This window comes from Macaca thibetana, chromosome 17 (assembly GCF_024542745.1).
Source record: "Macaca thibetana thibetana isolate TM-01 chromosome 17, ASM2454274v1, whole genome shotgun sequence".
Lineage (NCBI taxonomy): Eukaryota > Metazoa > Chordata > Mammalia > Primates > Cercopithecidae > Macaca > Macaca thibetana.
In genome coordinates this window covers 44955443-45027531 of record NC_065594.1, presented here as the reverse complement: position 1 = coordinate 45027531, position 72089 = coordinate 44955443, and positions in this window count along the sequence as shown.

Here is a 72089-nt window from a genome sequence, read left to right as displayed (position 1 = left end):
AAAACCCTGACAACTAAAGAGGCAAAGTACCTTCTTTCCTCCAAATGACCTTATCACCTTTCCAGAACGGATTCTGAATTGGGCTGAGGTGGCCAAAATGACAGAAGTAGAATTCAGAGTATGGATAAGAACAAGGATCATTGAGCTGTGGGAGTGCATTGAATCCCAATCCAAGGAAGCCAAAAATCATAATGAAACAATGCAGAAGCTGACAGATGAGATAGCCAGTATTGAAAAGAATGTAATCAAATTGGTAGAGCTAAAATCACACTATAATAATTTTACAATGCAATAAGTATCAATACCAGAAAAGATTATGCAGAGAAAAGACTCAGAGCTTGAAGACTGACTTCCTGAAATAAGACAGACAAGAATAAAGAAAAAAGAAAGAAAAAGAATGAAAAAAAAACTTCCAATAAGTATGGTTTTATGTAAAGAGATCAAATCTACAACTCACTGCTATCCCTGAAAATGATGGGGAGAATGGAACCAACTTGGAAAACATATTTCAGGGTGTCATCCATGAGAACTCCCCCAACCTAACTAAAGAGGCAAACATTCAAATTCAGTAAATGCAGAAAACCCCAGTAAGATACTTCACATGATGATCATCCCCAAGACAGATACTCATCAGATTCTCCAAGGTGGAAATGAAAGAAAAGATGTTAAAGGCAGGTAGAGAGAAAGGTCAGGTCACATATAAAGGGAAACCCATCAGACTAACAGCAGATCTTTCAGAAGAAATTGTACAAGCCAGAAAAGACGGGGGGGCAGGTGTCAATATTCAACATTTTTAAATACAACAAATTCCAACCCAGAGTTTCATATTCAGCCAAACTGGGCTTCATAAGCAAAGGATAAATAAAATCCTTCTCACGCAGGCAAATTCTGAGGGAATTTGTTACCACCAGACCTGCCTTTCAAGACCTTTTGAACAAAGCACTAAATATGGAAATAAAAGACCATTACCAGCCACTACAAAACACACTGAAGTCCACAGACCAGTGACACTATAAAGCAACCACATAAACAAGTCTGCAAAATAACCATCTAACATCATGATGGTGGGATCAAATCCACACATATCAATACTAACCTTAAACGTAAATGGATAACTGCTTCAATTAAAAAACAGAGAGGCAACTACATAAAGAACCAAGATCCATTGTTATACTGTCTTCAGGAGACTCATCTCACATGAAATGACACACATAAGTTCAAAATAAAGGGATGGAGAAAAATCTACCAAGCAAATGGAAAACAAAAAAGCAGGGGTTGGAATCATAGTTTCAGACAAAACAGACTTTAAACCAACAAAGATAAAAAAAAAAGACAAAGAAGGGAATTACATTATGGTAAAACGTGCAACAAAAAAAGAAGATCTTAACTGTCCTAAATATGTATATACCCAACACAGGAGTACCCTGATTCATAAAGCAGGTTTTGAGACCTTCAAATAGACTTAGACTCCCACACAATAATATTTGGAGATTTTAACAGGCCACTGACGATATTAGGACCTGAACTCAGCACTGTATCAAATGAACCTGATGGGTAGCAACACAATTTGCCACCCCAAAACAACAGAATATACATTCTTCTCACCTCCATATGGTACATACTCTGAAATCAATCACATAATTGGAAGTAAAAAACTCCTCAGCAGGCCGGGCGCGGTGGCTCAAGCCTGTAATCCCAGCACTTTGGGAGGCCGAGGGCGGATCACGAGGTCAGGAGATCGAGACCATCCTGGCTAACACGGTGAAACCCCGTCTCTAATACAAAATACAAAAAAAAAAAAAAAAAAAACTAGCCGGGCGAGGTGGCGGGTGCCTGTAGTCCCAGCTACTCGGGAGGCTGAGGCAGGAGAATGGCGTGAACCCGGGAGGCGGAGCTTGCAGTGAGCCGAGATCTCGCCATTGCACTCCAGCCTGGGTGACACAGCAAGACTCCGTCTCAAAAAAAAAAAAAAAAAAAAAAACCTCCTCAGCAATTTCAAAAGAACTGAAATCATAACAAAAAAATCACTCAGACCACAGCACAATAAAATTATAATTCAAGGCTAAGATAGTCACTCAAAATCATTCCGTTACTTGGAAATTGAGTGATCTGCTTCAGAATGACTCCCGGATAAAAAATTAAATAAAGGCAGTTATCAAGAAGTTCTTTGAAACTAAGGAGAGCAAAGATACAGCATACCAGAATCTCTGGGACACAGCTAAGGCAGTGGTAAGAGGGAAATTTATGACACTGAATGCCCATATCAAAACACCAGAACTAAAAGAACTAAATAACCAAGAGCAAACAAATCTCAAAGCTAGCAGAAGACAAGAAACAGCCAAATTTAGAGCTGAACTAAATGAGATTGAGACACAAAAATCTATTCAAAATACCAACAAATTCAGGAGACAGTTTTATGAAATTTTTTGAAAAACAAAATAGAGCACTAGCTAGCTAGACTAATAACAACAAAAGAGAGAAGATTCAAATCAACGCAATAAGAAATGATAAGGGGGGTAGTATCACTGCCTTACAGAAATACAACCATCAGAGAATACTATATATACCTCTAGGCATATAAACTAGAAAAATTAGAAGAAATGGATAAATTCCTGAACACATACAATAAGGACACCAATAATGAGACCAATAATGAGCTCTGAAATTGAACCCATAATAAATAACCTACCCACCAAAAAAGCCTAGGAACAGACAAATTCCTTCTGAATTTTACCAGGTGTACAAAGAAGAGCTGGTATCATTGCTGCTGAAACTGTTCCAAAAAATTGAGGAGGAGGGATGCTTCCTTAACTCAGTCTACAGAGCCAGCATCATCCTGATAAGAAAACCTGACAGAGCCACAGCAAAAAAAAAAAAAAAAAAACTTCAGGCCAATATTCTTCATGAATGTAGATGCAAAAATCCTCAACAATATACTGATTCTAGCAGCACATTGAAAAGTGTACCCATCACAATCAAGTAATCTGGAATGCAAGGTTTGTCCAACATACACAAATCAATAAATGAAATTAATTACATAAACCAAACTAAAGACAAAAACCACATGATTTTCTCAAAATAATAAGAACCGTATATGACAAACCCACAGCCAGCATCATACTGAATTGGCAGAAGCTAGAAGAATTCCCCTTGAAAACCAGCACAAGACAAGGATAACTTCTCTCACCACTCTTATTCAATATAGTACTAGAAGTCCTGGAAAGGACAATTGGACAAGAGAAAGAAATAAAGGACATCCAAATAAGAAGAGAGAAAGTCAAACTATCCCTTTATGCAGACTATATAATCCTGTATATAAAAAACCCCATTGTCTCAGTCAAAAAGATCCTTAATCCAATAAACAACTTCAGCAAAGTCTGAAGATACAAAATCAATGTGCAAAAATCACTAACATTTCCATATACCATCAACGATCAAGCTGAGAGCCAAATCAGGAATGCAATTCCATTCAAAATCCTCACAAATGCACAAAGATATCTAGAAATACAGCTAACCAGTAAGGTGAAAGATCTCTACAAGGGAACTACAAAACACTATTTAAAGAAATCAGAGATGACACAAGCATCCCATGCTCATGGAGAGGAAGAATCAATATTTTTAAAATGACCATACTGCCCAAAGTAATTTTTAGACAGTATGCTCTTCCTATGAAACTACCATTGACATTCTTCACAGAACCAGAAAAAATACTATTTTAAAATTCATATGGAACTAAACAAGAGCCCAAATGGCCAAGACAATCCTAAGCAAAAAGAACAAAACTGCAGGTGTCATGCTACCTGACTTCAAATTATACTACAGTGCTACAGTAGCCAAAACAGCATGGTACTGGTACAAAAAAGAGACACATAAAGAGCAAGGGAAGAGAATAGATAACTCAGAAATAAGTCTGCACACCTACAACTATCTGATCTTTGACAATCCTAACAAAAACAAGCAATTGGGAAATGACTCCCTATTCTATAAATAGAGCTGGGATAAGTGGTCAGCCATATGCAGAAAATTGAAACTGGACCCTTTTTTTTACACCTTATATAAAAATCAGCTCAAGATGGATTAAAGACTGAAATGTGAAACTGCAAACTATAAAAATTCTAGAAGAAAACCTAGATAATACCATTCTGGAATAAGATGCGGGCAAATATTTCTTGCCAAAGATAACAAAAACTATTTGCAATAAAAGCCAAAATTGGAAAATGGGATCTAATTAAAAACTAAAGAGCTTCTGCATAACAAAGGAAACTAGCAAAAGAGTAAGCAACCTAGCAAATGGAGAAAATGTTTGTGAACTATCCATCTGACAAAGGTCTAACATCCAGCATCTATAAGGAATTTAAACAAATTTACAAGAAAAAAAAAAACTCATTAAAATGTGGGCAAAGGACATTAACAGACATTTTTTCTAAAGAAGGCATACATGCAGCCAACGAGCATATAAAATAAAGCTCAACATCACTAATCATTACAGAAATGCAAATTAAAACCAGAATGAGATGTCATCTTATACCAGTCAGAATGGCTGATTAAAAAGTTAAAAAATAAGAGATGTTGGTGAGATGGTGGAGAAAAAAGAATGCTTATACACTGTTGGTGGGAGTGTGAATTAGTTCAATTGTTGTGGAAGATAGTGTAGTGATTCCTCAAAAATATAAAGACAGAAATACCACTAGACCCAGGAATCCCATTACTAGGTATATACCCAGAAGAACTGGGTACATACTCAGAAAATTATAAATTGTTCTATTATAAAGACACATGCACACATATGTTCTTTGTGGTACTATTGAAAATAGCAAAGATGTAGAATTAATCTAAATGCCCATCAGTGGTAGACTGCATAAAGAAAATATGGTACATAGACACCTTAGAATACTATGCAGCCATAAAAAAGAATGATATCATCTCATTTGCAGAAACATGGATGGATCTGGAGGCCATTATCCTTAACAAACTAATACAGGAACAGAACATCAAATAATGCATGTTCTCACTTATAAGTGGGAACTAAATGATGAGAACACATGGACACATAGAGGGGAACAACACACACTGGGACCTATTATGGGTGGAGGGTGGGAGGAGGAAGAAGATCAGAGAAAATAACTAATGGGTACTAGGCTTGATACCTGAGTGACAAAATAATCTGTACAGCAAACTCCCATGATACAAGTTTACCTAAATAACAAACCTGCACATGTACTTCTGAACTTAAAATAAAAGTTTAATTTTAAAAATCTAAAAAAGTGAAGAATTTAATTTATACAAATGCAAACTATAGGACTAATTAAACTGTAGTGTTTAGAGATACATGCTTATTTGGTAATAGTATTTAAAAGTCAAATAATTACGATTTAAAGTGAGAACAATGTTTACTTGGGAACAAAGTATGAAATAATGAGTGGAAAGGGTATTTTGGTAGTCCCAGATCCTGGTACTCCATTACATCCTTATCCCGGTGTTGCTTACATAGATATTATGTTTTATCATATGTCATTGAGCAGTGATATCAAAAACATTAACCATCTAGAAATAAATCTGACAAAAGATATACAAAAAAGGTATCAACCATTATTTAGATATAGCAGTACAGAAAACTATTAACCATTTTGAGATATACTATTTATGAATTAAATGAATTAATGTAGAGATACCAGCTCACACATAGAATCAATATGTTCTTAAATAAATTTAGTAGAAATGAGAAAAATACTAATGTCTAAGAATAGATAAGACACATTTTCAGAAGTACAAAGTGGTCAGAAAGTATTACATTAAATCTTATTACTATTTCCAGGAGGTTTTGTGAGATTCTTTGATTTACTACGTAGACTGTAATGTCATATGAGCATAAAGATAATTTTGATACTTCATTTCTAATCTGTGTAAGCTTTATTGTTTTTTCTCATCTTATTATTCTAGTTATAATTTTAGTACAAGGTGAATAACAGTAGAGAGATATAACATGTTTGCATTTTTCTTAACCTTAGGGACACAGAGCTCAGTGTCTCACAATTATGATGTTAGCTATAAGTTGTTTTAGACATTCTTTACCAACTTGATAAAGTTGTCCTCTATTTCTTGTTTGCTGAGATTTTTTTTACAAACATGAATGGTGTTGGACTACGTCATATACCTTTTTTTTACCATGGTTGTTATAATCATCTGATTTCCCTTCTTTATCCTTTTCATCATTTAATGTGGTATATTATTGTATTGATTGATTGATTCTGTTTGTTTGTTTGTTTGTTTGTTTTTTAAGATGAGATTTTCCTATGTTGCCTGAGCTGCTCTTGAATTCCTGGGCTCAATAGATCCTCCCACCTCAGCCTACCAAATTTCTGAGACTATAGGCTTGTGTCAGTGAGCCCAGTTTTGTATTGGTTGATCCTGAATGTTGAACTAGCATTGATTATCTCAAATAAATCCCATTTGGTGGTGGTGCATAATTCTTAAAATAAAAATATTATATGAAAGTGAAATTAATTAAGATTATGTAGTATAAGTAGAAAGATAAACAAATTGATGAATGAAATAGAGGAGATAACCCCAAAACAGGCTCATGCAAATATGTGCACTTGACCTGTAAGAAAAAGTAGCATTGCAGAAAAGTGCCTTCAATAAGTTGACCTGTAAAATTTAGAGAGCTGTGTGGGAAAATTGATGCCTGTACCACATCAGTGACAAAAAAAAATTAAGCAGCTATTAATACATATAAATTAAAAGGAAAAATAGCAACTAGAATACAATATAGAAAAGTGGTTTTTTTGGTTGTAAATTTTCAGTAATTTTAGCACTATTAATTATTTTAATAATCTTGGCAAAAAATTGTCAAAAACATATAATTTTGATGACTTGAATTTTATCTCAGCAAGTAAATAACAGCTTTGTTGAAAGCCAACCTGTGATGCTCACAAAAGACTACATCAGAAGCATATTTACAGTATAACAAATACAAGGTCACTCAGCAACCGCACAAATGACTAAGTATCTTCCTCTTCTGACAAACATGAACGTGGATTATTATTAATTCCTTACCAATGACTATATTCCAAATTTTTCTTCTTGTCTTACAAATAAAACTTACTAAGACATCTAATCACCGAATCTTCTCTATTTTTTGAGAACATCTACTTGATAATCAACTCGCCTTACTTAATCCTGTTGAAGGTCCTCTACGCAGGTTTAAATATTAGAAGAGGTCTCTGTATTCAACTTTCTTGAGACAATCTCTGTTCCTCTAGGTATATATTTTCTTTGTTACAGCAAACAAAAATAACTTAACTTCATTTAAACAAAGATATGTTCCAGGTCGCCTTTGCTTGCCTTTCACAACCAAAGGGAAACACGTGACAGTTGTTGGGGCAACTTCCCACCGCACTGTAAGTAGGTTATTAGATGGTGTAATTAGTTTGTACATTTTCAATTTCAAGATATATATTATTAAAGTTTAAAATAGTAGTTTATATCTCTTGCCAGAAACAATGTTAGGTAGTTTATTATGGTAATTACTTAGCGATTTATTCAATGTTTAAAATATTACTTTTATTTCCCCATCCTAAAATGAGTTAAGCTTTTAAAAGTCACATTTCTATGACTTTAAAATGTTTGAATTAAGAAAACCCATGCCTACCAAATTACAGATACATGTTTAGAATACAATTTGTTGTAATTATATGTCTCCTTTGGGAGAACATGTGTATGCTACAAGAGTGTGTTGGCAATCATTTTCAGTGTTGTGATTATATCCTTTATGATCTGCCTTCCTAATTCAAAGGGCAGGCACGTTTTTTCTTACCATGTTAATTAGTTTCTCTTCAATAATCCAGATGTTTTGTTTATGTAATTTATTCTTTCCTGTTGATTTTTTAGTAATGAGATTAATCTGTCTGATTCCCCTCTTCCTAGCTCAATATTATGCTTCTATAATCATTCCCTTTAACATGGGAGCAAAGACCTCAATCAACCAGTTTGTCTCTTCTTCAAACATTGAAAGGTTTTCTTTTTTATGGAAAGGTTACTGGTAATTTTTTTTAAAATTTTTTACATTATCCTCATCTTACAATTGTACTGCAAAAATCCTAAATCAAAAAAACATAGAAACAATGCATAGAACTATTATAGCAAAAAATAGAATTCGACATTATATGGGATGTGGTTAAACAGTGATGTAAAAATATATCACCAACTAAAATGTATATATTTCTTCCATTACAAGTCAAGAACAAGCCTCCGTTCATTAATTGCTGCCCCAGTCTCCTTTCATTTTAGATTTTAATCTTTTAGCCACATTTCATAGATATTCCCATGTCCATAGCTGAGTGAGCTAAACTCAAGTTTCAACCCAATGCACACTTCAACAGTGATTTCCAAGGTATATGTAGAGGTGGGCTAGTTTTAGTTAATTTCTAAGTCTAAGATTATTAATGGTAATACACACAAATTATTTCTAAATCTAAATAACTGTCAAACAATTAGAAGTAATTTGGGTTGAAATATGTCCTTTACAATTTTCCAAGATGTACACTTCTCTAGATTGGCATACCAAGCAACCCTCAATCCATATCCCTTTGACAATCAATATTCTATGTTTAACTTTGTAATGAAATTACTTTATTTTCTCAAATTAAAGCTAGTTTAAAGGAAAAATTTAGAAAAAAGAAAGATTAGGAACTCATTAAAGATATCCTATTTCTGTGCTTTCAAATATAATGTATTTATAACACGAGCATTGGACTTATTTTTTTATCTCCAAAAGATTTTATTCCATTTCTTCAATTACATTATAATGATCACTATTCTAGAATGAAATTAAATATTTAATAGGGATATAACCATTGAAAACTCTTGTTTTTTATACTATTCTTAGCTGTTGCATTCAGTATATTTTTTTTTCCAGAGAAAAATGTTGCATCATTTTTCATCTAGTTCTCAAAAATACTTCTTGTGATTTTGATAATAGAATGTAAAACTTATTAGTTACTCATTGGGAAAAGAATATATAATTATATATTGTGATACATATACAGTACCATATATTGAATATAATATTTATTTTATTATATATTGTCATATGTGATACATCATATATTATGCATCATATATTAAATATACATTGCTCTCTGTTTTAGTGTTTTCCGAAGAAGTAGTATAAATAAGATGTAGATAGATACATACTAGCATTCATACACATATAGATTTATTATAAGGAATTGGCTTATGCAGTTAGAGAGGCAGACAAGTCCCAAGATCAAAAGTTGGCAAGCTGGAGTCCCTGGAAATCCAATTACGAAGTTTCAGTTCAAAGACCAGAAAAAACTCATATTCTATCATGAAGGCAGTCATGCAGGAGGGATTCCCTTTTAACTGGGGGAGGGCCAGACTTGTGTTCACTCAAGACCTTCAACATACTGAATTAGGCCCACTCATACTAATGAGAATATATATAATATATATATACACACACACACATATATATGTACATATATATACACACACATATATATGTACATATATATACACACACACACATATATATATACACACACACACATATATATTTTGAGAAGGAGTCTCACTCTGTAGCCAGGGTGGAGGGCACTGGCGTGATCTCAGCTCACTGCAAGCAATTCTCCTGCCTCAGACTCTCAAGTAGCTGGGATTACAGGAGTGTGCCACCACGCCCAACTAATTTTTGTATTTTTAGTAGCGACAGTGTTTCACTCTGTTGGTCAGGATGCTCTCTAACTCCTGACATCATGATCTACCCGCCCTAACCTCTCAAAGTGCTAGGATTACAGGAGTGAACCACTGTGCCCTGTCAAGTATTTATAAATAAAAATGTCTGTCAAATGATTAAAAGTAATTTGGATTGAAATATGTCCTTTAAAAGTTTCCAAGATGTCAGCCTCTCTAGATGGGTATAACAAGCAACACTACTTTATCTATTTAAATGTTAAACTCACCCAAAAATCACTCACAAATACTACCAGAATGATGATTGACCATAATATCTGGCCACTCTGTAGTCCAGTCAAATTGACACATAAAGTAAGCCTTTACCCTTGCAATTTAGGACCATGTTCTAGTTATCACATAATCATCAATTTCATAAATATGTGTATTTATTTCCTTTTCTATTTCTCTCTCTCATTAAAACACAAAGATAACAATTTAATATATTTTCCTGATTTTATATTGCTATTTTAATTTCACGCACACACATATAATAGGAGAAATCAAACAATTGAATTCTGCATGCATGTGTGTGAGTGACAGAGAGAGTGATTGGGAGAAAGTAGAGTCACTGATGCTTAATTGTATGTGTCTTCTTTACTAGGCTATGGCTTTAAATTATTTGGTGAAACACTGAAAATTGTATGTAGCTATGAAGATAAATGGATGTAATTAACATTTATAATAGGTTAACCTTAAGTACAGCAGATTAGTCCTACATGAGTAGGACTCACATAATCAGTCGAAGGCCTTCAGAGCAAAAACTCAAGATCCCCAAATAAAGAATTATGTTTCAGGATTGTGACATAAAAATCTTGCTTGTGTTTCCAGTCTACTGGCCTGCCTTATACATTATAGACTCAAGACTGCAACAACACTATTGCTTGAATCTCCCCACTTAAGGCCAGCATTACAAATTTCAAACTTGCCAACTCCCGCAATTAAATCAGCACCTTCCTTAAAATAAATGTCGCTGATACCCTACCCCATCAGTACCCTAATGCTCAGTACAAACACAGACTAAACATTTAGAGTTCTGCTTCTGCCAGTTTGTTATTTTAGAGCATGGTAGCACAAGGGAATTTTGACTATTTGCAAAGAAGTATTTTAAGAAAGTAGGCCATATACTTTATTCTTGAAACATCAAGAAAATTAGAGTTGTATAAACAGACAAATATTCTAGGAGTTTAAGAGATCAAGCAATCATGACACCAAGGGTTAGAAGAGATATGCATGTGAGTATGCATCTATCACTTCTGTATGTTATGGATTCTGAATTTCTATTTTTGTGTACAGAGACATCCACATATATAGTCTTAAAACTATTATCTCATACCCTCTTCTTTTTCATTTAATATTTGATATTTTTAGACATTAATTATATCTCAAATTTAGTTTTACATATGATATGACATAGTGATTGAACACATTTTTTTCTAAGCAGATTTAAACTCTTGGAAAAATTGCATTTATTTCAATATTGGCTATTTATTACCTAATAAATTATTTAAATATATGTGCATTTGTTCTTTAGAAATAGTATATATTGCTTAGAAAGGAAAGAATTATTATTAGAAAAATATAAATACTTCTTTTAGCATAGCTACTTATTTCATGAGAAAGTCACATTATTATGTTATTTTCTATTGGTTAGAACTTTTTATCTGCTTGCTTGCAAATGAAATTAGTTGAATTATACTTTTAATGGAAATAGACATCTAAGAATGCTGCCTTTCAAAGTTGACAAAGTCTTGTTTGTAAAATTATATTTACAATTAAATTTTAGTTTAAATGGTTTGAACAACTTACAAGAACATTTTAATTCTCCTTTTTCAAAAATTTAAGTATTTTGTAGCACATCACAAGCACAACTTTCCCAAAGAGAACAGCAAGAAAATTTGGTTAATGTAAAAATTAAACAGCCAACCCAACAAATAAAATAGACTTGAAGGCAACAGAGACCTTTTAAGGCAATCAGGACATGAAAGAACACAATCCCAAGGAAACAGGATTTGTGCTGAAATTTGGTATGACATTCTGCAGCAACTATTATCCTCAGGACATTTCCCAATTCTGAGAAGAGAGTCTTATACTTAAAAAGTATTTGAAAAAAAATCTTGTGGACATCTTTCAGACCTAAGAGACAGCCAACACTTGAGGCACTTGAATCACAGTGTAGTTTAATGGCAGATCAGAGTTAAAGAACACCCTAGGCTTTCAGGTGGAACCTCTAGAAAGCTGTGCTCTAGGACCAAATGTGAACAAAAAAAAAACTGGAGTCTTATCCAAAGTGTAATCTAACTTTTAGTCATTATGGTCCCAAATTAAATTAAAGTGATTAGTCACTCTATCTTACTAGCAATAGTAAAGGCGAATTCTCTATATGGGGAAAAAAAAATCCTCAGAGACTATAAAATTCCACACGAGTCCTGGCATTCATTAAAAATCATCCTACCTCTTGCATGAGTGAACAAAAACTGACTTAAAGTCAACAAACAAACAGGCAAACAAATGAATCAACAAAACTACACAGTTAACCTAGACTCTGGAATTTTTAGACACATATGGCTGTAGTTAACATGTATAATAAATAGGAAAAATAAGTGAAATAGAAACAAAGGTGTATGACAGCCTAGTATAATTGAAATATGCAAAAACAAATCTAGATACACATTGCAACATACAAAATATTAAAAATACACAATAACTAAAAGTAAGTGTTCAATTGATCAATTTAGCAGCAAGTTAGTTCTAACAAAAGAAAATATAAACAAACTTAAAGACAGATAAAGAAAAATATCGTTGATAGAAACACAGGTAGGTAAACGATACTAATAGGAGAAAAAAAAGACATATAGGACAGAGTAAAAAATTCTTAAATATTGTTACTTGAAGTCCCAGAAAATGAAAAAGAGAGAGGGGGCAGAGAGACGGAGAGGGAGAGAGAGAAACGGAGAGAGAGAGAGAGAGAAAGCCCAAAGTAGTAATTGAGAAGATAGTGGCTACAAACTGCAAAATTCACAAATAGACAAGTATGTTCAAGAAGCTGTGCAAACATTGAGCACAATAAATATAACAATAACCAGAGACAAGGAGAAGTTGCTTCCAAAAGGGCAAAAAAAATATATTGGCATCATTAAAGAAACAAAAATGAAATTTAAAGATAAAATTAGAAATATCAACATTCAGTTAATAGACTTCTTTGCTGTTATTAAAAAGAATAACTGCCCAACTGGAATTGTATACCCAGCAAAATAATCCTTCGAAATAATGTTTTCTGCTAACCACAAGCTGAAAGCCTTCACCACCAACTGACCTGCACAAAGGAAAAATTCGAAGAGAGTCCTTTAGAAACAAGAAAAATAATCTCAGGCCAAAGCATGGGGATGTAGGAAGAAATGAAGCGCAACTGAAAGGTAAATATAATTGTAAATGTAAATAAATATTGACTTTAAAGAAATTGTTTCTAAGATTGATAATATCATGTTGGAATTAATGTAAATGCAGAATTAAAGAATGTGATGATGTTGGGGAGATAATGAAAGTGATAATATTAGATTTTAACAAATCAAAAATAATTCTCTTTAGGGTAAATAAATAATAACAAAAAGTAAAAAACCTGTCAATATAAAAAAGGGACATAATTTTTAGTAATGACAATAAGAATGTCAACCTTATATGTCCCTCAACCATGGCTATAAGTTTTAAATGATTGAAGAGTACCCATGACTTCTTTGTGCCTAATAATTAATACCTATAGCAATCTGTATTGGGATTAAATTTTTTATCTACAGCTAATAAAGACTTTTGTATTAACATGTTTTATTAGACAATTTTGAATGTTTGTGTGTGACAATCACTTCCATTTTATCATATATAACATCTATTAAATAATTTCTCCCCCTGAAGTCTATTTTAATCAAAAAAATTATCTTTCCATCCAATAGGTTCACATTTTACATCTTTTAAGCCTCACTGTTATCTTAACAAATGAATAGCTCAAACTGATCCTATTATCACAAGTTTTCAGAAAATCTGACAGTTGATAACTAGAGGGAGATTATATTAATTTACTTGCCATAGACTTTTGCTCTAACTACTTCTTGAGCATTTTACTTTTTATTAAAGGAAGGAAAGGCAAAGCTGAATAATGGGAGTTTTATTAGTTTTTACTTCAAGACCAATGACAGACTCCTGTGGTAATTTCTCCTCATTTTCAAAACTAATACGACTTCACTTGAATTTTCCCCTAGGAGTATTATATTTTTGATACTGAGCAATACCAAATTTGCTATATTATACTATATAATTTTGTCTGATTACCTCCCCACATAAATAAAATTAGTATTATTCAAGAGCTTCTTAATAGTTTTTAATAAATAATGTTATTATCAAACAAGCTTAGTATTATATGATACATTTATACTGGAGTTTGATGTAAAAAATACACTATTAGAGTATAGGATTTCTCTTTATTCTTTTTTTCTTTTTTCATATTTTAAATTATGGTAAAATAAACATAACAATTTACCATTTAAAACATTTTAGGTGTACAGCTCAGTGGCATTAAGGACATTGACACTGAGGTACACCATCTATCTCCAGAACTTTTTCATCTGCCCAAATGGAAGCTCCATACCCATTAAACAATAACTCTCAATTTTCCCCCTTACTCAGCCCCTGGCAACCACCATTCTGCTTTCCATCTTTATGAATTAGACTGCTCTAAGTGTCTCATATGAGTGGAATCATACAGTATTTGTACTTTCATGTCTGGCTTTTTTCACTTTGCATAATGTCTTCAAAGCTCACCCATGTCGTAGCATGGGACAGGATTTCCCTCCTTTTAAGGCTGAATAATACTGCACTGTATATATACACCACATTCTGTTTGCTCATGTATCTGTCAGTCAATGGGCATTTGGTTTGTTTCCACCTTTTAGATACTGTAAATAATGTTGCTGTGAACATAGATGTACAAATATGTTTGAATCCCTGCTTTCGACCCTTTTGGATACATACTCTGAGATAGAATTGCTGGAATACATGGCCATTCTATAAGTAATTTTTTTATTATCTTGATTTTTTTTATTATACTTTAAGTTCTAGGGTACATGTGCACAATGTGCAGGTTTGTTACATATGGATACATGTGTCATGTTGGTGTGCTACACCCGTTAACTCGTCATTTACATTAGGTACATCTCCTAATGCTATCCCTCCTCCCTTCCCCCACCCCATGACAGGCCCCAGTGTGTGATGTTCCCCACCCTGTGTCCAAGTGTTCTCATTGTTCAATTCCCACCTACGAGTGAGAACATGCAGTGTTTGGTTTTCTGTCCTTGTGATAGTTGGCTCAGAATGATAGTTTCCAGCTGCATCCATGTCCCTACAAAGGGCATGAACTCATCCTTTTTATGGCTACATAGTATTCCATGGTGTATATGTGCCAGATTGTCTTATTCCAGTCTATCATTGATGGACATTTGGGTTGGTTCCAAGACTTTGCTATTGTGAATAATGCCACGATAAACATACATGTGCATGTGTCTTTATAGCAGCATGATTTATAATCCATTGGATATATGCCCAGGAATGGGATGGCTGGGTCAAATGGTATTTCTAGTTCTAGATCCTTGAGGGAATTGCCACACTGTCTTCCACAATGGTTGAACAAGTTCACAGTCCCACCAATGGTGTAAAAGCATTTCTATTTCTCCACATCCTTTCCAGCACCTGTTGTTTCCTTAGTTTTTAATGACTGCCACTCCAACTGGTGTGAGATGGTATCTCAATGTGGTTTTGATTTGCCTTTCTCTGATGGCAAGTGATGAGCATTTTTTCATATGTCTATTGGCTGCATAAATGTCTTCTTTTGAGAAGAGACTTTTCATATCCTTTGCCCACATTTTCATGGGGTTGTTTGATTTTTTTCTTGTAAATTTGTTTACGTTCTCTGTAGATTCTGGATATTAGCCCTATGTCAGATGGGTAGATTGCAAAAATTTTCTCCCATTCTGTAGGTTACCTGTTCATTCTGATGGTAGTTTCTTTTGCTGTGCAGATTCTCTTTAGTTTAATTAGATCCCATTTGTCAATTTTGGCTTTTGTTTATATTGCTTTTGGTGTTTTAGTCATGAAGTCCTTGCCCATGCCTATGTCCTGAATGGTCTTGCCTAGGTTTTCTTCTAGGGATTTTATGGTTTTAGGTCTAACATTTAAGTCTTTAATCCATCTTGAATTAATTTTTGTATAAGGTGTAAGGAAGGATCCAGTTTCAGCTTTCTACATATAGCTAGCCAGTTTTCCCAGCACCATTTATTAAATAGGGAATCCTATCCCCATTTCTTGTTTTTATCAGGTCTCTCAAATATCAGATGGTTGTATATGTATGGTATTATTTCTGGGGGCTGTATTCTGTTCCATTGGTCTATATCTCTGTTTTGGTACCAGTACCATGCTGTTTTGTTTACTCTAGCCTTGTAGTGTAGTTTGAGTCAGGTAGTGTGATGCCTCCAGCTTTGTTCTTTTGGCTTAGGATTGTCTTGACAATGTGGGCCCTTTTTTGGTTCCATATGAACTTTAAAGCAGTTTTTCCCAATTCTGTGAAGAAAGTAATTGGTAGCTTGATGTGGATGGCATTGAATATATAAATTACCTTGGGCAGTAGGGCCATTTTCATGATATTGATTCTCCTATCCATGAGCATGGAATATTCTTCCATTTGTTTGTGTCCTCTTTTATTTTATTGAGCAGTGGTTTGTAGTTCTCTTTGAAGAGGTCCTTCACTTCCTTTGTAAGTTGGATTCCTAGGTATTTTATTCTTTTTGAAGCAATTGTGAATGGGAGTTCACTCATGATTTGTCTCTGTGTTTGTCTGTTATTGGTGTATAGGAATGCTTGTGATTTTTGCACATTGATTTTGTATCCTGAGATTTTGCTGAAGTTGCTTATCAGCTTAAGGAGTTTTTGGGCTGAGACGATGGGGTTTTCTAAATATACAATCATGTCATATTTTATTGAGGATTTTTGCATCGATGTTGATCAGGAATATTGGTCTAAAATTCTCTTTATTTCTTGTGTCTCTGCCAGGCTTTGGTATCAGGATGATGTTGGCCTCACAAAATGGATTAGGGAGAATTCTGTCTTTTTCTATTCATTGGAATAGTTTCAGAAGGAATGGTACCGCTCCTCTTTGTACCTCTGGTAGAATTCGACTATGAATCCGTCTGCTCCTGGACTTTTTTTTGGTTGGTAGGCTGTTAATTTTTGCCTCAATTTCAGAACCTGTTATTGGTCTATGCAGGGATTCAACTTTCTGGTTTAATCTTGGGAGTGTGTGTCCAGGAATTTATCCATTTCTTCTAGATTTTCTGGTTTATTTGTGTAGAGGTGTTTATAGTATTCTCTAATGGTAGTTTGTATTTCTGCGGGATTGATGGTAATATGCCTTTTATCATTCTTTATTGCATCTATTTGTATCTTCTCTCTTGTCTTCTTTATTAGTCTTGCTAGTGGTCTATCAATTTTGTTGATCTTTTCAAAAAACCAGCTCCTGAATTCATTGATTTTTGGAATGGTTTTTTTGTGTGTGTGTGTCTCTATCTCCTTCAGTTCTGCTCTGATCTTAGTTATTTCTTACCTTCTGGTAGCTTTATGAATAAGTTTGCTCTTGCTTCTCTAGTTCTTAAATTTTGATGTTAGGAAAGATCTAAATCTTTCCCGCTTTCTCTTGTGGGCCTTTGGTGCTATAAATTTCCCTCTACACACTGCTTTAAATGTGTCTCAAATATTCTGGTAAGTTGTGTCTTTGTTCTCATTGGTTTCAAAGAACATCTTTATTTCTGCCTTCATTACGTTATGTACCCAGTAGTCATTCAGGAGCAGGTTGTTCAGTTTCCATGTAGTTGAGCAGTTTTGAGTGAGTTTCTTAATCCTGAGTTCTAGTTTGATTCCACTGTGGTATGAGAGACAGTTGTTATAATTTCTGTTCTTTTACATTGATGAAGAGTGATTTAATTCCAACTATGTGGTCAATTTTGGAGTAAGTGTGATGTGGTGATGTGTTGCTGAGAAGAATGTATATTCTGTTGATTTGTGGTGGAGAGTTCTGTAGATGTCTATTAAGTCTGTTTGGTGCAGAGCTGAGTACAAGTCCTGGATATCCTTGTTAACTTTCCATCTTGTTGATCTGTCTAATGTTGATGGTGGGGTGATGACGTCTCCCATTATTATTGTATGGGAGTCTAAGTCTCTTTGTAAGTCTCTAAGGGCTTGCTTTATGAATCTTGGTGCTCCTGTATTGGGTGCATATATATTTAGGATAGTTAGCTCTTCTTGTTGAATTGATCCCTTTACCGTTTTGTAATAGCCTTCTTTGTCTCTTTTGATCTTTGTTGGTTTAAAGTCTGTTTTATCAGAGACTAGGATTGCAACCCCTGCTTTTGTTTGTTTGTTTGTTTGTTTGTTTTCCACTTGCTTGGTAGATCTTCCTCCATTCCTTTATTTTGAGCCTATGTGTCTCTGCACTTGAGATGGGTCTCCTGAATACAACACACTAATAAGTCTTGATTCTTTATCCAATTTGCCAGTCTATGTCTTTCAATTGGAGCATTTAGCCTATTTACATTTAAGGTAAATATTGTTATGTGTGAATTTGATCCTGTTATTATGATGTTAGCTGGTTACTTTGCTCATTAGTTGCTGCAGTTTCTTCCTAGCATCGATGGTCTTTACAATTTGACTGTTTTTGCCGTGGCCGGTACTGGTTGTTCCTTCCCATGTTTAGTGCTTCCTTCAGGAGTTCTTGCAAGGCAGGCATGCTGGTAACAAAATCTCTCAGCATTTGTTTGTCTGTACAGGATTTTATTTCTCCATCACTTATGAAGCTTAGTTTGGCTGTATATGAAATTCTGGGTTGAAAATTTTTTTCTTTAAGAATGTTGACTATTGGCCCCTACTCTCTTCTGGGTTGTAGCATTTCTGCTGAGAGATCCACTGTTAGTCTGATGGTCTTCCCTTTGTAGGTAACCCAACCTTTCTCTCTGGCTGCCCTTAACAATTTTTTTTTCTTCATTGCAACTTTGGTAAATCTGAAAATTATGTTTCTTGGAGTTGCTCTTCTCAAGGAGTATCTTTGTGGCATTCTCTGTATTTCCTGAATTTGAATGTTGTCCTGCCTTGCTAGGTTGGGGAAGTTCTCCTGGATAATATCCTGAAGAGTGTTTTCCAACATGGTTCCATTCTCCCCATCACTCCCAGGTACACCAATCAGACATAGATTTGGTCTTTTCACATAGTCCCATAATTCTTAGAGTCTTTGTTCATTTCTTTTTACTCTTTTTTCTCTAAACTTCTCTTCTGTCTTCATTTCATTCATTTGATCTTTGATCACTGATACCCTTTCTTCCTCTTAATCAAATCAGCTACTGAAGCTTGTGCATGCATCCTGTAGTTCTCATGCCATGGTTTTCAGCTCCATCAGGTCATTTAAGGACTCCTCTACATTGTTTCTTCTAGTTAGCCATTCATCTAATCTTTTCTCAAGGTTTTTAGCTTCTTTGAGATGGGTTCGAACATCCTCCTTTAGCTCGGAGAAGTTTGTTATTACCGATCGTCTGAAGCCTTCTTCTCTCAATTTGTCAAAGTCATTCTCCATCTAGCTTCGTTCCATTGCTGATGAGGAACTGCATTCCTTTGGAGGAGTAGAGGTGCTCTGGTTTGTATTATTTTCGGGTTTTCTGCTCTGGTTTTTCTCCATCTTTGTGATTGTATCTACCTTTGGTCTTTCATGACAGTGATGTACAGAAGGGGTTTGGGTGTGGATGTCCTTTCTGTTTGTTAGTTTTCCTTCTAACAGTCAGGGGGTCCTCAGCTGCAGGTCTGTTGGAGTTTGCTGGTGGTCCACTTCAGACCCTGTTTGCCTGGGTATCACCAGCAGAGACTGCTGAACAGCAAATATTGCAGAATGGCAAACGTTGCTGTCTGGTCTTTCTTCTGGAAGCTTCCTCTCAGAGGGTAACCTCTCTCTATGAGGTGTCAATTGACTCCTTACTGGGAGGCATCTCCTAGTTAGGCTCCTCAGGAGTCAGGGACCCACTTGAGGGGGCAGTCTGTCCATTCTCAGAGCTCAAACTCCATGATGGGAGAAGCACTACTCTCTTCAAAGCTGTCAGACAGGGACATTTGAGTCTGCAGAAGTTTCTGCTGCCTTTTATTCAGCTATTCACTGCCCCCAGAGGTGTAGTCTACAGAGGCAGACAGGCCTCCTTGAGCTGCAGTGTGCTCTACCCAGTTCGAGCTTTCCAGCCACTTTGTTTACCTACTCAAGCCTCAGCAATGGTGGACAACCCTCCCCCAGCCTCACTGCCACCTTGCAGTTGTATCTCAGACTGCTCTGCTAGCAGTGAGTGAGGCTCTGTGGGTGTGGGACCCTCCAAACCAGGTGTGGGATATAATCCCCCGGTGTTCCGTTTGCTAAGGCCAATGGAAAAGCACAGTATTAGGGAGGGAGTGTCCCGATTTTCCAGGTACAGTCTGTCATGGCTTCCCTTTGCTGGGAAAGGGAATTCCCTGACCCCTTGCACTTCCTGGGTGAGGCAATGCCCCGCCCTGCTACATGGGCTGCACCCACTGTCTGACAAGCCCCAGGGAGATGAACCCAGTACCTCAGTTGGAAATGTGGAAATCACCTGTCTTCTGTGTCACTCATGCTGGGAGCTGCAGACTGGAACTGTTCCTATTTGGCCATCTTGGAACCTCTTCTCTTCTCTTTATTAGCTTAAAGTAAAACATTACTAGTGTAGTTTGTGTTGCCACAAGTATGCTTCAAACTGACTCTTTACATATTTTTGAAATAAAGTGGCAAAATATCTGCTATGACTCCATAAAAGCTTAAATTACAAGTTTAGATCTTGGGGTTCAGGGCTTAATATTTGTTAAGAATCTATTATTTTCTTTCTGAATTTGTACAAGAAATTTCCAAACATGACATTTTATCCACATCAGAATACATTCTTTTTTTTTTTTTTGAGATGGAGTCTCGCTCTGCCGCCCAGGCTGGAGTGCAGTGGCCGGATCTCAGCTCACTGCAAGCTCCGCCTCCCGGGTTCTCGCCATTCTCCTGCCTCAGCCTCCCGAGTAGCTGGTACTACAGGTGCCGCCACCTCGCCATGCTAGTTTTTTGTATTTTTTAGTAGAGACGGGGTTTCACCGTGTCAGCCAGGATGGTCTTGATCTCCTGACCTCGTGATCCACCCGTCTTGGCCTCCCAAAGTGCTGGGATTACAGGCTTGAGCCACCGCGCCCGGCCCAGAATACATTCTTGTATGTAATGACTTTCTAAACATATTAAAATATTTTATTTCACATATAACATGAGTAAGTAAACAAAACTTGGCACTTCCAAAAAGATGTTATTTAAAAGTGAGTTTAAGGGTCCTAGCACTATGTCTAGTTTGCCTAGTAGCAAGATGATTCTAAGAAAATGGGAGAAATCAACTTGTAGAATTAAGACTATAAACAGTAGTAGAATCCTACTAGTAGGTGTAAGAGCAGAATGCCAGAAATAGTTAATATCTGTAGAACTTCCACAAATAACCATGTTACTTAAAATATGAGAAATTCAATTGTGCAAATATCTGTGCACAAAATTAGGCCCACTTAGACCTGGTTTCTTGATATATTACTTTTTAAAAAATGTGTGCAGCCTGTAAGTTCTTCTACTTCTAGGAAGAATGTAGTTTGGAACAGTAGACCAATGGTCAAACTGACCAAATATTCTAATTATTATAGAAAAATATTTGTCAGAATGAAAGTAAGCCATAGTGTAAACATATGTTTCCCAACAACAAGAATGACGTATAAGTTCAAGTATGGAAATTTATGTAGCATGCAAAAATTTGTCAGGAGAAAGCTGGTAGCTATTCTAATAGTAAATGAAGAAGACTTAAAAACAAGAAACATTACCTTAGTAAAGGTGACATCTCTCATTATAAAGTCTCAATTCATGCATAAGATAAAATTTCAAAAACTAGATATAGATGGATAAAGTTACATGTGTATACAAAATTATATAAATATATTAATCCTTAAAACAAAAATAATGTATACCTGAATATATCTATATTTCTGTGTATATTGTAAAGATGTACATGTATGGATGTTTATTTATAATTAACCCCTCCCAGTGACTTGTGGAGGAAAAAAAAGACAGATTTGAACCAATAGCAGCAATAATTACAGAAAATGTAAACAATGTGAATATTCTAATAATTATAGAAAAGTAGTTGCAGAATGAAAGTAAACCTTAGTAAGTATACGTGTCTTAACAACAGGAATGACATGTAAGTTCAAGTATGGAAAATTATGTAACATGCAAAAATATATCAGGAGAAAGCTGGTATAGTTATTCTCATAGCAAATGAAGACGGCAAATACAAAAAGCAGTATCTCAGTAAAGATGACATTTCTCATTATAATGTCTCAATTCATAAGTATGATAAAATAATTATATATCTATATATTCCCAATAATATAGCCTTATAAAGTGAAAATGGGTAGAACTAAAAGAAAATTAGAAAATTAATCTCCATTCATTGTTGGTAATTTTAATACATTTTTCTCATTAACATTAAAAAATCACTAATCTCCAATACATCTCCATTAGAAGTTTTTTTCTGGGGAAAATTAGTAATAATAGCTTTTAATAAATGTCATAAACATCTATGTTCAATCACACTATTACCCAAATTAAAGCCAGACCAAAATAGAAAATAGTTACTCCTGCTAAAAGTCATGACCTTCAGAAGACATTTTGAAGAAAGCAATTATGTGCTCTGTTATTACTCAAAATGCATTTGTCACAAAGAATAATTAGATAGTGGAAACAAATTGCTACTTATTTGACTACAAATTACTAGAGATATTGCAGATTTGAAAGACATTATTGACAAATTTGATCTAACAGCTAAATGAGATGACATCCAATAGCCATTGATTATATATTCATCTGAAAATCACTCCATGATAAATCATAGAGCAAGTCTCAGCAATTTTAAAGTAATATTGTCATAAAATTTATGTTCTCCAATCTTAATGAGAATTAAGCTAGAATCCAATAATAAGATAAGTCTACTCTCCTCCCACATATTTAGAATTTAATCATACTCATCTACATATGCATAAAGAAAAAATCACAGCACAATTTAGAAAATAATTAGAAATGAATTGCAATTATATTGAAAGCATGACATATCAAAACTTACGGAATGCAGTTATTGCTGTCTCATATAAGATCAAAGTTTCTATATAAAAATAATACTTAAAAGTCCCAGAAGTTTAAATCTAAATACACTTTAAAAAGAAACTACGTAAGAAGAACATAAATCAACAAAAAAGAGAAAATATAAAAAAGAGTAACAAACAAAATTAACAAAATCAACATTGTTTTCCTTAGAAACATTAATAAAACTCATGTCTCTATCAAAGTTGATAGAGGGAAAATATTGAGAAAGCACAAATAACTAACATGAAAAATAAAAATATTACTCCAATACAGTTCATAGAAACATGGGAAGAAATAGATAATGTCATCTCTAGTTTAATAAAATTGAAAATTTAGACACCATGGAGCAGCCCTTCAAAATGCAACTTTCCAAACCTCAAATAAGAAGGCATAGAACATCAGAAAAATCTCATATATAATGAAAAATAAAATCCCTAAAAACAATCTATCCACAAAGAGAAACATAGATTTGATGGCTTTTATAGTGAACTTTCCAATTTCAGAAGGAAACGGTAACACTTTTTCAAAATGCTCAGAGATAAATTAAAATAAGAAAATACTCCTGAACCACTATATGAATCCATACTAAAACCAGACAAAAATATAACTAAAAATGAAAATTGGCTGGGAGTAGTGGCTCATGCCTGTAATTCCAATAGTTTGGGAAACTAAGGAAAAAGGATTGCTTGATGCCAGGAATTTGAGACCAGCCTGAGCAATATAGCAAGCATCGCTACAAAAAATTAAAAAATCAGCCAAGCATGGTGGCACACACCTTAGTCCTAGCTACTCAGGAGGCTGAGGTAGGAGGATTGCTTGAGCCCAAGAGGTTGAGACTACAGTAAGCTATGATTGTGCCAATGGACTCCAGCCTGGGCGACTGATCAAGATCTTGTCTCTAATAATAATAAATTAAAAAAAAAAAAAACAATGAAAGCACAGAGAAAACTATAGGCCAGTCTTTATAATAACAGGTACCCAAAATGTGTGTGTGTGTGTGTGTGTGTGTCCGAAGACATAAATCTGTCATTACATTCAGATAGCAAGGTTGTAATTGTTGAAATACAGAAATTAAAAACTACAAGAATTAATAGGTCATTCTATCATGGTTGCCGAATTTAAGATCACTATAAAATATACTTATATAAAAACAACCAAAAAACCCAGAGTATATATTAGAAGATGACAAACTCAGAAGTATTGAAAGCAAGAATTCACAAAACAATAAAGAAGCAGAATATACATGGAGACATTTAAACATAAATGTGGATTGGATAAAGTCACCTACTGGATCAGAAAAGAGTGGCTATGGGTTATATGTAAGATATTGATATAAAACTGTGATTTAGAGGTTTGGAATTATAAGAATGATTGAAGAGAGCATGATAATATCTTTTATAAAGCCAAGCTGTTTTATATAAACATCTGACAAACTTAAATTCAGGGCAAGAAGTATTAGATGAGACACAAGATGGCACAAAATGTACAGTCCACAAGGACGATTTGATTTTAGGAATGTTTAAACGACAAGCAACATAATATGAAAATAAGTAACATGAAATCTATGGAGAATGCACAAAGAAATAAATAGAAATGCAATATTAGAATGCATTTTTACTTAACCCATTCAAATAGTTGTTCTGATAGAATAGCAGTTAATAATATATAAAGAATCTGAATAAAATAATTATTTGTATTGATCTCATAGATAAATTTTAGCTTTATTGTATATCAAAATTGTGCTTATTCTTAGGGACACAAGGAAAACTTACCAAGCATGACCATATGTTACACCAACAACAAAATTTATTTTAGATTTCAAAAGGTAAAAGCAATACAGAAGAACATTTCTGAACACAGTGAATAAATACAAAAAAGAAACATTAAAATCAGTAGTAGACAAATATTAAAATGATCCAGAAATTAAAAATATGCTGTAGCAATTTGATTTTGAAATAACTTTAAGATGAAAAAGAAAAGCAAAGCTAATAATTCAATGCATCTAGGAAACAATAATAAAATTCAATGAGTAAGTGTAATTAATATACAATGAAATACCACTGCATGCCAACCAGAATATCATATTTTATGTAATATCTTATATATGAATACATAGAATGACTCAAATGTAGCAGATTCAGGCACAATCTTTTTTTGTATTGTCTTTTTAAGATCTATAATAATCTTTCCTTTAATTGGTTTGCTTATTTTTTAATTATTTGACAAATATTATGTCCCAGGTGACATTTTATATGTTGAGAGTAAAGCAGTAAATAAGAAACACAGGATGTGTACATGTGGTGTTATGGGGGTGCAGGGACTGGTCTGCAAACAGAAGTGAATGAGCAAGATAGTACTGTGATGATTCATGCTAAAAAAGGAAGGATGGAAGGTGCAGAGAGAGAAAAAATAATTGGGGAGGAATGACTGAGGGAAGGAGGGAAGGAAGGAGGAATGATAAAAGGAAAGAAGAGAGAGAGAGATCAAACAAGTATTCCCTTATTTATGTGATATAGAACAATTGTCAAAAAAGATTGGATGTCTAATTTTGATTGGGCTGTCATAGAAGAAGCCATTTTGAGTTTGGACTTAAATTTCTGTAAGTAGCCAAGATGAGAATCGCTGGGGCAGAGAATTACAGAAAGAGGGACAAGTGCAAAGGGCAAAGAAGAGTAAATAAAATGAGATTGACCTGATTAACAATAGAAAGGTAGGTTATTTGTCAGAGCATGGTGTAGAGGGAGTCAGAACTAGCCAAGACCACTCAGGAATTATCTTAAAGTAAGAATTGAAAATGTATAAACTTCTTTCCTCCTTTTTAAGCGATTTTTTCTTCTCCATCATATTTGATTCATAAAATATCACTTTGACCATCCAAAGAACTTTCCAACACACATTCTTACATCCAAAAATACATTCTATAATTGCAAAATCACACAACCATGTATTTTACTATTTTGTAATGTAATGGTAAAAATATGGCAAGGTATTATGGTATGGTAAATGTAAAATATTTTAAGAATACAGTAAAGTCAGGTGTTATTATTAACTTAAAACCAAAATTTAAAAATTCATTTGGTCTACTTAAGTTTTTCATGGTAGTCAGAGACGTTCAATTTCCCAATGTCGAGTTTTCTTTAAGAGAAATCACAGTCACTGAAGGGACCCTCCATGAGAAATCATAAAATCTTTGCTGTGTAACATGGTACTTTTTTTTTAATGTTAACTCTCAGCTTCTTCTAATTAAGAAATTGACGAGTTGATGGGTGCAGCACAGCAACATGGCACAAGTATACATATGTAACAAACCTGCACGTTATGCACATGTACCCTACATCTTAAAGTATAATAATAATAAATAAATTAAAAAAAAAAAAAAAAAAAAAAAAAAAAAAAAAAAAAGAAATTGAAATGACCGTACTGAGTCCTTCAGGAGGCTAATGCCTTTTCCACGTGACATTTCACACCCAAGGATATAAAACAGGGAGAGTGGACAAACAATAGCAGCTACTGCCTTGACTGGGAAATTACTTTGAGAAAGACTGATGCGCTTGGTTGTATTTTGATGGATAATCTGTTCAGTATTTCAGGACTTTGTTCATCTAGAATTTACCGAGAAAGTGATGAGCTACAGATGGTCCAGGTGTTTGTTTTGTTTTGTTTTGTTTTGTGTTTTTTATGGCACTGAGGCAGAATGCAACAGTGTGTTTGCTTTTGCACACCCAAGCAGTTAAGTTTCACAAATAAAGTGTAAAAATAATTTCTGTGCATAGATAACACAGTTCATCTGTTAAGAGACACGTTAAAACTGAATCCAAAGAGCCTTTTGGTTGAACAAACAAGGAATTATAATGAATAATGTTGCTCCACTATAACAGATGTAGAACAATGACAGTCTGGCTGATATATGAACAGAAAAAATGGCTTAAGAGGAGAAGCCACAGGCCTCTCTTTCTCTGTCTCTCTCTCACTACTCACTTTAAGTGTACAGTTCAGTAGTGTTTATATATATTCACATTGTGAAGTGTACATTGTTGTAAACAGATCTTCAGAACTTTTTCATCTTGCAAATCTGAAATCTATACCCCTTAAACAACTAACTCCCCCTTTCCTCCTTCCTCCGGACTTCTTATTATGACTGGGGCTTTTTTTATTACATTTATTATTTAAGTCTAGATTTAAGAAACAAGCTTCCTAAAATGTTAAACTTGGTTTTTTAAATAAAATGAAGTTAGAGTAATCCAATATTTACATTAAAGTTATGTGAAAACTTTTGAAACAAAATTTGTATATATTTATATTTATGTTTGTCTCTAAGTCTTCAAATGCAGACGTAGAGCTTTGGTAAATTCATGGGGTTTTTTGACAGATTATTGTAGACATAATTTATGAAGGTACTGGTTAATAAAAATAATGTTGAGAACTTGGCCTCTCTTATTGATATAATCCATGTACTTACTAGCATTTAAGCATTCAAGAAATAGTTCTTGTTTAAATGAATACCTAGACTATTATATAACAATTCAAATAGTTTTGATGATCTGTTTACATTATAAGGTAAAGCAGTGGGATACAAAGGTGCTTTAATTTCACTTTATGTAGCTTATGTGAAATCCACACCCTATGGAAATATATGAAGAAACGTTAAATTTCGGTCGAAGATAACGTGGATGGGATAGTGTCACTTACTACATCAAAAAAGGGTAAGACACTGATTTAAAATTGTGATTTAGAGGTTTGAAATTATAAGAATGGTTGAAGAGTATAGGAAGTTCAAAATGCTAAGAAAAAATGACTAGCAAAATAACTATCTTAATTATTTTATTAAGTTAAAGATAATTATTCAATTTTGTCTCATATCCTTTTTATCAAATATTTGAAGTGAATAAGGTTTTTGTTTACTTTTAGTTTATATTAAACCGTATTATATTTACATGAAAACATTTTCTTTTGTATAAGATGATAGAAAAATTTTTAAAATAACCATTTCCTTTTTCACTACACTAGATACAATTACCCATACTGCCTTAGAAGGATGTGTCTTTTCATTACTTATTGAGAGCAGTGATAAGTTTTGCGCATCTCTCTTGCTTTCTCAAAAAATTTTCCTCACTGGTTCAAACAGGGATTTCTGAACATGATGATTATGCTTAAAGGCCTAGACAGTGGTAATGCCTTTATAGACACACACCCTTTTTTGCCCTGTGCATTATTTCTGCATTTATTCATCTAATGAACAATATTTATTAAGGTCCTATTATGTGTTGTGTGGTCTGCAGATGTATAAAGCCCTCACAGGAAATGAACCTGCAGACGTGGCTTCCTAAGTGCATTGCTTTAATTAGCTGAGCTGCTCCAGACAAATTCAAGAATATAATCTACAGACCTCTCTACACTGAGATTACCCACAGAGGCACCTATCCATTCATAATTCATATATTCAAATATAAAGTCACTACTAACAACTAAATATCATCCACTTGACTATGTCCCGCGAGTGAGAAGTTTCTCAGCCATCATTCAACCCATGAGGTAAGCAGCCTCTGCTTACCCTAATGGGCCCATTATCTGTTTACTTAGTAAGTGGTTTCAGGATATGGCATTGCCCAGTCAATTCAGATAATGTTCTGACTGCAGTACTTAGTACCTACAGTCAAGAAAAACTATTGAGACTAAATCCATAATGTCTCTCAAACCTATTTTCATCAGCCAGTGATGAAATACAAACCCCAACTCCTCCAGCACACACCCACACTTTACCTCACCACCAGCATATTGATGTGTGTTTCCTTATCCCTGACTCAACTTTCTCTCTCTCAACTAAAATGACATCTGTCAGCTTTGTCTTCTGGGACCATTATCCTATGATTAATCAAGTTCTAATATCCTCAATTTTTTATCCACAAGTTCCCTTTGCTTTTTGGTCTTACCTTTAACCTGGCTCACTTTCGACAGTGCCACCTCCTCACCTCCTCTGAGGTCCCTCCCACATACTTTTCCTACCGACCTCTTTTAAGAAACTTTGTTCTATTGAAATCTAAACAATTGTAATATTCTACCCTAAACCTTTATTGTGTCATTTATTTGACATTACTTGACCTCTTGGTTACCAGCCATGTTTATTCAGGAATCCGAAAGCTGGCTCACAGTCCTTATCTGTAATGTATGTGTTCATTTCTTTCTGTATGTCTTCAAAGTATGCTTTGATTACCTTCCAAATCTCTACATTCTTAGCCCCTTTCCTTTTTTTTTTTTAATGACAAAAACTGTCCACACAGCAGCCTACTAATTCCTACTCACTCCAAGGAGATTTCTCCAAATCTTTAATGTTCTGCTGTATGATTATAACTTCTTTTAGCTTTTTTTAAAACTATTCCCACTAAAGTCATTTTTAAAGCAGAGTCTTAATCAGACTTTAGATAGAAAAGAAAGATGTACCTGCAAAATATCAGCCCAACCCAGATGTTCAGCATAAAAGGTGAAGTGATAAAATGAAGAAAGAAGTGATAAGATATTAGGAGGAGAATTAGGAAAGTACTGTCACAAAATCATGTGTATATGGATTTTGTATATACACATATATCTGTGTGTATATATGTATTCAAATACACACACATATAAGAATTTTTACATATGTATGTTTATTCACCTTTTAAAGAGGTAGAACTATTAAAAGCAACATTTTATTTAAATTAAATGTAACAGAATTTAACTGAGTAAAGAACAATTAGCAAATCAACCTGCCTTCAGAACCAGAAGAGGTTCAGAGAGCTTTGCTCCAAAAGTGAACAGGCAGCATTTATGAAGAGAAAACGGAAGTGAGGTACAGAAACAACCTGATTGATTACAGCTCTATGTTTATGCTATTTGAATATAGTCTTATCAATCAGCCACTCATGACTGACCGAAGTTCAACTGTGTAAGTGGCTGAGATTGAGCTATTTGTTACAAAAGCATGCTCCTAAATTAAGCTCTCAGTTAGTTTATATACTAAGTTAGGTCGAGGTTTGTTACAGAGGGACTCACAGTAGGGAGGCATCCTCAGGCTAGTTTCGTTTGATTTAACAGTACTCATCTGTGACAAAGACTTCTTGGGTTAAACTAGAAGATAACATAAAATAAGTCACTTGATTTTTCTCAAGGTTGTTATTTGTTAGCTTGACTATTGCACTTTTGATAGAGAGTAGTGGAAAGAAGTCTGAATGAAGTTGGTTAAGGAAAGAATAGGAAATGTTGGTTAACGAAAAAATAGGAAGTGTGGAAATATAGGTATATTACTTTCTCATGAAGTTTGGGTAGAGGAGAACAGAGAAAAGGGGCTGCAACTGTCAGAGAGACAAGGCTAAGAAATGAAGCACTGCACACCTTTGTATTTAATTATGATGATGTTGCAGTATACAGGATGAACTGATACAATTAAGCAAAGAAAGGATGGGTAGAGAAATGATGTGCTTAAGACTTCAGGAAAGGGTGGTATCTAGAGTATGGGAAAGGACTTAACCCTTGATAAGAGCCAGAGCTCTTCCTATAGTTACTATAGATGAGAAATAAAAGATGAAAAAAAATGGGCAGTATTTATCTGAAGCAGATAAAGAAGCTCACTTTCGACAAAAAGAGCTCATTAGATGAGAGTAGCCAAAGCCTAGAGCTTTGAGGGAAGATGGTGTTAAATAGTTCCCTTATAAGGTATTGTTCAAGCTATTGATCAAGCTGCTGTGAGAAAGAAGCTAAAACAGTGACTGACTTGTAAACGGTAAAGTTGCCTTTTTTTCTTCTTCTTCTTCTAGATAATATCACTAGGCAAGTAGGTGAACTCTCCTGTCTGAAGTCTTGCAGGGATCCAGGCTAAAAGTGCAGCCCTGCTTTCTTCAGCTCATAGCTTCCACTCCTATTTCAGTCATCATCATTTTCAGTCCGCTAGAAAGGGTAGAGTTAGAGCACAGTGTAAATACCTTGTCTTTGAATATGTGGTCGCATATCACTATCTAAAAATTGGTCACATAGCTATATCAAGCCACATGGTTGCCTGGAAACTATAATCTGTGGCTAAGCAGCTGTTTCTCATTTAAAATCTGGGGAGAAGGCTTCCAATACTACAAGGAAGATGGCAAGATTTCATACGGAGAGTTAGCTATCCATGCCACAAAGAGTATGGGAAAGAAAACTTATTAAAATAAGCATTTCACACCTGTAATCCCAGCACTTTGGGAGGCTGAGGTGGGCAGATCACAAGGTCAGGAGTTTGAAACCAGACTGGCCAATGTGGTGAAATCCCGTCTCTACTAAAAATACAAAACTTAGCTGGTTGTGGTGGAGAGTGCCTGTAGTCCCAGCTACTCAGGAGGCTGACGTAGGAGAATCGCTTGAACCTGGGAGGTGGAGGCTGCAGTGAGCTGAGATCTTGCCATTGTACTACAGCCTGGTGACAGAGGGAGACTGTCTCAAAAACAAACAAACAAACAAAAAACAACAAAAATGCATAGCCATAGTGTGAGTCCTTTTGAACATTACAATCATAAGTTGAGTCAGCGGATATATTTTCAGCTTCTCTCTGACTAATTTATTGAGGAATAATTGTAGGCCAGGAGATGTTATGAACACTAAAGATAGAACATTAACATTTTTTATAATATCTTTGGTATCACAGAACTTTCATTCTAGTAGGTGGAACATATGGTCAACCAATATGCAATCAAACAAACAAGAAATATATCACATAGTAAAGCACAGTGAAATAAATTAAACCTATGTGATTGCAAGAGAAGAAAGTCTATTGACTTGAAATGGCATTTAAAGTGAGATATGAAAGGAAAAAAAAGCCAGTCATGCAACAGTAGGATGACAGAGAATTTCTGGAAGCAGATCATTTGGCACAAAGCTCCTAAATGAGAAATAAGTTGTATTTGAAGAACAAAACGAGAGGCAATGATATTAATGCATAGCAGGCAAAGGGGAAGAGATAGGGCTGAGGCTGAACATGCAGGGGAAGGCAAAACATGCAGGGTTTTAAAGTCTGAATAAAAAGATTATAATTCATATTAAGTGAAAAACTAAGTGATTTTGACAATTTCAGAGTTTGAGTGATGTGTTGACATTTTACTTCAAAAACACAACCAAAGTTAGGGTTTTTAAAAAGTAGGATGAAGCAAGAAGAGTTCAGCTAATCCCACTTTGAAGTATTGATCTGAAAATAATGAAAATGTATATCTGTAAAATACTTGTACAAAAATATTTATAGAAGATTTATTAATAACAGTCCTGAATGGGAAACTACTCAAATGGCTATCAGCAAGTGAGCTGGCAAATCGTGTTGCGTTCATACAATGAAACACTCCTCAGCATTTTAAAAGTTATGGGTTATTGACACACACAACAAAATGGCTGAATCTCAGAAGCATGCTGAAAGAAGTAAGTCAGTTTCAAAAGAGCACATACTGTATTATTCAATCTATATGAAAAATAATCTCAAAATATGAAGTCTGTGAAAATAGCAAGTAGGTCAGATGTTGTCTGTGTCTGAAGTAGTGTGAGGGCTTACTGAAGGGAAGCATGTAAAAATTGTTCAGAGGTGATGAAAATATTCTGTATCTTGATTATGGTGGTGATTGCATAGGTATACACCTGGCTCAAAACTGTTTAACTTTACACTTGAAAACATACATTTCATTTTAGACAAATTATATCTCATTAAAGTAAAGCATTTATTAAATTCTGTTTTTGTTTTAAGTGTAAAAGATCAATGGAGTTATTGGTTTTCAGAAGTTCTTAACAATCTTTTAGTAAAATTCTATTTCATTTAGGAGAATCATAGTAAGTTTTAATATAGAGGACAATTCGCTGAATAATCTAAGTCATGACTAACTCTCCAGCCTAAATTAATTTACTCAAATTACCTTTTCAACCCTAGGTTTGGACATGTTTTTTATTCCATGCAAATGCTTTTCTAAATCCTTTCTCACCTAAACATCAATCTTCAGATCCTCCTGGGAATAAGTTTCAACTGACTTACCATATACTGCTATAACTTCTTCATTAATAAAGACCTCCTTTATTAGATGATAAACTCAAAGAGTACAATTTTTTTCTTTCCTTATTACCACATCGTCAGCAACTAACAGGATTTAGCTAGTAGAAAATTTCAATAGCTATCATTAGAGCCATTGTCATGAGGAATCACACACCAAATATACCACATGATATTTGGGCAGTGGCTTGTATTATTTGTCTCTAAACATATATTTCCATATGGATATCTATATTATAAAGATTTTGAATGTCTCTGAATAAAAGGAGATATGAGTCAAGTAATTGTTAATAGAGGGTTAAGCAAAAGAAGAACAAATTAGAAGAGAATAGATCGGTAGTTATTTGAAAATAACAGTACTTACATGAATGGCTAAATTAAAAATATGGTTTAGCAACATTATATATTTCATGCAGTGAAAATTCACCATTTATGAACCACTGAACATGTGATATTTGGTTTATTGTTCCTGTGTTAGTTTGCTAAACATAATGACCTCCAACTCCATCCATGTCCCTGCAAAGAATATGCTCCCATTCTTTTTTGTGGCTGCATAGTATTCCATGGTATATACGTACTACATTTTCTTTATCCAGCCTATCATTGATAAGCATTTAGGCTGATTCCTTGTCTTTGCTATTATGAATAGTGCTGCAATGAACATGCATGTACATGTGTCTTTATAAAAGAATACTTTAAATTCCTTTGAGTATATTCCGAATAATGTGATAACTGGGTCAAGTGGTATTTCTCTCTTTAGGTCTTTGAGGAATTGCCACACTGTCTTCCACAATGGTTGAACTAATTTACACTCCCATTTAAAGTGTATAAACATTTCTTCTTCTCCTCAGTCTTGCCAGCATCTATTATTTTTTGATTATTACTAATAACCATTCTGACTGGTATGACATGGCATCTCATCATGGTTTTTATTTGAATTTCTCTGATGATCAGTGATGTTGAGCTTTCAATTTTCAAATGAAAAGTGGGAACTAAATGACGAGAACACATGAACACATGGTGGAGAACATCACACACAGGGGCCTGTTGGAGGGTGCAAGAGGGAGAAAGAAGAGGGTCAGGAAAAATAAACAATGGGTACCAGGCTTAATACCTGAGTGACAAAATAATCAGTAAAACAAACTCCCATGACACAAGTTCACCTGTGTAACAAAACTGCATATGTACCCCTGAACTTAAAAATTAAAAGAATATTAAAAAGGCAAGTCAAAGAGAGAAAATATAAAACTGAAAGTAATAAAAGAAAGTGTATAAAGATAAGGATTTTAAAAAGAATCACTGAAGAAAAGCATTTTATCATTTTCTCAAAGGCTTTCTATATGATGCACTTTAGAGTTGTAAATATCTGAAGATGGAGCAATATCTGAACAAATACTGTTAAATTCTCAAGACAACACCCCAAATTCAAAGCTCATTGCAAGAAGAAACAAATTCTACTAGGACTCTCTACATTAGTAATTCTTACTTCACGCATCCATGAAGAGAATGTAAAAATAAAGGTACACAACTGAAATCTAAAGAAAGCTTTCTAAATCTTTTACTAGCCCCAGCCTTCTAGTTCTCTAGTAGTAGTTTGGGGATGACTGAAAAAAAAATCTAGAAAAATAATTTTCTGTGTCCGTGGAAACCTTTTAATGAAGATGGTTGAGATAAATATGGCTGTCAATATTTTTGGTAGAAGATGAACCTTGCTACCTGTAAAAGCAATATTAAAAGTCCCCTAGGGAGAGCTAAATAGAATGAGTGATTTTATTTTCTGTGGTAAAATTATAGACATAAGTTTTGTAGCTGAAAATAAGTCTGTCTTACAGGGAAGTGGAAAAATGCACACTCAAATACTCTGTAGGTTTGGGAGTAATTACACAAACATTTGAAGGCCACTTTGTACACTTGATACATCCTCCCAAGTGAAGCCTATTTTTCTCATATTATTAAATTTTTACTTATTTTAGTGCATTCTGGGTAACTCTCACTCCTCTTTACATCTATTTATAACCTGTAAATCACACTCACTAAATAGTCACTCATGTCAACTATTTTATGCAAAATAAGTGAAATAACATGAAAATTTTATTTTTAATAAATTTGGAATCTAAAGTTGTCAATCTGCTGAGCATATGTACATGTTAAACATTAGAAAAATCTACATCTCGATAAACAGAGTGGCAATAGTGAACCGAGTGCTTAAAAATACATATATATTGTACAATTACTATTGACACAGCCATATTTTAAAAAGTTACTGATTTAGCAAATGCTCAACTCTTACTCCTGGGAGGGGAATATATAATCTCATACAAATTATAATCTTATATCCTAAAAACAATATATCCTGGTAGGTTCTATTTCCTGTATTTTACAAAGGGACAAATAAGTTGTGTAAGTGTTGAGTGACTAGCCTGAGGCTGTCCCACTCACGGGTGCTAGAACCTGGATTCAAACTCCATCCAACTGGCTCTAGAGCCAGAGCTTCTTTCACTCCACTGCGCTTTCCGCTACTGTCTCCATCCTTTGGTCATCTCTGTATGGGAGCTGAAACAAAGCTGAGTGACTTTATTGGATCAGAACTGGAAACATGCCTGCAGGGCAACTCAAATTTTCACTACTCAGTGTGTGTACTGAATGACCACAGTTTTGCTTTGGAGGCTACAAATAAATATTAGCATGGAGGAGAATTTGCAAATACAGAATCTGAAAATAATAAAGATTAACTTCATATCTTTATGAATTTGATTCTATCATTATTATGATTTCTAGTCAGTTCACCTTTGGATATTTCATCCATATTTATAGAATAATTACTTTCTACATGAGATGTTATTCAGTTCTAACTTTCATACATATTTAATTTACTTTGTATAAGCATATCAAATTTACATAGACCTTAGACCTATTGTAAAATAATGATATCTTCGTGGTTGGAAGATTATCTGAATGCCCCTCTATCTCATCTTGATTAACTAATATTAGTTTAGTGACATTGACTTTTAAATCATCTACCACTGGAAGGAAGTACACTGGGTTAATTTCCAGAGCAACATTTTCATATTTCAATTATTCCTATGTGAATAACTAGTTAATTAAATGATGAAAATTATTGATAGCTTATAATAAATGTTCAAGGTGATTCAAATATTTATAAAATAAATAGAATATACACAGAATTTACACCAAAAATACTTTAATTCTTTACAGATTAGGAGATCGAAGTTGAGAAGTGTTAGGTGTTCTCTCTAATGTATATTAGTAGTGGAGATTAAAACTTAAGGTGTTTCCTCCACCTTTCAGATTAATGGTTCAATATCAGTCCACACTACTTCTGGGAACAATTATTTTTCATAAAATTAATAGAAATATAATTAAAAATCAAAAAGTCTTAGAACATAGTATTTAATACTTCATTGTTACATTTTGTTAATTGTGAAATGATTTTCAAATCATAAAAGACATATTTTAAGTGTATGATTATGAATTTGACAAATGATTATACTTGTGTGGCCAAAACTTCTGTGTTTTGGAAATTCACCTAGGTTATGTATTAGTAGTTAATAGTTTTCTTTCTGTATGCTTCAGTTTGGATGATTTCTATTGACCTATTCAAATTTGTTAATCCTTTCTTTGGTTCTGTCCCATCTACTCTTTACCCAACCCAATATTTCTTCATAGTTTTTCAGTTTATAGTATTTTTATGTTTATATTATATTATATTATATTATATTATATTATTTTTGAGATGGAGTCTTACTCTGCCATCCAGGCTGGAGTGCAATGGCGTGATCTTGGCTCATTGCAACCTCCGCCTCTCGGGTTCAAGAAATTCTCCTGCCTCAGCCTTTTCAGTAGCTGGGATTATAGGCACACACTACCATGTCTGGCTCATTTTTGTATTTTTAGTAGAGACAGGGTTTCACAATGTTGACCAGGCTGGTCTCGAACTCCTGACCTCAAGTGATCTGCCCTCTTAGGCCTCCCAAAGGGCTGTAATTACAGACGTGAGCCACCGCCTGTAATTTTTACTTGTTTCTATTTTTTTAATTCACAAATTTCCCATTTTTCCAATGATTATAATATCTAATAGACTGTTTAAAGTATTCCTAATAATTATTTAAAACTTATTTTCTCTTCATTCCAACATTTGAATTGTCTTTTGGTCTATTTCTATTGATGTTCTTTTTACTGTGGGTCACCTTTCTCTGTTTTATACAAGTTTAATAAACTTTTCTTTTTCAACTGATATTTTGTGAATTAATATGGAATAGAGAGTCTGAGTTTTGTTTTCTTCCTGAGGAGAGTATTCTATGTATTCCAAAAATCAGTTACTGAAGTTTAGCTTTGCCCTGTATAGGCTTGCTTTTGTTTTTTAATAGTATAGGCCCTGAGATTTGGCCCTTATTTCTAATATGTGACTCTTTCAATGTGTCTATAAGAATTCTAAGAAGGCTACCAATCCTTTTTAACTTGATGGGACTCGAACCTCAAATGTCTCTTTCTTATGGAAGACAGTTACTGAAGTGTCTTCTGGGCTTTCATAGTTCTTAGCTGTTGTTTCATTCCTGGACTCCTTGCATTTCCCATTCAGGGAAAAGTGAAAGACAGAGGGGAGTTTTTTAAGATTTTGGTATTTTCTTTTCTTTTCTTTCTTTCTTTCTTTTTTTTTTTTTTTTTTTTTTTTTTTTTTTTTTTTTTTTTTTTTTTTTTTGGTGGCTTCCTCCTCCTGAGAGTTCCCTTTTAATTTCCAGTGACTTTGGTGACTCTGACCTCCAACCTGACTCCTAATACCAATAAAACTGTAGCTCTTGCTTGAACTCCATGTGCTAGTCCAGGTTATAGGCTGGGCAATGCTTTCGTAGAAGCAGCCAGATGAATGTGAACCTTATCCAATGTATTCCTGTATGGAAGACTTACATTTATTCTATGTCTTCCTGATTTTGACCTCCTTTTCAATGCCTTCAAGAGTTGTTTTCCATATTGTTCCAGGGTTTACTTTTGCTACCAGTAGGAGCATTAGTTAATTAAAAACAAGACTATCATTACTATAATTCAAATTCATTTTTTGATACTGAACAAAGCGCTACTGATCTCTAGTTCGGGTTTTCCATCTTTAAGAAGCTGCTAATTTTTGTCTATTTCTTCTTGTTAGAAATATTATGACATAAACTAAGAGAATTTGGGAATTATACTGTAAGGTATTTTGAAAAAAAATAGTTCATAAATAAAAAATCTCATTGTTGTTCTTTACCTAACTCTCTCCTCTTCAATGTTTCAGTTTTCTAAAATTATTGTCAATCTTCCTTTAAGAACCTGAAAAGGTAGAGTTAAACATGCTTCAATATCAAGGTCACATGTACAAATAAGAAGTCATTTAAGAATTATTGAGAGTCCATTTATAGTTGCTGCAACTGTAGTATGGATTTCAAAAAGAAGCCCAGAATATGTAAAAAGGAATTGAGTTTACTCAATTTATAAACTGTCAGATGTTATCATTTGTATATTTGGATATAAAAATATTACTCCTAGTTTTTAATTCTTATTTCACCAGAGTAACTGATCTACTTTTGCAGAAGAATTAACTCATTAGTTATTGGCACTTAAATTACTTTTATCTAATATAAAGTAATAACTTTAAGTATTTTTCTCAAACACAAAAAGGTTTTCTAGTGTCCCCTGGTTTAAATTGAAAAAGTGGAATATGGTGGGTAAGGAGAAGCAAAATGAAGAAAAAGTAAGAATGAAATTTAACAATAATACAACTCATCTAAAATATATTATGGTTTCACTATATATTTCCTGTATGTCCTAAAATATATCTATGGTTTATATCATTGTTTGTATACATTAGGTCTCCATTGTAATCTGTTAACCTGGTACTTGACCTCAAAAGTTGAAAAGATTTTCTCAATGCCAAATATTTTAATTAATAAGAAACGATACTGAAATGACTTGGGATAGTTGACTAATTGCTCTGTTGTGTGCATATCTTTGATAAATTAGTGTTTTCAGCATTCAGTTCAAGTGTTCTTTGAAAAACCACCACCTGCTATATAAAATGTGAAACTTTGAGTTTGAACCACAAGACAAGTTATCAGTCAAAAACAATCTTCTTTCAGATATATTTAAAAACACACTCCACCCCATATTACTTTATTCTTTCAGGTTTTCTTCTTACTCTTTTCTTCTCTGTGCTCACCTACTGTAAAGCCAGAAAATTACATTTTTGTTGGGGTTTTACAATTTCTTTTTGGTGGAAAGAGTAAAGGTCAGGCAGCATTCCACTTCAGGAAGATAGCTAAATGGTTGGCATTAAAGTGTCTGCCAAATGATGGAGTGGTATTTATTTTTATTTTTTAGTGAAACCATATGAAATTGCAAATAAAAATGCTCACTACCTTTAATGTCAGATTTTAAATTTAAAAATCTCTCATGTTCCTGCCTCCTGAATCAAAACTTATTCTGAGTGATTCATATTGACTTCAATGCCTATTCCTTTTTAAAATAGCTTTGAAATCTGAATTATACCAAAGCAATTTTAAACAAATTTAAAACAATCTCTTTTATCAGGATAAGAAATTGTTAAAACTATTTGGTTAATAATTAATTTTAACCTTATTCATTATTAAATTATTTTGATTCAAGTTGTTCAAGATGGGGGGGTCAAATATAGTATGATCTACACTTTGTATGGAAAACATGGAAAAGCTTTATAATGTTGTTTGCAGTGTGTCAAAACATAAATAAACCATTCCTGTTTGTTTGGCATTTTTTGTTTTCTAAACTTTTCAATATTCTAAATATAATAAATAATAGTGCCTATGACTGCAATGATAACAATAATAATAATAAGTTAAAGCTACCAAAATAGTAGCCTGCATTAGTTGACTACTGGCTAATTACAGGCCAGGCACAGTGATAAGTGATTTACTTACATGAGTTATTTGTCAACAGATCCTAAATACCATCTATAGTTCCTAAATACCATATATATTCATATATATATTTCATATACACTTTTCTACCTATGTGTATTCTGTAAGTTACATATTCTAAAATGGTTAAGTGATAAAAGTCATTTTAGAGTCTGGATAAAAGCAAATAGTTTATTCACATTAAATAAATTAATTTTAAAGGTATAAAATAAACCAGATAGGGGTATAGCCTTTTGATCTTACAACTCTAGTTGTCTTCAGAGGGTAATACAAAAAAAATTTACTCTGTTTTTCAACTTGAGGCAAATATTTTCTCTTTATAAGAAGTGATTCACTGTACAAGGTAAAGATCATAGGCATTGATGAAGCAAACCTGGATTTGAGTCTTGGATCAGTCAATTGCTGACAAACTTTTGTCTTCATTCCTTTTTTTCAAATACGTTTATTTTTTTGAATACAATTTTATTGTCGGGGTCATAGCAATGGAAATGCAATAATGACATGAATACAAAAGAGAGATAGTTTGTAAAAGATTGCATGGTATTGGCTATTGCTTTTCTTTTGAAAGAATGAACTACATAGTTATTTGCACAGGTTATCACTGGGTGGTGATATATGTATACTTTCTGGGACTAAAGTGAATGACTCTAAACCTGGTGATGAGGAACTCAATGAACTATTTGGGAGACGTTAAGTTTAAACAAAAGGTCCTCTTTCTGAGACAAAGCAGCTCTCTAGGTAAGGTCCTAAATACTACATCTATAGATGTAGACATAGATATAGATATATATATAGGTATAGATATAGATAAACTATATTATATATATTTTGTAAACGCATATATTATATATACACTTGGAATACTTTGGAAATGTATATATTGTATAAGTACTATATATAATATATATTTTATATACAAAGTTTAATACTATATTTATATATATATATTATACTTTTCTACATTTTTGTTTTTGTTTTTGTTTTTGTTTTGAGAGGGAGTCTCACTCTGAGCTGAAGTGCAATGGCAAGACCTCAACTCACTGCAACCTCCACCTCCTGGGTTCAAGCAATTCTTCTGTCTCAGCATCCAGAGTAGCTGGGACTACAGGTGCCCGACACCACACCCCGCTAATTTTTGTATTTTTAATGGAGACGGGGTATCATCATTTTGGTCAGGATGTTCTCAAACTCCTGACCTCAGGTGATCCACCTGCCTCAGCCTCCCAAAGTGCTGGGATTACAGGCGTGAGCCACCGCGCCCGGCCCATATGTGTATTTTGTAAGCTAAATGAATATGAATATCTGACCAATGAATCTAAAATCATCTGGAGTATCCTTATTTAAAATCATCTGAGATATCGTACTTTTAGCAACATCAAAATCTTTAATATTATCAATACATGAATGTTTTTCTTTTCTTTGTTCACAGAATGTTTTCTTTTTTATTTGTTTGTTTTAATTTAACAGTAAATCTGAGTATTGCCTGGACCTAGAGCAAGGGATGTCATATAACATCTTTCCTACATCTAAGAACTAAATAAATCTAACTAAAAACTCAAAATTTAGAAAAAAGAAAAAAAGAAATTTGTATACTATCAAATTCAAAAATTTGTGCCATACTAAACACTCCTACAAAGTGAGTTTTCTCAATATTTTAAGTAGTTAAGAGAATCAGTCCCATGGTATATTAATTCACTAACCATCTGAAGTCAGATGTGCTATAGGGAAAATTTGGGTATAAATAATGTATCAGCTGGTTAATTAATTTGAACTTTATCAAGAACCTGTTTTTTGTCAGGTATTCTATTGGAGAAGATTTAATAGTGATTAAACTATTTTCCTTTATTACTGAATGCTAGGAGAAGGGTGGAAGAAACAGACATGTACTCAGTTGATCTTCAACTCTTACCACTTTCATGGTGTAGCTTGAGTAATTTTATGTTTGTTACAAATGGGAGTTATCTACACGAGTGGGAGAAGAGGCACAAAGAAGGCTAAAATAGACCTGTGTATTATGAAGTCCACCAGGCAAATAAATTGGACAAGAGATAGACATAAGAGACAAAATTATATCCAGGTAGAGATGTGCTGCAGGAAGTTTAAAATCAGTATGGAACCCAGAAGATAGAGAACTACACCCTACCTTGCTGCTGCAACTTTCTGTGAAGTCTTGTAACTATTTTGTTGACAACTCAGCTGTGAAATTGGCAACTCTTTGAGAGATAGTGTTTTTATTTATTTTTTTATTCCTACTCGCTCTCCACACAATAGATAACAAAAAACTGAAATGCATGTATTTCCACTAAACACAGATTACAAGGAGATAGAGAAGACCCTTCTAAATCAGCAATATTTATGAATCTCCAAAAGAAGTAGATGTGTATGTATGAATGTGTATCTTATGTGAAGGAGAAGAATTGAAAGTGTGGAGCCATTCAGACTCTCTCATTTAGGATGCTCACTTTGATAACATAAAATTAGGTATCGGTAGATAATATTTGATCTATTGAAAGGTTGTGAATACTTTGGAAATGAAATTTCCAACAAAATGAAACTGTTTAGTTCCACTGGTGTATTTGTATCTGTCTTTATGCTAGTACTACACTCTTTTGATTACTGTAACTTTGTGCTATGTTTTGAAATCAGGAAGTCTGAGGCCTCCAGCTTTGTTTTTCTATCTCTAGATTGTTGTGATTATTCGGTATCTTTTGGGAGTCCATATAAATTTTAAATTAATTCTACTTCTGTAAAAAAAAAAATCGTTGAGATTTTGATAGGGATTGCATTGCATTTTTAGATTGCTTTGGGTAGTATGGCCTTTTAACAATATTAAATCTTCCAACTGATGAAACTGGGTTTCTGTACATTTACATTTATTTCTGTCTTCCTTAATTTTTTCCAGTAATGTTTTATGGCTTCAGTGTACAATATCTTTTTGCCTACTTAGTTAAGTTTATTCCAAAGGAATAAATAAAATATATATTTCTTATTTTCTCATTCTGACAGTTCATTTTTAGTGTCTGAAAATGCAACTGAATTTTGCATGTTGATTTTGCATCTTGCAACATTTCTAAATTAATTAATATTGACAGGTTTTGGGAAAGGAGTTTTTAGAGTTTTTTACATATGTCATCTACAAACAGATATAATGTTGTATTTTTCAATCTTATTTTGAATAGTTTTATTATTATTTTTTCATGCTTAGTTTATCTGCCTAGGATACCCAGTACTATGTTAAATAAGAATGACAAGTGTCAATATCCTTGTTTTGTTAATTCTCTTACAGAAAACATTTAATTTTTTCGGTTGAGTATGATGTCAGCTTTGGGCTTTTCATACATTGCTTTTATTATGTTGTGTTACATTTCTTTTATTCTCAGTTTATGGAATGTTTTTATTATGACAGGGTGTTGAATTTTGTCAATTGCATTTTCTCCATCAATTGAGGTGATGATGTGTTTTTGTTTTCCTCTCTGCTAATGTGTTGTATTAATTAATTTTCATATGTGGAAATATTCTTGCATTCCAATAATAAATTTTATCTCTTCAGGGTGTATAATTTTTTAATATGCTTTTAAATTCATTTTCTTAATATTTGTTAAAAATTTTTACATCCACTATTCATTAAATTTTTTGATCTCTAGTTCAGTATTTTTGTAGTTTCTTTTTCTGGCGTTGGTATTAGGGTAATGTTGGCCTCATAAAATGAGTTTGAAAGTGTTTTAACCTCTTCAATTTCTTGAAATAATTTGAGAAAGCAGTATTAATCCATTTTCATGTTTGGTAGAGTTCTCCAGTGAAACCAACTGATCCTGGGTTTTCATTATTGGGAAGTTTTTGATTACTGATTTAATTATCTTACTAATTGTGAGTCTGTTTAAATATTTTATTTATGACACATTTTTGATAAATTTTATATTTCAAAAAATGAAATTTATTCCAGGCTTTCCAGTTTGTTGGTGTATAGTTGTTAATAGTAATCACTTTTGATACTTTTTACTTATGTCGTCAGCTGTAATGTCTCCTCTTTCATTTCTCATTTTTGTTATTTGATCACCTTCTTTTTTTCTCATTATAGATAAGAGTTTGCAATTTTATTGATCTTTTCAAAGAAACAGCTCTTAGGTTAATTGATTTTTAAAATGTTTTTCTATCCTCTATTTTATTTATTTCTGCAGTAACCTTCATTATTTCCTTTCCTCTAACTTCAACTTGTTGTTCTTTTCCTTTTTTTCTTTTTTTTAGTTCCTTTAAGTATAAAGTTAGACTGTTGATTGGAAATATGTTTCATTTCTTAATGGAGGTATTAACTACAAAGTTTCCTCTGCGTATTACTATTACTGAGTCCCATAAGTGTTGGTGTGTAATAGTTTTATTTTCATGTTTTGTTCAAGATAATTTCAAATTTCCTTTGTAAATTTTTTCTTTGACCCATTTGTCATTGAACAGCATATTGTTTAGTTTACACATTTTCTTTATACTTTTTTAGTTCTACTTTTCTTATTGATTTCTAGTTTCTTTTCATTTTGGTTGAAAATAATGTTCATATTTTCTTCTAAAGGAATTTTATTTGTAGATACAACGAGGGCTAAAAAATGTTTTATTTCAGTCTCGAAATTTAGAATTAAAACTTGATAAAATTATCCTAAGTACATAAAATTAAAATATTTATAACATTTGTATTTTAAGACTTCAAATGAATGCACAGGCTTTTTTATTTAGAAGGCTTAGCTTGCTATAAAGAAACAATGTTTAGTATTACACTGTATATGCTGGAGCAACACAGACCAAATTAACGTGTTAATTTCATATCTTACGCTCTTTAATACTGGGCATTAATTTAAGCTTTCTAAGCTTTCATTCTTTTTCTGGAAAAATAATGAATGTAATATCTTTTCTAGATGAATGTTGCAAAGATTTATGGATAAACGTGTAGTACATAGGTTTATATAATAGTGATTCTATATCTTCCATTTTCTTAGTGATATATATCCTGATATTTATTCTTCTAAGATAAAGATAATTTACCTTCACAATATTTATTTATTATTTATGTTGTAATAAATTTATATTGGAAAAGACAGTTAAAATATTTCTTCTTCAATGATTACATTTCAAAAGATGTTTGGAAAAATAAAATTAGAGAGGTATGTGTGTTTACTTGTAGACTAATTTTCTTAGTAAATAGAATAAATTTAAAAAATGATATGTCTTAAGCCTTAGAATGTGAAACCCCAACAAAACTTCCACTGAGGATTTTCTGTTGTATGGTTCCATTTTTACCTTGTAGTATTTTTCACACTTAAAAGCTAGAAGAGATGAAATTCAAGGAAGTGTTTATTTTACAAAAAATTCTAGAATATGCTGCTACATTTTTTCTGCTTTTGACTTGGCTTCAGAGTGAGATATGTCTTTATCCTTTATTAAAGGTAATATGTATTATGTAAGTTCAGTTAGATCAAGGTCTAATCTTTGACAACTTAGACTAGAGAGACTTCAGTTTGTTTTTTGAAGAATGCATCTATAAGTCAATATTAGATTCTTCTAGGAAAACTAAGAGAAGTTTCCAGTTTAAAGTTTGGAATCCATACTTGACAACTGTGAAAGAAGAAGACAACATGGTAATTTACTGTTGCTTTTTCTCTTTACTATATTTGGCTTTGCTTCACAATGGATGTTAAGATATGTAAACCATGGTTGAAAAAATATGTATACAAATTATTATATGTAAATTATGTTTATATATTTATATACATTTACGTATATATGCATAAAAATCATTCAAATAGTTATTTGGCTGTTTGTGAGGAGTTGTATTTGCTAGGTTAACCAGAAAAAAAAATTAAAATAGGAGCTGAATCTAATGTGTACTCATTTTTTTAGCAAATTCATGTATGCATGTATGTATGTACGTATGAATAAAATCACCATTCTAATAATATGGATAGGAAAATCTTTTGTAAAGATAAAACATAATTTCTTTTGATCATTTAGGGAAGCTGTTTATACTGACAGAAAAAAGTATGTTTCTTATCTTCTGGGCCACTAAAATGAAGATAGCAGTATTATATTGTTGTATCTCTTATCTTTTTTTAGGTTTTATATCCTATGAATTATTAATATATCAAAAACATTATGAAAATTTCATGAGTACAATAAGAAACAATGTTTCTAGACTAACCAATCTGAAACATCTTATTCAGAATAGTGAATTGCAAAATCTCTTTTCTTATTTTAAGCACTTATAACAACATGCAGAAGATTATGGTAAATATTTACCTAATATTCTATTATTTTTGTTTAGTGTCCAACAGCAGTATAAGGTTGTTGCTGTTGAGCATTGGAGTATTAAAGCTGTGACCAAGTCCCATGAGGTCTTTTTCACGTTATCATGTTCTCTGGTTGACTAGCTAGAAGCAAATATAATGATAGTAAATTATATAAAATAACTTATCATCATCTTGATAAATTCATGTGACATCTTAGAAATTAGCAGATTAAAAACAATCATAATTGTATTCAAAAATGCAATAGCAGAAGACCAAGAAATTATTAAGTGCTGTTTTAACAAATTATATTGATCAAAAATAGCATTGTTATATGATATTTCCGTATGTATATCTGCATAATTATGTGTACAATTATAAATATGTCTATAGCCCCATTCAGATTTAAGTACATGCCTTATCCTAAACAAAACAATTAATAAAATCAAAAGGCAGATTACTCCAAATGAAGCACAAAATGTAGACATAAAAAGAAAATATATATAAGAAATGACACACAGATAAAAGATTAAAGATTAATGGAAGATTACAGGAAAATTGTATATTTATGTAGTTCTCCCAGTCTAGATTTTTAGTAAGAAAATCCCAGTGTTAAAGGATGTCTACTAAGTGTCAGCTGGCCTCCATATCCACCCCTCATAAAGGTTCTAGTAAATTTAAAAATAAATCATAATGTATAATTTTGTGAGAAAAAAATAGCATTGCAGATGAACAACTATCCATGGTAGTTTTACGTCTTACATTAAAGTCTTTTAATTATGAAAGCATTTATTTACAGATGAGAGAAGAATCTACAGCAAGTAGAGTACTTGTAGCAGAAGGTATTGTTCAGAATATATTTGTACCATACTTCCACTAGATAGAGTTCGTATTTGAAAATTTGTGCTCAGTCAGGGATTATATTTTCTATCCTTAATAGCATCTAGATGCAACCTTGTGGCCAAGTCAAAGCTAATAAGTTGTGAATGGAAGGTACATACAGTAGTTCTAAGTGTGGTACATAAAAACCTTTGATGCTATTCTTCATGTTCTGTCTTCTCATTTTCCAGCTGGTTGTAGGCATCCAATGTGACTTTAAAAACCACATGTTGCTACCAAAAGAGAATTAATCTGCCTGTATTCCTTAGTGACTGGACAAAGTATCTGTAATCCCTAACTGCCTGCTTTGAGTTAGACTTCAGGTGAGTAAAGTTAAACGTTTATTATGTTAAGCTAATGATATTTTAAGTTTACTCAATTACAGCAGCTTCTGTTACGGAATTAATGCAGAACTTAATGTGTGTGTAATAGTTTAATAGTTTTAAGAAGAAATTACGTAGCAGATCTACATACTATAGCAAGATTAGCTGAGTTCAAATCCTAACTCTGCCAATTACTAGTTGTATAACTAAACAATTTAATTTCATTGAAAATTTCATTGAAAATATGGAAAAATTGAAATCTTTTTACATTTCTGATGTAAAATGATAAAACAGCTGCTATTGAAAACAGTATGGAGATCCCTCAAGAACTTTTAATAGAATTACCATGTGATCCATCAATCTCACTTCTGAGTATATATCTAAAATCATTGAAAATGAGATCTCCATGCTATATTTCTACATTCATATTCATTACAGCTTCACTCACAAGGACCAAGATGTAAAAACAACACAAATGTTTATCAACCAATGAATGGATAAAGGAAATGAGGTGTGTAAATACAATAAAATATTTTAGCTTTTAAATAAAGAAAATCCTATCATACGCTACAGCATGGATGAACCTTGCTAAGTGAAATAAACCGGTCACATAAAGGAAAATGGTACATGATTCCTCCTAAAGTAGTCAATCTTTTAGATACAGAAAATAAAATGGTGGTTGCCAAGTGCTGAGGATAAAGAGGGGAGTTGTTCAATGGACTTAGAGTTTCAGTATCACAATGTGAAAAATTCTAGAGATCTATTGCACAGCAATGTGCGTACAGTTACACTATTGTACTGTACACTAACAAATGATTAAGCTGGTACATTTTATATATTTTTCACATAATAAAACTTTTAAAAAGTATTATGAACTTTAGTTTTAGTTTTCAATACCATCTTTTTAATGTAGATAACTATTTTAGGAATTTTAGATAGACTTGGCACTTTTAGGGTTTTTTTGTTAGAGAACCACAGGTGACAGTCAATACTTGGGTAAATTTTTGCACAATTCTTGTTCCAGCTTTCACTTTTGGTGTCATAAACTTTTTTTTTTTTTTTTTTTGTAAATGCACTCAAGTTAGATAGGAAACATTCATATTAACCAAGCTCAAGTTACTGATATATAATACTTAAAGAGAATCTATTGTTTAATAGTAATAAAGTAACTTTACTTTGTTAGAATTTTTTTTTTTTTAGGATGGAGTCTCACTTTGTCGCCCAGGCATGCCCTACTAATTTTTATATTTTTAATAGACACAGGGTTTCACCATGCTGGCCAGGCTGGTCTCGAACTCCTGATCTCAAGTAATTCACCCACCTTGGACTCCCAAAGTGCTGGGATTACAGGCGTGAATCACCATGCCTAGCCAATTTCTTAGATTTTCAGACTCCACTGGACTCTAATCTAGTGAGGAAGTGTCCTTGTCTATTTTGTATACAAATGATCAAAAACATAAACAGAGTGTTTGACACATACAGTGCTTTTGGATTATCCCTGATTCCTCTTTTTCTGTCACACTACATAGCAAATCAATTTCAAAAGCCTGCTAACTCTGCTTTCACATAAAAACTGGTTGTGAACAATACCACAATACTTTCATTTTTGTTACTGCTGTCCCTTGTCTCTTCTATTGATACATTTGCTTTCTAATTGCTCTGTACGCTACCAGCATCACTTCCCTATAATCCACTCCCACCCCAAAACTACTGTAATCCTTTTAAAATTTAGGTCATATCATGATCTTTCTCTGTTCACAATTCTATTTTTGTCTTCCCTTTTTATTTAATGGTCAAGAAAGTCCTTTTATTGGTATTCTTACTGTTAACTTTCAACCTTTACCACAAGAAAACTCTCTGGATTAATTTTCAATTTGCACTGCATTTACACTGTCCTTACTGTAACTTGAATCCTCCAGACATTATCCTAAGTGCAATAGCTGTACTTCATTTCTGAGTTTGGAATGCCTTTCTCTGGAAATCAGCAACACTTGCACCTTTAACCTTCAAATGTTGTTGTTCAAATGTCACTTGCTCGGTGAAGTGACTACTCTGTAATTGCAACCACATCTCTACATCCTCTAACCTATATTCTTTATAATTTTTAGCATAATATATAATTATGTATTTATAATATTTTCATCTATTCTCAATGACAAAAACATATGATTCATACAATCTATGGCTTTTTTATGTTTACTGAAGAATAGTAATTCTATACTGATATTTCTGGTGTGCAGCACAACCTTCAGCATACAAAGAGGTGCTCAATAAATATATGTTGAATAGGTGGTGCATAGTAATTCTTCTGAGTGAATAGTGTCCCTAAGAGTGTATCTTTCTTAACTGATTACTAACTATTTTAAAATAACACTGAAATAATTTATTAACGAGGCAAAATCAAGTTTATTATTTTACTGCCCTAAGAAAAAACAGCCTCTTGCCAGTGTCTGTGTAATGTCACAGAAGGAGAAAGGTGAGTGATAGATTTTTATGGGGTTTTGGTAAAAGATTGAGTTATATAAAGGTAGTATTCCGATGTAAGTATCTGAGTGGAACTGTGCACATTTTGTGCTATATTAGAATTCCTGAAAACAGTGAGGCAAATATCAGAAGCAAGTCTTGATGATTAATCAACTGTTAATTTAGCAGTTGAGAAGTATTGTTCTCAGAATGGATCTAATTAACCAGTTAAGTATCCTGTTTTCCTGATAAGGGGTTGCTTAATCAGGCTATCATTCAGATCAATGAATTTTGGGGAAGTTTCTGGAGGCAAATATTTAAGTTGTTTACTGGTGTGCAAAAAAATCCTCCTGAAAGAGAAGTTCCTGAATTTTTATACTTTCCTTTTCTCCTTAGAAGCTGGAATTATTTTCCAGTGTCGGATTTCTAATCATGTAATGCAGGGGTTAAGAATATTTATAATCTCTTTACTCTGTACTTGGTAATTCGCATGCATTAGTTTATTTAATCCTCAAAAAACAAAATGGTGAGGTTGAATATTATCTACAATGAACAGATTTGAAAATTGGAGCTTAATTGTTTTTCCCATTTTTGTACAGTTAGGAATGATCAGAATTCAGATTTAAACATATAACTTCATAATACTTGAGTTGAGAGACCATAAAAGTTAGTGACTAATAGCTTGGGGTTGGAATCAGACAGACCTAGATATAGTTGGCTCTACTATTAAAAATTTTAAGTTTTCAATCTTTTGAAACCCCAATTTCCATATCTATAAAATAAATATAATTGTAGAGCCTACCTTAAGAGCTTGCTATGATGACTGAGTTAAACACTTAATGCATACTCTGCCATATAATCAATGCTCAATACATATAATCTGCTTGTAGCATTATCATTAAAGTGTGGGTTATTTCTTCTGTGCTGTATTTATGGACCACTGTAAATCAATCTTTTATTTTCACTCACTTGAACAAAAGCAGCCTAAATTAAAAACAGGCAAAACAAAGCATATAAAATGTATTAATAACAGCTGCTGAACAAAGACTTTTTAAAGAACGTATATCACAAGACTCTTCTCACAAATGCTTTTAGTTAAAAGCGGCCTTGTGCAAAAGAAATATAGACTCTCATACTGCATTTCTCATTTTGGGTCTGGTTTGGTTTATTTCCTTGAATTTTATCTTGTAAAATATGTGCAAGTTTATACCTATTATTATACCAATTATTTGTAATTAATTTGTTGCAAAAGTAACTGAGGTTTTTGCCATTACTTTTGCACTAATGTAATATAATTATCTCATGATGCCATAACTTTATAAACTTTTGCCATCAAAGTTGATACTATAAGACAATTTTCTACATTCTCCAAAATTATCTGTCTATAAGAATGATAAATAACTACTTTCCATAATCAACACTTTACAAGAGTATTTCTGGAAAAATTCTTAACTATCTCTCAATATATAAATTGATGAAGCTAAACACAATCACAGAGGCAATGATAAGGTAAACAAATTTATTTGATAATGATGACTTATGAAATACGTGGAGTAAAAAAATAAATACAGGGAAATATCAGGGAAATGGCAGTGTATTGACTCCAAAAATACTGTTTTCCATATGAGACCACTGACAAAAATTATCTAAGCTTACTTTTTCAAAAATGAACTCAAATCTTGCAAAATTTCAAGAGGCATTTATTCAAGAAAAATGGGTGTCTCAGTAAGAACAGTGAGCGTTGTGGCATTTAACCAGCCCCTTTCCAACCCTCCTTTCATCGGTTCCACAGTAACCTTGAAAACATACAGACTTGTAGCCATAATGAAAATCACCAGTCTAGTAGCCACTGAAACTGGAAAAAGCAGATTGGATTGCCCTGAAGCACCACTCCTGAGAATTGTCATTACTTGACCTGTCTCACAGTTTTACGGAAACCCCCACTCACAAGAAATGTCTCCATTTCACTTTAGAGCTCTTTCAGTGTTCACAACCTATTCCCGGTGATGTTTTGCAAAAATAATCAGCAGAAATTGTTTAAAATTATGCCCATTTGAAGCCGTAATAACAATTAGGGCAAACAAGAAAGTTTGCAAAAAACTTCAGAGGGAAGGCTGGTAAAGGAGATGTCCATGGGGGTGCTTTGAAAACAAAGGCAAATTTGTGGATATCAATAAGGCCATGCACATGTGTTAAGCTGCATGCATAGCTAGAAAAGACCTGAGAAGGTCTTAAGCTTTTAGCTCTGACGAACCTTAAGTCTCTGCACAAACAGGAAGGTAAAGGCTAAAACAGAGTTGTAAGCTAACTAAGCATTAACAGCCTGTCTCAACACAGAAAAAGAGCCCTTTAGGAAAGTCTAGGAGACTTACTGGTTTCAGATGTTACAGAAAATCTCTTTGCAATCATTAGTTGACCATTAATCTAAATAAGTAGAAACTTAATGGCCATGCATTATAAAGAATACACATGGTATAGAAGCAGCACAGCAAATCACTTAAAACCAACAACTATCCCTAGAAAAGGGGAACAACATGATTTTAGAAGTTGCCATAATAGATTATTTAAGTTGTCTAGGTTTCAACAAAACATTTTGAAACATTTAAAGAAACTACAATGCATGGTCCATACAAAAGAATAACAAAAAAAGAGTCAATAGAAAGGTTCCCTGAGGAAGCTCACATGTTGGATTATCTAGATAAAAACACTTATATACATAACTAAAGAAAAACATATCTAAACAAAAATATAAAAATAATACCTCACTTAATAGAATATATCAACAAAGAAATAGACATTATAAAAAGAACCTAATAGAAAATCTGGAGATGAAAAATACAATCTAAATTATTTTTGATTTGTTTTGAGACAGAGTCTTGCTCTTTCACCCAGGCTGGAGAGCAGTGGCACAATCTCGCCTCAGTGCAACCTCTGCCTCCTGACTTCAAGTGATTCTCCTGCTTCAGTCTCCCAAGTAGCTGGGACTACAGGCACGTTCCACCATGCCCAGCTAATTTTTATATTTTTAGTAGAGATGGGGTTTTACTATCTTGGCCAAGCTTTACTGTGATATCTTGACAATAGATTTGAACTAGCATAATAAAGAATTAGCAGACTCGATTTAGATTACGCAGTTTGAGAAATAAAAAGACAAAGAATGAAGAAAAATGAGTAGTCTAAGTGACTTGTGGAATATTTCAAGCATACAAAAGTATGAAAATCCCAGAAGTCGTCCCAGAAGAGAGTTCCAGAAGGAGATGGGAGAGAGAAAGAGGCAGGAAGAATATTTAAATAAATGATGGCCAAAAACATCAAATTATACGATTTATCATAAATATTAATTTACACCTCCAAAAACTTAATGAACTCCAAGTAGAATAATCTCGACAGATCTAGACATATTGTAATCAAACTGTTGAAAGTAAAATTCAAGGAAAGAATTTTGAAATTTACAAGAGAAACCTGAGTTATCAAAGGGAATCCTCAATAATTTTACTACCACTTTCTCACCAGAAAGCATGGAAACCATTGGAAACTGGAATAACATATTTACAGTGTTGGTAGTAGCAGCAAGAGGAAGGAAAACTCTCAACCAAGAATTCTGTATGCACCGTAAGAATCCTTCAAAAATGAAGTAGAGGAAACCATTTCCAGATAAACAAAAACAGAGTTATTTGATAACAAAGCTGTTTTCAATTGTGCTTGTCAAAAACAATTAGTTGAGATTGTATACTATTATGAGTGAATAAAATAAGAATGATTGGTGAAGAAAATTTACAAGAAAAATAAAAATAAATTCATGTAAAAATAGAAAGAAACTAGAAAGTTAAATAAATTCCCATAAAGAAACAAACAATACCAGTAAAGGTAGTTAGTTAGGTAAACATAAAAACAATATAAACATATATTGTTTGCAGCTATTCTTATCTCCAGAATGATTTAAAATATTACTGCATAAAGTTGTCTTAAAATTATAAAACTGTTTTATGACTGTTATGTAAAAAGATATAATTTTTATGACAATAATAGAACAAAGAAGTGAAGAGTTAATGGAACTACAGAGAAACACAGTATTTGTGTACTACTGAAATCAAATTGGCATTAATTCAAACAAGGTTGTTACAAATAGGTTTAAAGTAAAAGTTTAGAAAAAATATGTCATGAAAATATTAACTATAGAGAGTTACATGGCTATACTAATATCAGATACTTAAGGAAAACATTCTTAATAGAGACAAAGAAATATTTTATCATCATAAAAAGTTAAATGATTAATATATTAATTTACCTCACTATAATAACCATTTTACTACCTATATGTATCCCATATCATCATATAGTAAACCTCACATGTGCACAATAAAATTTGTTTTTAAAATCATCAATCCATTAGGAAGACACAATAATTATAAACATGGATACACAGAAAAACATAGACAACTCAGTGACAATATTGGAAACTCAATACTCTAATTTCAGTAATTGATAAAACTAGACTGACAATGAAGAGTGAAATTAAAAACATAAATAATGTTGTAAGCCAACTACACCTAATAGACCTCTTTAGACCCCTCCACAAAACAAGAGCAGGGTGCATAAAAAGCACTTGAAAAGATGTTTAGTATTGTTAGACAAAACAGAAATGTAAAGAAAACCTATAATGAGATGCTTCTATTACAATAGTTATCATCAGAAAGACAATAACAAATGTTGACACCAATGTGAAAACATTAAAACCCTCACAATTTGTTTGTGGAAATGTAAAATCATTCAGTCATGGTAGTGGGTTCATTGTTGTTTCTCCAAAATTCCTGTCCACCCAAAATGTCATAATATGACCTTATTTTAAAATAGGGTCTTTGCAGTTGTAATTAGCTAAGGATTTCTAGATTAAATCATCTTGGATCTAAGTCAGGCCCAAATACAGTAATTGATGATCTTATAACGAGAGGAGGAGGGGAGGGGAGGGGGAGGGGGGGGAGGGGAGGGGAGGGGAGGGGAGGGGAGGGGGAGGAGGAGAGGAGAGGAGAGGAGAGGAGAGGAGAGGAGAGGAGAGGAGAGGAGAGGAGAGGAGAGGAGAGGAGAGGAGAGGAGGAGAGGAGAGGAGAGGAGAGGAGAGGAGAGGAGACACATGCGGAAGAAGTCCATGTGAAGAAGAGAAGCAATGATGGGAGTGAAGCAGTCATAGTCCAAATACTCTAGGAGCCACCAGAAGCTGAATGAGGCAAGAAATACTTTTTTCTTATATCCTCAAAGAAAATCAGGAGCCCCTGACACTTTGATTTTGGACTTCTATCCTCCAGAACTTGAAATAATACATTTCTGTTATTTTAAGCCACTGTTCTTGGGGTAATTTGTCATCATAGTCCTAGGAAACTAATATTTAAAAAATAGTTGACAGTTTCATTACAAAGTAAAATGTTGAGTTAAAACAGAATCCATTAATTCCATTCATGAGAATAAGAAAATATATGTCCATGCAAAAATTCACTCATCAATGTTTACAATAGAATTATCCATAATAGCCAAAAAGTGGAACAGCTCAAATGCTCATCAATTGGCGAATGGATAAACGAATGTATATATCGTATAATAGAATATTATGTACCCATAAAAAGGAATTAAATACTGTTGCGTGTCACACCATACAGGAATCTTGTAAACAGTATGGTAAGTAAAAAAGAAACCTGACTCCAAAGGCCACATATTGTGTAGCTGCATTTATATGAAATGTCCAGAATACACAGATCCATAGAGACGGAAAACATGCATCATTGTCAGAGGCCAGGGGAAAAAGAGAACGAGGTGTGAATGCTAACAATGCAGGTTTCTGAGGGCGAGTGATGGAAATATTTTTAAATGTGATAGCAGTAGTGGTTGTAAAACTTTGAGAAATATTAAAAATCACTGAATTTTACGTTTTAAAATAGTGAATCTTATGGTATGTAAGTTACATTTCATTTAAAAATACAAAATTAATATTTACTGCATTATTCTAAAGATTCCAGATATTAATACTTTATATTCTGTCTGCACTTTTTATAATTTTGCAATTCATTGAAATCCATCCACTTTTAAATTTGTGATGCAAAATATTTGACATAGTCATAAGATGTCTCTATGCTGTCCAAAACCTATTCATATAATAAAATCCACTCCATCTGATAATTTAAGAAGCCCAGCCACTGCATATATTCCATTCACTCTTAAATTACATTGTACACATTGCATTTTAGACTTTTCTAAATTTGTTTTCATTAGACCTTTAACTACAAAGTGTTTACACATATAATGTGCTAAACCTCTAAGGAGAATAGAATTTTCCCACATAATGTTATTTTTCTTTTTCTAATCAAGCTAAAGGCCTGGCTAACTTTCTTCCATGTGATTACCATATAAATAAATAAATACATAAATATAGATATATACATAAATCAGTATAATCTTAACCAGGCTTTATTACCACCTCTGTGATCTTTCTTTGTTCACCACTTATTCATTGGAGAAATAATAATGTGTCACGCAGAAATAAATGGCACAAGAGCAACCCACGTTTATCAGTTTATGAAGAGATTACTACTATATACAGACTGTGATAAAATTAAACTATATTCACTTCATGTATTTCTACAATTTTCTTTAAAACGAAATTAAAGTTGGGACAAAATTAATAAATATAAAAATCTTCAGAAATACTTAATTTTTATCTCTAAATGCATTTGAAAAAATATATTTCAAGATAATTTATTGCAGAAAACATACTTGTTAAATGCTTCTTTTTCAGGAAATATCTTAAACTAAATTTTCATTGAGCATTTACTATGTGCTAGTACAGTTTTACATATTTATACCCCTTCAAGAATATTTTACCTTTAAAATATCTTATGAGGTACTAAAAACATCTCCATTTACATATCAGGAATCTGCTGCATCAATGTATCAAATTTTTGTTTAAGGTCACACAGTTAACAGGAACTGAGGACAGGATGCACACTCTAGTTCTGTGGCTGCAGAGTTCCCCCTCTTCTTGACCGCTCTTGGGGGCAGTAGTTAACATTTTGGGGTATCGCACTGCACAGTGACCACAGATAATAATAATGTATTGTATATTTCAAAATTACTAAAATAATAGATTTTTAATGTTTCTCACCATGAAAAAAAATAAGCTGGTGAGATGATGGATATGTTAATTTGCTTGATGGAATCTTTCTAAAATGTATATGTAGATCAAACATCACATAGTACCCCATAAATATACACAACAATTATTTGCTTATTAAAAATGAATTAGTAAAAAAATTTAAAAATTTAAAAATCTGGGGAGAAAAGCCATCATTCTTACTGATATTGTAAAAACTACAAAATATGAAACAAACAAAAAATAAAACCAGTTTTTTCACTTCATTCTGAAACATATAATTCATTTTCACCCCTTTCATGTAACCAGCACTACCAGAAATCATAAAACCAGAGTATAATACTGAGAAAACTTTTACACTTTGTTCCAAATATTTTCATATTAGCATATGAGGTTTTAATTTCTTCAATATTATTAGAAACTCCAGAAGTGTGCCATGTATTATTTTATGGCGTAGGTATTTGGATTGAGCATTTTCATTGAAGTTCAAATATCTACACTGAATCTTCTGGCTAACCTTAGCTGTTTTATAAACGAGTACAAAATGGACTAAAATAAATATCAATCACCACAAACAACCCCAAAATGGAAAGGTCTAAGAAGTTTTTAGTCCATTAATGTACATCATATGCTCTTCAACTTTTATGTATTATGTTAGTGAACATTCATTCAAAGCATTTTGAAAATGCTTTTAAGACTTCCCTGGAGGTGATTTTCATATAAAATTATCAAAATTGAGATCTACTCTATAGTATATAGTTTATTTGAATATGCTATTTTCTTACACACAAAAAAAATTTTTTTATTATTATTATACTGTAAGTTCTATGGTACATGTGCATAACGTGCAGATTTGTTGCATATGTATACTTGTGCCATGTTGGTGTGCTGCACCCATCAACTCGTCAGCACCCATCAACTCGTCATTTACATCAGGTATAACTCCCAGTGCAATCCCTCCACTCTCTCCCCTCCCCATGATAGGCCCTGGTGTGTGATGTTCCCCTTCCTGAGTCCAAGTGATCTCATTGTTCAGTTCCCACCTATGAGTGAGAAGATGTGGTGTTTGGTTTTCTGTTCTTGCAATAGTTTGCTGAGAATGATGGTTTCCAGCTGCATCCATGTCACTACAAAGGACACAAACTCATCCTTTTTGATGGCTGCATAGTATTCCATGGTGTATATATCCCACATTTTCTTAATCCAGGCTGTCACTGATGGACATTTGGGTTGATTCCAAGTCTTTGCTATTGTGAATAGTGCCGCAACAAACATACGTGTGCATGTGTCTTTATAGCAGCATGATTTATAATCCTTTGGGCATATACCCAGTAATGGGATGGCTGGGTCATATGGTATTTCTAGTTCTAGAACCTTGAGGAATCGCCATACTGTTTTCCAAAATGGTTGAACTAGTTTACAATCCCACCAACAGTGGAAAAGTGTTCCTGTTTCTCCACGTCCTCTCCACCACCTGTTGTTTCCTGACTTTTCAATGATTGCCATTCTAACTGGTGTGAGATGGTATCTCATTGTGGTTTTGATTTGCATTTCTCTGATGGCCAGTGATGATGAGCATTTTTTCATGTGTCTGTTGGCTGTACGAATGTCTTCTTTTGAGAAATGTCTGTTCATATCCTCTTACACAAAATTTAATGCAGCACCATGGATCATTAAGTACGAAGAATTCAAACACAAGTCTCTAGTGACAACTTACTATGTATAAATCTTTTTGAAAGAGACTTCTGAAAGTCTTTTGAAAACATAACAGTCCTGTGCCACTCAAATGTATCATTCGTAGTAACTTGTCAAACTTACAGATGAAACTGATGAACAATAAAAGGCAGTTTATTAATTAATATCTTGCAGTTTTATGTAACAGTTTTTTTTTATTTGAAATCTTCTTCTTTTGAGAAATGTCTGTTCATATCCTTTGCCCACTTTTTGATGGGGTTGTTTGTTTTTTTCTTGTAAATTTGTTTGAGTTCTTTGTAGGTTCTGGATATTAGCCCTTTGTCAGATGAGTAGATTGCAAAAATTTTCTCCCATTCTGTAGGTTGCCTATTCACTCTGATGGTATTTTCTTTTGCTGTGCAGAAGCTCTCTAGTTTAATGAGATCCCATTTGTCAATTTTGGCTTTTGCTGCTGTTGCTTTTGGTGTTTTAGACGTGAAGTCTTTGCCCATGCCTATGTCCTGAATGGTACTACCTAGGTTTTCCTCTAGGGTTTTTATGGTATTAGGTCTAACATTTAAGTCTCTAATCCATCTTGAATTAATTTTCGTGTAAGGAGTAAGGAAAGGATCCAGTTTCTGCTTTCTACTTATGGCTAGCCAATTTTCCCAGCACCATTTATTAAATAGGGAATACTTTCCCCATTTCTTGTTTCTCTCAGGTTTGTCAAAGATCAGATGGCTGTAGATGTGTGGTATTATTTCTGAGGACTCTGTTCTGTTCCATTGGTCTATATCTCTGTTTTGGTACCAGTACCATGCTGTTTTAGTCACTGTAGCCTTGTAGTATAGTTTGAAGTCAGGTAGCGTGATGCCTCCAGCTTTGTTCTTTTGACTTAGGATTGTCTTGGAGATGTGGGCTCTGTTTTGGTTCCATATGAACTTTAAAGCAGTTTTTTCCAATTCTGTGAAGAAACTCATTGGTAGCTTGATGGGGATGAATGTGTTGCTTAGACTAACCTTATGGTTTAGGTCAAGAAAGCAAAAATGCAAGTATGTGTAGAACACATTTTATGGTTCAAAAATAACCTTTACAGAAATGTAATTTTTATTATATTCTGAAAATGTCTTATAGAATATTAATAGTTCAGTTCAAAAATATGTATTGCACTTAAGCTTTATAAATCTGTGTTGCCTATTGGCTGTAGTTTATTAAAAAATTACTGCTAAGTAACATACCACTATGTACTATAATACTATATAATTACACATACTTTTCTCTAATTGAATATATGATTTCAATATTGAAGACCATTTCTTAGGTGTGGTATATATGATAAACTAAGTAAACTCTAAGTTCTGCGCATTTTTCCAATAGCTTATTATGCATAGAGCTAACACTGTCACTATATGAGGCATCTCCAGATGGCAAGTACATAAATGGGAGACTGGGAAAACTTGTAAAATCAGTTACAATTGCAGGTGAAATTAAGTTTGGAAGCTGAATCATTAATATATTGAATATGCATCTGGTTAGAATTCTTTGAACCTTTTAGGAACATTTCTATCTCATTCTAACTCAAGAGCCTCTTACATGTTGTAACTGTTAAGCATTCTCTGTCTGAATTAAGACCATACGTGAAGTTTAGGCTTATCCCCAAGGAGTCCATCTGGAGCAACTGATGTTGATTTCATTGTTCAATCTTGATGTCCACATATGAGAATCAGTGAGATAGATAACTAAGTGAGTTGATTAAATAGACTTTTCTGTGTTCTTAAAATATGTTTGTAAAATTTAATACTTAAGAATGCTTGAGGCCGGGCACGGTGGCTCAAGCCTGTAATCCCAGCACTTTGGGAGGCCGAGAGGGGCGGATCACGAGGTCAGGAGATCGAGACCATCCTGGCTAACACAGTGAAACCCCGTCTCTACTAAAAATACAAGAAAATTAGCCGGGCGAGGTAGCAGGCACCTGTAGTCCCAGCTACTCGGGAGGCTGAGGCAGGAGAATGGCGTGAACCCGTGGGGGCGGAGCTTGCAGTGAGCCGAGATCGTGCCACTGCACTCCAGCCTGGGGCACAGAGCAAGACTCCGTCTCAAAAAAAAAAAAAAAAAAAAAAAAAAAAGAATGCTTGAGATTTAAGACTAATTTTATTTAAAATTAATTATTTTTTTATTAAAGCATCTAATAATTTATAATTAAATGCCTTTTAAAACTTTTCTTAGAACAACATTAATTCTTTCATAATCTTGTTTCTTTATAAAGTATCAGAATATAGGCTCTAGTAAACTAGAATAAATGAGTTACAGATTTTTGAAACTTTTTTTTAAATGTATTTATTATTATTATACTTTAAGTTGTAGGGTACATGTGCATAACGTGCAGGTTTGTTACATATGTATACTTGTGCCATGTTGGTGTGCTTCACCCATCAACTCGTCATTTACATCAGGTATAACTCCCAATGCAATCCCTCCCCCCACCCCCCTCCCCATGATAGGCCCCGGTGTGTGATGTTCCCCTTCCCGAGTCCAAGTGATCTCATTGTTCAGTTCCCACCTATGAGTGAGAACATGCGTTGTTTGGTTTTCTGTTCTTGTGATAGTTTGCTAAGAATGATGGTTTCCAGCTGCATCCATGTCCCTACAAAGGACACAAACTCATCCTTTTTGATGGCTGCATAGTATTCCATGGTGTATATGTGCCACATTTTCTTAATCCAATCTGTCACTGATGGACATTTGGGTTGATTCCAAGTCTCTGCTATTGTGAATAGTGCTGCAATAAACATACATGTGCATGTGTCTTTATAGCAGCATAATTTATAATCCTTTGGGTATATACCCAGTAATGGGATGGCTGGGTCATATGGTACATCTAGCTCTAGATCCTTGAGGAATCGCCATACTGTTTTCCATAATGGTTGAACTAGTTTACAATCCCAACAACAGTGTAAAAGTGTTCCTATTTCTCCACATCCTCTCCAGCACCTGTTGTTTCCTGACTTTTTAATGATCGCCATTTTGACTGGTGTGAGATGGTATCTCATTGTGGTTTTGATTTGCATTTCTCTGATGGCCAGTGATGATGAGCATTTTTTCATGTGTCTGTTGGCTGTATGCATGTCTTCTTTTGAGAAATGTCTGTTCATATCCTTTGCCCACTTTTTGATGGGGTTGTTTGTTTTTTTCTTGTAAATTTGTTAGCATGGTACTGGTACCAAAACAGAGATATAGACCAATGGAACAGAACAGAGTCCTCAGAAATAATACCACACATCTACAGCTATCTGATCTTTGACAAACCTGAGAGAAACAAGAATTGGGAAAGGATTCCCTATTTAATAAATGGTGCTGGGAAAATTGGCTAGCCATAAGTAGAAAGCAGAAACTGGATCCTTTCCTTACTCCTTATACGAAAATTAATTCAAGATGGATTAGAGACTTAAATGTTAGACCTAATACCATAAAAATCCTAGAGGAAAACCTAGGTAATACCATTCAGGACATAGGCATGGGCAAAAACTTCACGTCTAAAACACCAAAAGCAACGGCAGCAAAAGCCAAAATTGACAAATGGGATCTAATTAAACTAAAGAGCTTCTGCACAGCAAAAGAAACTACCTTCAGAGTGAACAGGCAACCTACAGAATGGGAGAAAATTTTTGCAATCTACTCATCTGACAAAGGGCTAATATCCAGAACCTACAAAGAACTCAAACAAATTTACAAGAAACATTTTAAAATACAACTATATATAAAGTACTTACCATTTAATTTCTGAGAATATTATGTTAATATTTTCCATTAATAACCTGTTTTATAGGATTTGTAAGTCAATGTTAGTTAATAAAATGTCTTTCCCAAAGATATACAATTCTTTTATAATTATTGGTAAACTTTTAAAAGACCAATATATTCAAAACAAATATAAAAAACATACTATATACTGACCACAGACACGTTGTCATTGTAACCATTATTTATATATTCTGTTTTCCCTAAACAAAATTCTTTTGTTCTGAAATTACTTAATAATACAGAAGTATTAATAATTTCTACTCCATTTTTATTTAAATGAAAGGAAAAACCTTATGGAGCCCTAAATGTAGAGGCAGCTACAAGACTCTAAGTAACTTCCATTATGTAAGCCATCAAAAAGATTTGCAAAATTGTAACAAATGTCACTCTTACAAAATTTGCTTTTTGTTTCAGATTACACAGTTATTTTCACAAAAGCATTTAATTTTTATTAATTTGTGGCACATAAATTATTGTTATTTTAAACAAATTTATGAATTGATTTATTCTCAGGTTTTATTTTGAATTTGGTAAATATTGATACATGTAAGCAAAATAAATAAAAGCTCTTTATAATCCTGAATAATTTTAGATAATGTAAAGCATGCCTAGGACAAAAAGCTTGAGAAACACTGCTTATGGGCATGCTATGCATAGTTAATAGATCAATATAACTTCCAAGGAGGTAAAAAATTGTTCTTAGAGGTGGGTAAAAACATCTTATTCTTTTTATTTATGAAATACAACTATACTTAGAATACATAAACAGATATATCTTATATCTGTGGTATTAAAATTCCATGTAGGATGGATAATTGGGGAAAAAATGTCTAGAAGGCCCTTGATAGGGAGATGATAATAGAAAAAAAAATTATAAACCCTACTTTAAGTTAAAGTCTAAGTTCTAGAAAGAGGTCAAGAGTGTGCTTACTTAGCATCAGTGAGCTTGCGGTGTTAAATGAGATGTTCATTGTTGTCTCTCCAAAATTGCTGTCCACCCAAAATGTCATAATATGACCTTATTTTAAAATAGGGTCATATTATGACCCTATTAGCATCGGGGTTTGTGTGGAAGAGCTCCACTCCACAGCCATTTTTGTCTTTGATTATGGTATCATTCATCCACTTTGCTGGTCTTTGAATATGAGACTGTGTGATCACATAATTACTGTACCTGATTGTCAGATCCATGTAGGCCTGTCGTGTCTTCCTCATCCTAACCTTCCAATTTCCTCAAGCGGATCAGTACATGCTAAGCCTTCCCATACCTTTCTTGGGGCTGAGAAGCCAAGGGGAATTTACTTGTTCTTCCATACTATGGGGCCTTTCAAAGCGTCTATCATCTGCTTCAAGCTTCTTCTCTTCCCCACACACTTCAAATTGCCTTCACTAATTTGCTGCTTTAATGCCATTGTGGCATAAAACCCATATGCAAAGATGCTGCCTCAAAATTTCAGAAAGGAATGGCTTGAAATGAATCTATGTAGTCTTTGGCTGAGGAAGGCTGCCAAACTACCTATGAATGCCAGTGACTAGAAGTCACTGTATTATTCACTGCAACAGAGTTGCCATAAAATAAACAAATACTGTAATGCACTGCATGAGGAAATGTCAGGCAACAATGGACCCCTTTTGTGACAGTGGTCCAATAAAGTTACAATAGAGCTGAAACATTCCTATTGCCTAATGAGGTCCAAGCCATCCTAATGTTATTGTACCAATGCATTGCAAATATGTTTGTGCTGACGCTGGTGTAAGAAAACCTACTGTGCTTAATACTTGATGATGATAAGAAATGACTATGTTACTGGTTTATGTATTTATTATACTATCCTTTCTTTTCTTTTTCTTTTTTTTTTTTTTTTGAGATGGAGTCTCACTCTGTCACTCAGGCTGGAGTGCAGTGGCGCGATCTCAGCTCACTGCAACCTCCGCCTCCGAGTTCAAGCGATTCTCCTGCCTCAGCCTCCCAAATAGCTGGGACTACAGGCACCCACCACCATGGCCGGCTAATTTTTTTTATATTTTTAGTAAAGACGAGGTTTTACCATGTTAGCCAGGATGGTCTCGATCTCCTCACCTGGTTATCTGCCTACTTCGGCCTCCCAAAGTGCTGGGGTTACAGGTGTGAACCACCATGCCCAGCCTATACTATGCTTTTTATCATTATTTTAGAATGTATTCTTTCTACTTATTTAGTATCTTTCTACTTATAAAAAATAAATTAATTGCAATACAGCCTCAGGCAGATCCTTTAGGATGTATTTCAGAGGAAGCTATTGTTATTGCAGGAGATTACAGCTCCATGAATGTTATTATCCATGAAGAACTTCCAGTGGGACAAGATGTGGAGGTAGAAGACAGTGATATTGATGATCCTCAGCCTGGCCAGTCCTAGGCTAAGGTGTGTGTTTGTGTCTTGGTTTTTAACAAAAACGATTAAAATGTAAAAGTAAATAAATTTGAAAATAGAAAAAGAATTTGAAAATAGCCAGCTATGGCTGGCTCCAGAGATAGCACTTGGGCAATGTTTCAGCTGTAATTTGAATGTCTCACTTACTTCCACAGAAATTAGAGAATAAGAAACTTAATTCAGTACAAATAGAAGCCTTATACATCGGTAAATGCTAGTTGATACTCTCATTAGTCATATAAAACCTAGAAATATGGAAAGAAATCATGGAATCGCCATGTGTTCCTTGAAGACATACAGTGGAATTATGAATAGGAAAAGTTGAGTACATTGATTTCTCATTCTTGCTCTGAGAATTTAACGACAAAGTACTGTTCATGTAAGGTGACCTTTAAGATTTCTGGAGCCTTTAATTTTTCCTGATTTTTACATTTATTATTTCACCTTTTAAAATATTGAACTTATATTTTAAGTTCATTTATGGATAATGAACTTATCCATTATTGCAAGTTATAAAACCATCAAGTGACACTCAATGGTTTGATTATATTGAGGAGATAAAATTTCCTGTTTTAGAATGTACAATTTCTTAGGAAAATGTAATCTATTTAGCATTCATAGCTTCTTTTTACTTGTGATAACCTATTATTCTTAAAATTTTTCATAAAACATTACAGAATACATATTTGCATCATTATTACTATAGTTAAAAAGTAAGTTTACTAAATTCAGAATGGAGACACACTTATTATTTGATGTTATATTAATGATTTCCATTTTAAACAGGAATTTAAGATCATATTCCAACAGTCTATGGCTCTGTGAATGATATTCAGTTTATTTTAATTAAAGAATGCTGTTCTAATTAGTAGCTTCCAAAAAGAAACAGTGTATTAAAATGTGGTATTTTTAGTAAGATCTTTCGTAGATAAGTAATTAGAAGCTATAATGTCATTTGATGTCATGTGAAAAACAATCTTTTGTGAGACAAATAGTAAATAGAATGATAGGGAACATAGTCTTCCAATTAATACAATGGTAGAGAACATAGTCTTCCGATTAATTTATCTGCAATTTTCAACTTACTGGTTGTAGAAGACAGGCAATCAGAAATCTGCAGAAAGCAGAAGTCTATGGGGCAATGAGTTTCTAACTTTTAACTGTTAGATTCTAAGAACAGTTTTGGTTGAAACACAAAAATGGGCATATTATTCATCACTTTTTAGAGTATTTGCTCCAAAAAAAGAAAGAAAGAAAGAAAGAAAGAAAGAAAGAAAGAAAGAAAGAAAGAAAGAAAGAAAGAAAAAAGAAAGACTGCAGAGAGGGAGAAATTGGGCACAACATCAGTAGAAAGTCAGTCTTTAATGCCCAAAATAATAACATTTAGCACATAGGGAGTGTCGTTGATAATCTATAGAAAACTAGTTTAAGAAATGGTTTGTATATGTTTTCCTACGAGTCTTTAAAAAAACCTAAATCCAATTAGGGTGACCTGATTTTATCAACAGCAGTGTAACTAAAGAAAGTGTTTGCCTAATCAATTTTATTGCAACCTTGCTTTCTGAAGCAATGCTGGGTTAATAGAAGGATGGTGCTTTGCGATGGAAGCTGCAAAAAGAGAGGGTCTTAAAGAATTGTGATGTATCAGTGTATCTCCAGTCCTTAAAGAATTGTGATGTATCAGTGTATCTCCAGTCCTTTCTCAGAAAAAGCACACTCTGATAAAATGGATGTAGAATTCCAATTGGGATAAATAATTAGAGTTAAAGTTTTAGGTCATTGTTCTTCATGACTTGTTAGTTGCTAATCAAACACTTTTCTGGCATTATTTTGGCCATCCGATATGAACATTATACAAAATATGATGTCATGACCAGAAAATACTTTATCTTACGCCTAGTAATATCCTGATTTTTTTCTTTATTTTCCTCTTTATTTTCTTTTTTCTTTTTGTCTTATTTTCTCCCAGTTTTAAAAACCAATTTGAAGATATTTTTCACTGTCATAACTCTGCACATGGGGACTATTATTTTGATACCTCATTATTAATTTGTAGAATTAGATGATTGATCTTACCACAGAATGATAGGCACTGGGAAGAAATCTCTTCTTTTACATTATGTTTACTACTATTTTACCTAATTGCTATGAGAATTGATTCTGATAGAAGTTCTCAGTGTTTCCCATTTAAAAACAGAATAGGATATCTGATAACTTTTCTGAGTAAAATTATGCCTGGGCATCATGTGATTTTTGATTCCCAGATTTCTTTAAAATCAAACCTTTGAAAACCGATACAGTCAATTTGGGCTTGACAGTTATCTCTCATGTCATAATAAAGTGAAAGCACAAAATTGAAATTAATTTTTGGTATTTCATATTCTCACACACATATATAGCATTTATATTTTGTTTAGTTTCTTTTCAACTTTTATTTGGGAGTACACGTGCAGGTTTGTTACATGGGTAAATTGCATGTGGCAGGGGTTTGGTGTACAGATAATACAGCATAGTATCTGGTAGGTAGTTTTTCAGTCCTCTTCCTTCTCTCACCCTCTGCTCTCAAGTAGGCCCCAGTGTTTGTTGTTCCCTTATTTGTGTTCATGTGTACTCAATGTTTAGCTCTCATTGATAAGTGAGAACATGCAGTATTTGTTTTTCTGTTCCTCTATCAATTTGCTTAGAATAATGGCCCCCAACTCCATCTGTGTTTCTGCAAAAGACATGACTTTGTTCCTTTCCAAGACTGTGTAATATTCTGTGGTATATATGTGTGTGTGTGTGTGTGTGTGTGTGTGTGTGTGTATAAAATAATATATATATATATATATCATATTTTCTTTATCCACTCTACCGTTGATGAGAATCTAGGTTGATTTCATGTCTTTGCTATTGTGAATAGTGCTGTGATGAACATACAAATGCATGTGTCTTTATGGTAGAAGGATTTATATTCCTTTGAGCATATACCCAACGATGGCATTGCTGGGTTGAATGGTAATTCTGTTTTAAGTTCTCTGAGAAATCACCAAACTGCTCTCCACAATGACTGAACTAATTTAAATTCCCACTAGCACTACATGAGCATTCCCTTTTCTCCACAACTTTGCCAGCATCTATTATTTTTTTTGCATTTTCATAATAGCCATTCTAACTGGTGTCAGATGTAGTATCCAATTGTGGTTTTTATTTGCGTTTCCCTAATGACTAGTGATGGTGAACACTTTTTTAAATGCTTCTTGACTGTGTGTGTCTTATTGTGGAAAGTGTTCATGTCCTTTGCTCACTTTTTAATGGGGTTGTTTTGCTTGTTAATTGTTGATTTGTTAAAGTTCCTTATAGATGCTGGATATTAGGCCTTTGTTGGATGCATAGTTTGCAAATGTTCTCTCCCATTATTTAGATTGTCTGTTTACTTTGTTGACCGTTTCTTTTCCTATGCTTCTCAGTTTAAATAGGTTCCATTTGTCAATTTTTGTGTTGCATTTGCTTTTGAAGTCTTTGTCATGAAATCTTTGCCAAAGACAATATCCAGAATGGTATTTCCTAGCTTTTCTTCTCCTTGCAGTTTCTTTGTTTTGTTTTGTTTTACATTTATTTAAGTCTTTAATCCATCTTTTTTATTATTATTGTACTTTAAGTTCTAGGGTACATGTGTACAGTGTGCAGGTTTGTTACCTAGGTATACGTGTGCCATGTTGGTGTGCTGCACCCATCAACTTGTCATTTACATTACATATTTCTCCTAATGTTCTCCCTCCCCCAGCCCCACACCCCCGACAGGCCCCAGTGTGTGATGTTCCCCGCCCTGTGTCCAAGTATTCTCATTGTTCAATTCCCACCTATAAGTGAGAACATGTGGGGTTTGGTTTTCTGTCCTTGTGATACTTTGCTTAGAATGATGGTTTCCAGCTTCATCCATGTCCCTGTAAAGGACATGAACTCATCCTTTTTTATGGCTGCATAGAATTCCATAATACATATATGCTACATTTTCTTAATCGAGTCTATCATTGATGGACATTTGGGTTGGTTCCAACCAACTATTCACTATTGTGAAGTGTGCCACAATAAACATACATGTGCATGTGTCTTTATAGTAGCATGATTTATACTCCTTTCGGTATATATGCAGTAATGGGATTGCTGGGTCAAATGGTATTTCTAGTATTAGATCCTTGAGGAATTGCCACACTGTCTTCCACAATGATCGATCTAATTTACACTCCCACCAGCAGTGTAAAAGCGTTCCTGTTTCTTCACATCCTCTCCAGAATCTGTTGATTCCTGACTTTTTAATGATGGCCATTCTAAGTGGTGTGAGATGGTATCTCATTGTGGTTTTGATTTGCATTTCTCTGATGACCAGTGATGATGAGCATTTTTTCATGTGTCTTTTGGCTGCATAAATGTCTTTTGAGAACTGTCTGTTCATATCCTTTGCCCACTCTTTCATGGTGTTGTTTTTTTCTTGTAAATTTGTTTAAGTTCTTTGTAAATTCTGGATATTAGCCCTTTGTCAGATGGGTAGATTGCAAAAATTTTCTCCCATTCTGTAGGTTGACTGTTCACTCTGATGATAGTTTCTTTGGCTGTGCAGAAGTTCTTTAGTTTAATTAGATCCCATTTGTCTATTGTGGCTTTTGTTACCGTTGCATTTGGTGTTTTAGTCATGAAGTCCTTGCCCGTGCCTATGTCCCGAATAGTCTTGCCTAGGTTTCTTCTAGGGTTTTTATGGTTTTAGGTCTTACATTTAAGTTTTTAATCCATCTTAAATTAATTTTTGTATAAGGTGTAAGGAAGGGATCCAGTTTCAGCATTCTACATATGGCCAGCCAGTTTTCCCAGCACCATCTATTAAATAGGGAATCCTTTCCTCATTTCTTGTTATTATCAGGTTTGTCAAAGATCAGATGGTTGTAGATATGTGGTGTTATTTCTGAGGCCTCTGTTCTGTTCTATTTGTCTATATCTCTGTTTTGGTACCAATACAACGTTGTTTTGGTTACTGTAGCCTTGCAGTGTAGTTTGAAGTCAGGTAGCATCATGCCTCCAGCTTTGTTCTTTTTGCTTAGGATTGTCTTGGCTATGTGGGCTCTTTTTTGGTTCCATATGAACTTTAAAGTAGATCTTTCCAATTCTGTGAAGAAACTCATTGGTAGCTTGATGGGGATGGCATTGAAGCTATAAATTACTGTGGGCAGTATGACCATTTTCACAATATTGATCCTTCCTATCCATGAGCATGGAATGTCCTTCCATTTGTTTGTGTCCTCTTTTATTTCATTGAGCAGTGGTTTGTAGTTCTCCTGAAAAGGTCCTTCACATCCCTTGTAAGTTGGATTCCTAGGTATTTTATTCTCTTTGTAACAGTTGTGAATGGGAGTTCACTCATGATTTGGCTCTCTGATTGTCTGTTGTTGGTGTGTAGGAATGCTTGTGATTTTTCCACATTGATTTTGTATCCTGAGACTTTGCTGAAGTTGCTTATCAGCTTAAGGGGATTTTGAGCTGAGACAATGGGGTTTTCTAATTATACAATCATGTCATCTGCGAACAGGAACAATTTGACTTCCTCTTTTCCTAATTGAATACCCTTTACTTCTTTCTCTTGCCTGATTGCCCTAGCCAAAACTTCCAACATTTAATCCATCTTGAGTTGATTTTAGTATATGGTGAAAGAAGGCGTCCATTTTCAGTCTTCTGCATGTGCCCAGCCAGTTATATCAGCACCATTTATTGAATAGGGAGTCTTTTCCCGATTGTTGATTATTGTTGACTTTGTCAAAGATTAGGTGGTTGTAGGTGTGCGACTTTCTTTCTGGGCTCTCTATTTTGTTTCATTGAACTTTGAGTCTATTTTTATATCAGTATCATCCTTTTTTAATTACTGTAGCCTTATAGTATAGTTTGAAGTGGGGTAATGTGATGCCTCCAGTTTGGCTCTTTTTGCTTAAGACTGCTTTGGCTATTTGGGCTCTTGTTTGGTCCCAAATAAATTTTAGAATAGTTTTTTTCTAGTTCTGTGAAGAATGTCATAGGTAGTTTGTTAGGAATAACGTTGAATTTGTAAATTGCTTAGGTTAGTATGGCCATTTTAACAATATTAATCTTTTTGTCCATAAGCATGGAATCACGTTTACATTTTGAAGTTGCAAACTGTATTTCAGTTTCTTTCTAAAATTTTAAAATGAATATGTGAGTATTATCAAAAATAAAACTATTCTAATATATGGCAATAGAAACTTAATAAACTATTTTCCCTGTCATACCATCCTTTGTTCTCTGAGACTCCCAAGTTATCTTTATAGTTTGCATATCATAATCTTTTCTTTTAGTTCTTATAGTCATATAAAATATATTAGCATCGATGATATACTCTTGAATTTGTAAAGTGTTATATCATACCTTCTGATATTACTTTCAATATAATGCAATTTTTAATATTACATATGACTGAACAATAGGGTGTCTTGGAAAAACTAATTTCTGTTAATGTTGTTGCAGTTTCATTTAATCAAAACTATTTTGACCCAAAAATAAATTTATCCTTCATGTATTCTATCTGTCTCTTTTTTCCTCAGTCTCAGACTAAATGCACAGACACAAATACTGCCAGCCCAAGGCTTTAGAAATGTTCATTCTCTGCACACACCCTGTTCTCATATAGAGGACTAAAAACAAAAACAAAAGCAAAAACAGTATAACAATACAAACGTGGGCAACCTTGTTTTGAACAAGCACATATTTTTCCTTTAATGATGTTCCTTAAACAAAACAGCTAGCAGAAATTTGATTTGCCATGTATAATGTCACATTTTAATGTAAACATCAAATAAAATACCAAAATTTTTACTGGAGGGAGAACAAAAAACATAGCAAAATATTTTTAAAAGGCTTCTCCTGATGACACAGACAGAAATGTTTATGGTTACAGTTTAGAAAGCCAAGAGGTGAGAATAAATTTGCCACCATCTCCCCTTATCCCAGCGTAAGAAAAATATCAGCCACAAATCAAAAGAAGGAAGGCCAATTGGATGTCACCACACAATTTCCAGACACTGATTTCTGCTATGTTGATGCAGTGTTGCTTTGGAGGGTTTTTATAGATCCTCTAGTACCTAAC